Here is a 72,089-nt window from a genome sequence, read left to right on the forward strand (position 1 = left end):
AACTGAGAGATGATGGAAGCCCAAGTCTAGAACATGTAGGGCTTCAGAAACGGAGCTCAATGGCTGATTAGACAATAAAGGCAAGGTGCCAATGCCACTAAGAGGCACAAAAGAGATGTGACCAACAATGACTAGGCTTAGTGAAGACAATGCAGATCACGAGTTTAGGAAGGCCATAAAGTGAGAGAAGATGGCAGTTCAAGTCCAAAACATGTAGGGCCTAAAAAATGAAGCTTAGTGTGGCCGATTAGGCAATAAAGGCAACATGCCAATGCCACTAAGTGGCACAAAACAGATGTGACCAATAGTGACGAGGCTTGGTGAAGACAATGTAGGTCATGAGTTTAGGATCAGATAATAAAGGAAAGGTGAAAATGCCACTAAGAGGCACAAAAGAGATGTGACCAATAATGACGATACCCTTTGATGGATGGAGATCTTACAACAAATCACCTTGGGGAGTCATATGACAGCAATAGAAGGTTCCTTCACTTCATAAATCTATAGAAACATGGACTTGGTGGTAAGGGTAGGTGATGAAGTAGAGGTAGACGAAGACTTTGATGTAGATCCACCCTTCACCCCTAGACAAAGGTGAGGGTATATCCTCGAGCACTTCTCCTTGGTGTGTGAGGTCTTCTCACAATGGGAACACATGGGACATCCTTGATGCTTCCCCACAAAATTTGTATTAGAGTTGGAAGATGACTGCAACATCTTTCTCTTCCCTTTGTCTCGCATGTCTTGATGTGTACCTCGAGATAAAGCTGCATAAGCACAACCATGTGCACAAGCTCCACAAGAATATGTCTTCCTCGATGCGCATCTTGCTCAAGCACCAATGGGACTAGCTCTTCCCAAGTGAGAGTCTCCTAGCTATGAGAAGTGAGAAGTTTGGTGTTGAACACATCTTATGTTAGTGATGGAAGATGTGAGAGGCATGTCACAGTTAGGTCCTCCAAAGAAATGTCTGAACCAAGGGATGCAAGATCATCCCAAAATCCTATGGATGTGATCCCTCATCATGGCAAAATTTGTGATAGAAAGTTGTTGTAGCTTCAACTCAAGAGATAATCAATGCTCAAATGTCTAGATTCAAAAGAGAGATGCCAATCTCTGCCAAATCTCTATGGCAGTGCGAATATATCTAATATGCACAAAGCACAGAATCTGTACAACTCAAAAAAGGAAAGGAGTGGGCTCTAGCATTCAACCAATCCCATAAAGTTGCTAAATTTGTGGTCGCACCATCATGGGGATCCATGGTAGGTTGGGATATAGGCACAATAACAAAATCCCAAAGGTCACAATCATCAAGGATACACTCCCTCTGTACAACCACAGAGGGTAGTTTGTCCCATCCAACTTGTCGGATGCAGGTAGAGATAGTAGGATTGACACTTTCTCAGGAGATGTCATCAATGCAATTCAGGGGCTAGAAGCCTCGAAAGAATATAAGAAGAAAGGGAGAGGATGGTGGTCGATAGCCTTGAACCATTCGATTTCCCAAAGCATACACATCAACCATAGACATTCTTCAAGAAATACATGCAAGAAAATAAAGAAGATGCTGCAATTGGGTTATCCTTCACCTGTACAAGGTCCGTTGGTGTGTAGATGTCCTTCAAGAAATACATTCAAGAAAACATACAAGATGCTATTTAAATTGGGATATCCTTGACTTGTACAAGGTCCATTGGTGTGTTGAAAAGAAAGGACTGATAGACATCAATGTAGATGGGGAGTATTCGAGGTGAGAGAGATGACAATGCAGAGGGGGAGTAGTAAACATAGACGAATATAGGTCTGCACTTGTAAATGCAGCATATATAGGGACTGGTTATTAGGGACCAGGAGTGCTAAAAAATGTTGTACCTACAATAAGCAAAGATTTTCCCTACTTTAGGCCTAATAGAGAGGCCATCCAGTACCTAGAATAAGCCATCTAGGGCATAAACAATCAGCTAGTATGTAAATATAGCAAAGAAAGAAGTCTATCCGCATGTAACTAGGCTACCCACTTGTCAAACTATGGCATCCAGACTCACAAGATTCTGGTCACGACATCTCAAGGCTACATCACAATGTCACAAGGTTTGCTTAGTATGCACAAGTTCTTGGTAATTTCAATTGTAATATGACTCTTTTGACTCTACTAGAACTCCCTGTGTGTTTTTGAAGTGACTTGAATGAGCCTTGCTTTGAAGGTTCTCAAATATCACAAGAAAAACCACTTATTCCCAAGATATCCATGCTCCCAAGAGTCGCACTACTTACTTACGAGGGTGTGCCATGTGTACATGCATGCTTTGTCCCTCGGCTTGAGTGGTCTAGTCTTTTTTAAGGTGGAAGCAATGGGGTGGAGCTCCTCTATCTATTGTCAAGTTCACCTAGCCTTGTGTCTTAGGATGCAAGGATGAGGCAACTAATAATTCCTATCAAGAAGTTTAGGTAATACAAATGAGGGTCACTCATGGAAAGGTGTTGGATTCTCAAGCCAATCTTGTGCAAGTATTAAGTGATATTATATAAGCCTTATGTATCCCTCCCTCAAAATTTTAGGATTGTCCCAATGATATTTAATTATCTTGCCTTTTGTCTCTTGTGTTATCATAGTTTCTAGGCAAGTGCATTTCATTAAGAGGAAAAGAGCCACAAATCCTACCCTTCTGGTAATTTATGATATTCCTTCGTAGTCCAACTATTCCCATTGAATGCACTCATTGTCTACCTTGGCTCAAATGGATTGGGTTGTTTTTTTGAACTTGTAGGCAGATGAAACCTTTCTTCTCTTGCTTTTCCTCAATTATTCTTGTGATTGTTACTACCTAGAGATTCCAATTTGGCATTTTAGATTTTCCTATGGACTTGAGCTTCAGTTTTGACCCATACCTCAACTTTAGGAACTCCTATCTATGCCCATAGGGTGCTTGCTAGCAAGTCCTATGTTCTAGGTTCCTTTTTTATATGTGGTCCTATTGCCTTGCGCATGTCATAAGCAAAAATCTAGGGCTGTGAGCGAAAGGATATATTCTCGTCCCATCTCATACTCGTCAATGGGGTGCATGTATCCTACTATATCTCTAATTGGAAGGTGGTTCTTTAGCTAGGATACTACTTGGGTTTGCCATTAGATTGGTAGCTCTTGGATGGCACAAGAAATTTTAACGGTCAAGATCTAAGATGAGTAGTTGTGGTTTACTGATTGTTCTTGAGCAGTCACAATTGGATCTCTATTCTTAGTGTTGGAAGACCGCTTGTATAACAACTTATGGTACCCCCAAGACAATTATATGTGAGTGAATACTCATTTGTGCTTAGGGAGTGATGCCTTGGATTGATGTTTTTTGGTGCACAAAGAGCAAGGAGAGACTAATTGCACATGTGGTTTGATGTACGCTGTGAAGGTGGTGCAGTTGACTATGATGTGAGGGTGCGCAATGGAAAGAGAAAAGTGAACATGGAGAGAAGAGGAGACAAAGAGAGGATGCACAAGAGAGAAGAAACAATGTGATTGCAATGGTTACAGGTATAAGGACTCAATAGTTAGCCCCAACATGGCTCTATGTGGAAGTGTGGGTGCAAAATGGTATTAAGGGGATGAGAGAATGAGGAGGGCTACTTGATTGTTACGAAGGATCAATGATGGATAACGAGAATGGGAGGGCAGGGCACCTATATATAAGGAAAAAAGGAAAAAATCCTAAAAATGGCCAAAAGTGCCCAAAAAAAAAAAGCACTAACAGTGCTCTCCAACTCAAGTGTCTAAAACACATAAAATGACATATAAATATAATGTCCTCATTTGACTCAGAATGAGGCTCATAGGAAGGAGATGACTAGATAAGACATATGATTGCTAACACCCCCTTGTAGATCCTAGATGTGGTAGAAGGCCAAAGGAAATGTAGATTTGAGGGTGGTAAGAAGAGTGCCAATATCGATGAAGTTTGTCGAGATGAAGAAAGCCAACCAAGTAGCAAGACCCCTCTCCATATAAAAATTTGATAAAACGAGAGGTCATCAAAGGACAATTGAAATAGAGAGGCCTTGAATGGATCACTCCTGAAAACTCCAGTCAAGAATAAGTGAGCCAAGTCTTGAACCCAACTATCAGACAATAGCAATGAACTATCAAAGAGGTACCATAAGCTGCACAGAAACAACAAGGACCAAGGGCCAAGAGGTAGGGGATGGTGGCTTGATGACGAAGAAAAGAGGCTGCTACATAAAAGAAAGGCCCAAAGTAGATTGGAAACCCTAAAGAAACTCCTCATGATCCTAGAAATCCTCCCTTTGAAACACAAAGGGCCAAGAAATCCACATCTACATCACTGATATCATTCCCCTTTGAAAGGGATGGGAGGTACAAGGGAATTACCAGAGGAGATGGTTGGGGATGGGATGGAACCTATGGGATAAATGATGCACAATTGGAAATGGGTGTAGCTCCAGAAAGTTGCCTCGGAGAGCCCTGACAAGGGAAGGGGAATGAAGCATAGATAGCACCCTCTTGCCAACCTATCACAAAAGTGGCTCAAGTTGTAGAAGAATCCTCAACAAAGACAGATGGCTCGCTGGTGAAGACAATGCAGGGCACGAGTCTAGGAAGAACATAAACTGAGAGATGATGGAAGCCCAAGTCTAGAACATGTAGGGCTTCAGAAACGGAGCTCAATGGCTGATTAGACAATAAAGGCAAGGTGCCAATGCCACTAAGAGGCACAAAAGAGATGTGACCAACAATGACTAGGCTTAGTGAAGACAATGCAGATCACGAGTTTAGGAAGGCCATAAAGTGAGAGAAGATGGCAGTTCAAGTCCAAAACATGTAGGGCCTAAAAAATGAAGCTTAGTGTGGCCGATTAGGCAATAAAGGCAACATGCCAATGCCACTAAGTGGCACAAAACAGATGTGACCAATAGTGACGAGGCTTGGTGAAGACAATGTAGGTCATGAGTTTAGGATCAGATAATAAAGGAAAGGTGAAAATGCCACTAAGAGGCACAAAAGAGATGTGACCAATAATGACGATACCCTTTGATGGATGGAGATCTTACAACAAATCACCTTGGGGAGTCATATGACAGCAATAGAAGGTTCCTTCACTTCATAAATCTATAGAAACATGGACTTGGTGGTAAGGGTAGGTGATGAAGTAGAGGTAGACGAAGACTTTGATGTAGATCCACCCTTCACCCCTAGACAAAGGTGAGGGTATATCCTCGAGCACTTCTCCTTGGTGTGTGAGGTCTTCTCACAATGGGAACACATGGGACATCCTTGATGCTTCCCCACAAAATTTGTATTAGAGTTGGAAGATGACTGCAACATCTTTCTCTTCCCTTTGTCTCGCATGTCTTGATGTGTACCTCGAGATAAAGCTGCATAAGCACAACCATGTGCACAAGCTCCACAAGAATATGTCTTCCTCGATGCGCATCTTGCTCAAGCACCAATGGGACTAGCTCTTCCCAAGTGAGAGTCTCCTAGCTATGAGAAGTGAGAAGTTTGGTGTTGAACACATCTTATGTTAGTGATGGAAGATGTGAGAGGCATGTCACAGTTAGGTCCTCCAAAGAAATGTCTGAACCAAGGGATGCAAGATCATCCCAAAATCCTATGGATGTGATCCCTCATCATGGCAAAATTTGTGATAGAAAGTTGTTGTAGCTTCAACTCAAGAGATAATCAATGCTCAAATGTCTAGATTCAAAAGAGAGATGCCAATCTCTGCCAAATCTCTATGGCAGTGCGAATATATCTAATATGCACAAAGCACAGAATCTGTACAACTCAAAAAAGGAAAGGAGTGGGCTCTAGCATTCAACCAATCCCATAAAGTTGCTAAATTTGTGGTCGCACCATCATGGGGATCCATGGTAGGTTGGGATATAGGCACAATAACAAAATCCCAAAGGTCACAATCATCAAGGATACACTCCCTCTGTACAACCACAGAGGGTAGTTTGTCCCATCCAACTTGTCGGATGCAGGTAGAGATAGTAGGATTGACACTTTCTCAGGAGATGTCATCAATGCAATTCAGGGGCTAGAAGCCTCGAAAGAATATAAGAAGAAAGGGAGAGGATGGTGGTCGATAGCCTTGAACCATTCGATTTCCCAAAGCATACACATCAACCATAGACATTCTTCAAGAAATACATGCAAGAAAATAAAGAAGATGCTGCAATTGGGTTATCCTTCACCTGTACAAGGTCCGTTGGTGTGTAGATGTCCTTCAAGAAATACATTCAAGAAAACATACAAGATGCTATTTAAATTGGGATATCCTTGACTTGTACAAGGTCCATTGGTGTGTTGAAAAGAAAGGACTGATAGACATCAATGTAGATGGGGAGTATTCGAGGTGAGAGAGATGACAATGCAGAGGGGGAGTAGTAAACATAGACGAATATAGGTCTGCACTTGTAAATGCAGCATATATAGGGACTGGTTATTAGGGACCAGGAGTGCTAAAAAATGTTGTACCTACAATAAGCAAAGATTTTCCCTACTTTAGGCCTAATAGAGAGGCCACCCAGTACCTAGAATAAGCCATCTAGGGCATAAACAATCAGCTAGTATGTAAATATAGCAAAGAAAGAAATCTATCCGCATGTAACTAGGCTACCCACTTGTCAAACTATGGCATCCAGACTACTCAGGTGCCGCCCACCAAGAAACCAACTGCCCAAGGTAATAAACACAAATTGGAAATGTAGAAAACAACCACTAGTAAAGATTTGGACACCATCCAACACTGGAAAGTACTCTACACAACAAAACTCAAATTGGAGGGGGTCGCCTTCAACAAGTGCATGTTTGAACCTACAAAATAGTGTTGCCCAGCTAGTAGAATGTTTGCCTAGGTGCAAATTGAAGTCACCTTGCCTATGAATGTGTGGCCTAGGTGAAAAATGCTAATCTACCATGGTAAACAATCCTAAAAGGATTGGAAATAGGTCATCTTGACCTATTTGACTCCAAATGCAAGGGCTGCAACATGAGAGGATGACACCTAGCAAGTTTCATCACAAACAACACACTCTTCTTTAAGATCTCTAACTCCAAAGCCTGGCTCTCATACCATGTAAGTGTGGTCAACAGAAGGAGAGAATTGAACATAGAGAGAACAAGGAGACAAAAGAGAGAAACACATGAGAGAGAAGAAATGATGTGATTGCCACAACGTGGTTGAGGGTACAAGGCTACAACAATCAGCCCCAAGACATAGCTCTACACATCAGTGTGGGTGCCGACAGTAGCAGGGGGATGAGAGAATGAGGAGGGTTGGCTAATCTTAAAGGGTCAATGATGGTTAATGAGAATGGGAGGGTAGACCACCTATATATAGGCAAAAAGTGACAAAACCCTAAAAATGACCAAAAGTGCCCAAAAAGAAATGCACTAATGTACCCTCCATCTAAAATGTCTAAAAGACAAAATGATAGACAAATACAATGTTAGCTCGTAATGTCCTCATTTGACTTGAACTGAGGCTCACAGATAGGAGATGACCACACAAGACATACATGATTGCTAATAGGGTAGTACACTAAAAAGCTACTATTGTGTAGTGTCCTAAGTGACTATGCTTGTATATACTAGAGTGTGTACTAGTTACCTTGTTAGGTATGTGACAGGATTTTACGATGGGTGATGACAAGAATCAAGTGTGGTGTAGAGACACATGGATTGAACGTCTTGTATTTGTATTTTCAATAGATTTCACCTATTATTTTATTCCCAAACTGTAGGATAAGGTCACTTTTTCTCAAAATCCTCATAACTAAAAAAATACAATTCATTGATATATGACTCTTTAATGCCCTCATGACTTTTCAATATTAAAATATTAGAATCAGTCTCATTCTCGCTTCTTGAAAGGGTAGAAGTTAAAAAACGATATAAAATGACGTACATATCATATTTTAATATTATTTTTTACCCAGAGACACCTTTTTAACTTGAGAGTTTCCTTGTAAATTTTTTTACTTTTTGGACAAGTATATTCCTATTTCTAGGCATTTTTTCAATCCCTCTCAAAGCTCTAGTTTTGTCCCAAATTTTGTGTACTCTTCTCCTTCCCTTCAGAATATGGTTCCTTGCATACGAATTCTTTTGAAGCAACACTTAGTATTATCTACAACACTCTCTTTCCTACTACAAGCAATCTCAAGAGTGGTTTTGATACCATTTGCTGAAATCAAATAATCTCTATCTACAATACTCTCTACCCTGCTACAAGCAATCTCCCTCTTTAGTACTATGCTATAAGATATCTTCCTCTTCAACAGACTATACTACAACGAATCAAGTGATAATGGAGGTATCTTTATTTTTTAAATCTTTGTGATATTATTATTCTTCACATTTGTTGTTTAATCCTTAAGCATCAATTTACACACAGAGAGAGAGAGAGAGAGAGAGAGAGAGAGAGAGAGAGAGAGAGAGAGAGAGAGAGAGAGAGAGAGAGAGAGAGAGAGAGAGATTGTGTGAGATGAAATAAGAAAATAAGTGATAAGAGTGGTAGAGAGTAAATTAGGGCAGAAGATAAGATGGTGTTATTGTTCTCCACTAGCCAAGTTTTTGTATAAATGTGTTTAAATATCTTAATCAATTCTTGTTATGAGAGAGAGAGAGAGAGAGAGAGAGAGAGAGAGAGAGAGAGAGAGAGAGAGAGAGAGAGAGAGAGAGAGAGAGAGAGTATTTTGGATAGAATAGAATATAAGATTTGATGCTAATTAGAGGTAGATTAGAAGCTAAGCTTACAGGTTGATTAGGGTCTATCATGACTAAAATCAAGAGAAAGAGACAAGATCCAACTAGGTAAAAAAGAACACAGATATAGTGAATCAAAGGGGTGTAATTGTATGATTTGAATATTAATTCAAGTTAAAATTGACATATATTTTTATTTACAAAATGCAGGTGTAGGACGTACCGAGAGAAAGAGAGATATTCACTTTCGATAGGAGGATGAATATGCACGAATGTTCAAAAGAATTGTGGAAAGGGATGATGCAATAAGACACAGGATGCAACAAGAAATAAATGTAGGAAAAAAAAATGTGGATCTTTGGGTTGATGGGTGCATTTATCCACCTGATCTAGTCACTCAAAGACCACCACAATTTGAAGGGCTTACATCATTTATAAAGCTCAAGTTCACACTATGAATGCTTTTCCCCTACCTTAGGCTTGGTAGTATATGTGGTAATTGCTTATTAAAGGCACAATGTCAAGGGGATCTCGAAGGTTTGGGTGTGGCAAGCTCAAGGTTTTGACTCTCTCAAGAGGCCTCGACCATTTTTAGATACTTTCTTTTTGACTCAACATGAGGTTCACAGATTTTGGCTCTACTCCTCTGTGCTTGTATTGACTATGTAGATGATGCGTCTTAATGTTGCATGTCCTACCTAGTGCATTTTATGGATAAGCATTATTATGAGCATGTGATTAGAGTGCATGCATATAATTTGGCTGGGTGTATTGTGATGTAACCTAGCACATGGGTCTAATGCTGTGTATGTGTGTGATGTAGCTACCTAGCGAGTATGTTAAGTAACCTAGCTTGCATTCACATTAGACAACTTTGGATGCATGAGCTGTAGTGTGTGTGTGTGTGTGTGTGTGTGTGTGTGTGTGTGCGTGTGTGTGTGTGTGTGTGTGTGTATGTGTGTGTGTATGTGTGTGTGTGAATTGGCTAATAAAGGTGATGCATACTAACTTGTATCTCTAATGCACAATTTGTTAGGTGTGGATGTATGTGGTGTGTCATAATGTGTGATTGTGCATGTGCAAAGAGGTGACTATGATGGCTCACCACCCATGCAACCAAGTATACAACGTATCCTATCATTGATGGTGATTAGTCTATACCCTCTCGTACGATTGCAAAATGGATAAATTTGAAGCACAAATAGTGTATCTTAATTGTGTGTGGTATGATTATATGTATGCCCGTCTCATAGGGGATTCACTAGTACTAATAAGGAGATGTTACCTGCGTGCAAGAAATATATGAAAATGCCCGTTATCTACCCCCTGTTTATGACCTTACCTTATAAAATGTACATTCCTTCCCTTAAAGAACCCCTCTCTTACATTCACATGGTACCAGACGGTAAACCCTAGTGGACCCCCCGGGGTGTCTGTGAGTCACTTGATGCTACTAGCAACGCATGTGCGCAGTTAGTGGAAATGGGTTGTATGACTAATTCGCGTGGGTGCATAACCTAGCTAATGAGTGAGAAAAATGTATATGTTGACCAACTAACATGCATGTCTTGTGCCACTTGGTGTGCAGTGGCCAAATGTAGCTTAGCATTCATGAGTTAGTATGCTTGATGTGTGGAAATGTGATTGGCCAACTAAGTCTAAAAGCTATGGATGCATGTGGTTGGTAGGCAGGGACTTGATGCACACATGCCCACTCCTAAGCTGTAGTGTGCTTATGTGTGATCTAGTGTCCTACATGTACTATACTATCCTAACATGTGATTAAGTGTCTATAAGACCACATTCACACTTGGGCAAATGTGGACAAGGGTAGGAGCTTAGCATTGATTTGTTGAGTAAAGGATGGCTCAGAGAGTGGCAATTAGGAGAAAATCTTGACCAATATGACTAATCATCCCCAAGAACAAAACTATCGTACCATCTCCATTTGATGGAATTTGACCCAATAGCATTGGTATTTGAGGTTTAATAACTTATTACCTTGCCAATCCACCTTTGAGATCACCACAACCAAATGGGGATCAAACAATGGCTATGACATCAACTGAATGGGGGGCAAAGTGTGACCATGATGTCTAAATGGTTGGCAAATGACCTAGAGCTAGTAGCCCAAGGGGAGAGGATGGAGCAAGAGAAGAGATAGCCATGTACCAAAGTGAGGTCTATGTGGGGAGAAAAAATGGGCATGCCATGTGGGCAATAAAGTGATCATGGTTGTCCATGGTGTGTGTGAAAGCCGAGGTGGCCAAGTGAGAGGGGAGGAGGATGGTTGAGTTTGAGGATGGGCTGGTGGGTTTATGGAAGACATATTGTGGGTTTGGAGATCGCCATGATTCAAACAAACGTAGCCTACTCGAGGCGTGAGGGGCAAGGTGACTCTTGTCATTGGCCATACTCATTATAGCCAAATTGAAAGTGGCTAATGAGTTAAAACCCATAGCCAAATGTAGGTGGGAGAAGAGAGTGAGGGTTGATTTTCCCTTTAAAAAATAAATAAATAGCTAATTAATTAATGGTGGCATTTGATTTAAAGGCCAAGGATACAAATTACAACATTCAAGTGGTGGGAAACAATCACGAGCTAAGTAGTTGACTAATGTGTGTGAGGTGGGAAGCTCATCGATTGAGGTAGCCAAGAATAGTAAAAATGTCACAAAGGTCTATTGATTGTCAATGGCTCCATCCAAACTTCAAGAGGCACCAAGTATGTCCATTCAAGTTCATTATGGTTTGTGATGGCTAACTAAGGAGGAGAGGGGCGTGTTCATGCACTATGATGTCTGAATGAGAGGACTAAGTGTCAGAGTAGTGAACTCAATTGTTATGGGCAAGGTTGGTCGAGTGGTAAAGTGCACGGCCAAGAAGGTGGAGTGGATGATAAAGAAGGGACCAAATGTCAAACTACCAATACAATCGTGGTGCCACCCTTATTATGGGCTAAATGGTAAATGTAGAGAAAGTCATCGCCCTTATGGGCCAAAGTCAAAGGTTGAGAGGCCTTAGACCATATCAAAAGCCCTTTTGACCAATTATGCAAGTCCTTATTGTGGTTGCAATGGAAAATCTTGGACGATCGTGAGACCCATGGAGTATTTCCAAGGCCTTATGTGTTGAGGAAAATGTGGCCAAGGAGCTATCTGAGCACACAATCTCTTCTCCAACTAATCATTGTTCGAGTTCTAAAGGGTCTTGTCCAAGGAATCATCTAAGGAGAGGATTAATTCAAGTCATGGCCCGCTCTTAGGCTAATAAGAATTTTTGTGGTTTATGATGAGTCATCCAAATCCACGCTTCTTGTCTTGTCTCAAACCTCCATTTGAACCTTTGCGAGGTTTTCTTTGAGTGTCATGGGTGTGTCTCTTATGGAGCTTAGAATTGACATAGAAGAGTAGAATGGGATGTTGGTCGTCTAAGTTACAAAATCACACGATTTTCTCTCCATTCCCCTCTACAATCCCCAAATCTGTAAAAAGGAAACCTCTCAATCACTTGGAAGATGAATTCCAAGAAGGGTCGTGTTATAGATTCTAATTAAACCTCATGCTTCCATAAGCCCCTTGCTTTAGACTTGCATCCATCCTACTCTATCTCACACTTGTTTCAAGCTTTGATTCTAATTCGTTTGAGAATCCATGTAAAGGGAGTGAGCTTGGAGTGGAAGCACGTGAGTGAAAGTAAGAGCTATGGTGGAAGGAGAAAGAGCAAGAGAGAGAGAGATACACACATAAGATGTGGGAGATCCAATAGCCACAATGTGTAAATGGCCTTCTCTTTATTCAAATGTGAGAAGTATACGAGTGGAAGCAAGATCTATGGTAGGAGAGAGAGAGAGAGAGAGAGAGAGAGAGAGAGGATGTGGGAACTCCAACAACCACAATATGTGAATGGCCTTCCCTTTATTTAAATGTCACTGAAAGAATAAAGTGACAGTGATGGTCACTCACCACTTGTAGTGTACAGGTGTGTAGGTATTGCCAACGTAGTAATATATAGAAGCTAGGCACAGGTGCCTTTACCCCCAGCAATCTCCAAATTAAAGGCAAATGTGTCCCTAGTGAGGAGAGAACACAAAACAAGTAACAAAGTACAAATGTACATAAGTACTATAGAATGAGGAAAGATGTCATCTCATCCAATGTCCATCAACTTCCTAAGGAAGGAAAAATACTCTCTAATCAAGTGATTGATTCAACAACTTCCCTAATGAATTGATAACACACCTCAATATGTTTTTTCCTCACATGGAATACTAAATTCTTGGCTAATATAGAATCCGAATGCAATGTAGAGGCCACATCAATAACATGAAGGTTTGCCACTAGATGGGCTAATCAAAGAGCCTCCCTACAAGCCTCAGTGGTTGCAACATACTCAACCTCTGTAGTAGAGAGGGCCGTGCATTTCTACGCCTTGGACATCCAAGAAACAACACCTCCAACAAAGGTGGACATAGGACTTCCTATTGTCTACATGTACTATAATCAGAGTCAATGTACCCCACAACTCTTGTATCTTGGCCACCATAACATATACACATAGTTGATGTGTCCTTCAGGTATCTCATGATACCCTTTACAACAACCCAATGCCGTCTGCTAGGTGTAGCCATATAGTGTGCCACAATTCCCACTGCAAATGCTATATTAGGACAATTTGCTATCATGGCATACATCAAATTGTCCATTGTAGATGCATAAGGGATCTTGTCCATCTCGGTCTTTTTCTCATTAGATTATGGACAATCGGCCTAACTAACCTTCACATGAGAAGGAAAAGGACAACCAATAGGCTTACCATCCTACATATGAAATTGCTCAAGGACTTTTTGGATATACTCCTTCTGTAAAATAGATAAAGGAGCCCCTTAGAGCGATTGTGTGTGATGTGCATTCCAAGGATATGTGAGGTCTATCCCATATCCTTCATCTCAAAGCTCTTCATGAGCTAAGTTTTCAAGGCATCTAGCTTATCATGAGTGCTCCTAGCAATAAGCATATCATCCACATAGAGTATCAAATCATAAGGATGCGATCACAAGCCTTCTTCTGTATAAACATGGATCCATAGCACTACAACTATATCCTTGTGAATGCATAAAAGCATCAAACTTGGGGTACCATTTCCTAGGTGCCTGTTTAAGGTCATACAAGCACTTTCTTAACTTGCACACTAGGTGTTCCCTGCCTTTTCTTCAAAGCCTTTAGGCTACCACATATAAATATCATCATACAAGTCCCCATAGAGGAAAGCAATCTTTACATCCACTTGATAGAGGTCTAGATCTAGTTGGGCAACCAATGCGAGTATCAAGTATAGAGTCACAAGAGAAAAGACTTCATCAAAGTCAATACCATGTTCATGCTTGAAACCCTAAGATACCAATCTAGCCTCATAAATGAGCTTGGGGCATCTAGGGATACTTTTCAATGGGTATACCCACTTGCATAGCAATGCCTTCTTGCCACTAGGCAAATGAACCAAATGCCATATATGGCTTGTCTCTAAGAAGTCAAACTTTGATTGCATAGCCCTTTCCCATGAGTGATTATCATCTCTATGCATGGCCTCATTATAAGAGAGAGGCTCACTTACATCCGTCTCATAACATAATCTATGCAGGGCATAAAGTGCTCAAGCTAACATCTAGCTCTAGTAAAGTATCTCGAAATAGGTTGATCCTGCACACATGTGAGGCTTGGGCCACTGGAGCATTGCTGCAAGATATTTAGCTGGTTGTATGGGAGCAGGAGGCTCCTCTTGAGAGATCACCTTGTGTACCTCAATGACATGCTCAAGCTGCTTATGCATCTTTTTCTCATGGAAAACTACATCATGGCTGTGGATAACCTTGCGAGCCTATGGATCCCATAGATGATATCCCATCTCACTTGCATCCCCAAGAAAGATGTATTTCATAGAAATGAAATCAAGCTTATTGCGCTTGTTCTTGGGAACATGGTACAATGCCTCGTAACAACCAAATATGTGCAAATGAGCATATGATGGAGGTTTCCTAGTCCATACCTCCTCTGTAACGTGGTAATCAATAGCAATGAAAGGAGATTGATTAATCAAGTATACGACAGTAGTAACTGCATCAACCCAAAAGTGTTATGGTAAGCCTGCCTAGCTAAGCATACTTTGAACTTGCTCCTAAGTCATCTTGTTCATGCGTTCGACAATACCATTCTAGGGAGGAGTGTAAGGGGTGGTCAACTAATGCCAAATACCCCACTCATTGTAAAACTTCTCAAAGGCTTTCAAGACACTTACCCCCATTATCTAACCTTAGGTATTTCAATCTCCTATATCCAAATTGGTTTTCAACAAGAGCAAGCCAACGTTGAAAGGTAAACAATACATCCAATTTTCGTTTAATAGGACAAGCCTAGACCTTATGTGAGTAATCATCAATGAATGTGACAAAGTACTTTCCACCACCTAGCAATTGACAAGACATGGGACCACATATATTTGAATGAATGAGAGCCAAAAGCTCACCCATGTGCTTCATGCCAGACTTCTTATACATACTACATGTTTGCCTTTCATATAAACAATGATCATAAGACTCAAGATACTTGAAGTCTAGGGGCAAAAAATGCTACAAACTAGTAAGTGTTTTCATTCCTTTCAAAGGCATGTGCCCAAGGTGAGAATACCAAAAAGATACGTGCAAAACTACAATCACAACCAAAATATGGTCAACTAACCTAGATACAAGTAAATGATAGAGAGTGTTAGACTTACCACCACGTGCAATAACAAGTTTTCCATGCATAATCTTCCATGAGGAATCGCCAAAAGAGAACATAACCTACATCATCCAATGTGCCAGTAGAGATAAGGCTCTTCATGAGAGATGGTACATGACATACATCATGAAGAGTGAACATATTTCCTGAATCAAAATTGTAGTTAGACATTATCAATACTAACTATCTCCAATTCCCAGGTCATTACCTAAATAGACATATCCAATCATACTACAATAGGAGTGAAACCACCCTCTATGAGGGGTCACATGAAAGGAAGACCTTGAATCTATCAATTAACATTGAGTATATCCTGATAAATCATCACTTAGCTATGAAGCATCCAAGGAAGAGGTTGCCAATATAAGATCATTAGATACATCAAGCTGCACCGCATTAATATCCTCAATGTTGATGCTAGGCTTGCTAGGCACAATGCTGTGATCATCATTCTTTTCTTATACTTTACCCTTTTACTTGCTCTTGTCTTCATGCATTTTATGGCATTGTCATCGAAAATGACCTAGTTTCCCATAACAATGACAAGTAAGGTCAAACTTGTAGCTGAGACTTTCCATGTATCCTAAACTGAGACATGTTAGAGTCTCTACCATGGCCATTTCCATCCTGTTGGCCTCTCATAGTCAATGCATGTGATGTACGAGAAGTATCTACATTTTGCATGTTCACCTCTTCTATCAAGAGGACACTCTCAATATCCTGCAATTTCATCCCATCCTTAACACATAGAGCAATGGTTTATGCAGTTAAGAAGTTTTGACATTATTTCCTTGCCATCCCCTTCAGCTTTCTTGTTGATCTAGAAGTGAGTGAGTACATGGATCTTTAAATTTTTGTGTTTGAGGAGTATGCACAAGTATTTGTGTGTGTGTGTGTGTAAGTGAGAGAGTATGTGTATATGTGTAAATGTGCATGTATGTGTGTGCAATATGACTGTGTGCCTATATGTATGTATTTGTGTCCTAATGAATGTAAAGAAACCAAGCATAGCTTAAAATGATACATGCAATACTAGTCTAAAGAGTTGATACACATCCAACCATGACAATATTAAACTAAGATGTGTGTGTGTGTGTGTTTTGAGGCCAAATTGGCCTATGAGACAAGACCATGTATAGTGTTGATTGTCACTCCACATCAAAGTGTGATATGCTAAAAGATCAGTGATATACTGTAAGGGAGTTGTATCACCAAAATTTTTAAGAAACAAAGTGAAACTTAAATTTAAACTTCAAAAGTTGAATATGAGATAGATCATATGAGTGAAAATATTTTTGGGCAAATTCATCAAGAGTTATAAGCACATTAAAACTCATAGTAGTATAACAACTATTCTTCAGTACCAATATCTTTAAGTGCACAAACTCCAATGTGTCCAAACTCTAGGCAATTTTCCATGCTTCCTTTGAATGTTCTCCAAGGTGAAATTTTTGGATAGAGAACATACTCTATATTTTCTCTCTCTCTCTCTCTACAAGTAATTGAGCTATTGATGTATCTGGCAATGTTTTCCATGTTTACATCAACATAGAAGTAGAATATGCCATCAAGATTTTCAACTTTAGGATCCTTCACTATCGCATATACCTTTATCCTTTGATGCTTGGAATACATTGTCTCCATGAGTTATAATCTAGCATTAAACCATAATAGTTGAATGGGAATTGGGACTACTTGATGTTGCCCTCTGCACACAATAAAATCTAGAATTTGGAATATTTGAAGTATTCATCTCATACTTCACACCATCTACAAAGAATATTGTCTCCAAAGGGGTAATAGATCCATTGTCCAAAAATCACTTGACTTGAATGTAGCATGGGAAGGTATGCCTTCGATCAATCCTCTTCTAATGTGATTTTTCCTATAAAAATAAGTGGATTTTGTTAATTGGATTAGATATATATGAACTTGCTATGAGATACCACTTATATCAAGCCCACAATTATGACCTAATTTCATGGTATAAGCAATGGCATGTTTATCACTCATATTTGTAATGGCTATTGCTCTCTTTAAGAGGTCAATATAATTCATAATAAGCCTTCTTTGTGATGCACAACCTCGAAACTCATTTTGAATAAGGATTTCCTTGTTTGAACTACAATGTATGGAACTTATTATATGATTTGCAAGATCATTCAAGAGATCTTATTTTGTTGATTATGGATAGAATGACTAGATGCGCATGAGCTTGAATCATTAGAACTAACTTCATGGAGCTCTTCTACTAAGAATTGATCAATGAAGATTTTCCACTCCTCTATGACATCTTGAAAATATTCATAATATTAATGAACCTTTGTGATGTGGAGTTGACCAAACCTATCAGAGCATATCATCTTCTTGACGCCAATTTTCTCTTTAGTCGTAAAAGGTTAGGCAATAATTCTAAGGACAAAATGTCATTTGATTGGCCGCCGACAATTGAATGAGGATAAATGTGATTGTCCATGGGGGTGTATACATCCTTTCAATGGATAATTATCAAATGAGAGAATCTTCTTTGTTTTAAATATTTTCAAATATTGATTTCAAGCTTTTAAAAGAGTTTGAACATGGCCTCAATGTTTGGCTTATCTAGCCTATCCACTTTTCTAAGTGCATCTCTATAACAATCCTCACTCCAAACAATGAAAAAGGGATAGATATTGTGAGCATGATTCTCAAAAATATTAACATATGATTTTTACATTCTCTTTTAAATCGGTAGACTATATCCCAACATGAAAATGTTTGAAAGCTCATCCATAAATGTGGCATAACCATTTCTAAGAATAATTGTTGTTTTCCCATTCCTAATCTAAGAATGTTGGTATCATTGGTGGTCAGACCACACAGATAGACCGGCTAAGGTAAATTTCAGTATCTTGAAGGCCAAGTAGGCCAAAGAGAGGCTTTCCCTGTTGGAAAAACCTAATTGCACCTTTGCTTCAGACCAAGTAGAAAACCTAACTATCACTTTTAACCATTTTTTTGACCTTTTTGGGAAAACAAAAAAACCTACATTAAAGCAGAGAGACAGCCGCCAAAGCCATGATTTCTTGATACAGAAAAAGAGTTATCCCACTCGAATTAACTCCAATCTTGGACATGGACCTTTCAATGGTTGAGATAGTAGACTCGATTGATTCTTTAGCTAAGGGGAAATCCTCGGGCCTTGATGGGCTTCCCAATGAATTCTTTCAAGAATTCAAAAACCTTTTGGCCATGCCCCTTATGGAGGTATGGGTTGAAGTAATCCATTATGGGGCTCTCCCTATCACAATTAACCAAGGGGTGGTTAAACTAATTCATAAGAAGGGAGCTAAGGAGAATCGAGCAATTGGCGGCCCATAAATTGTCTCAACTCCGCGTACAAGGTCTTCACCAAGGCCTTGGCAAGGAGATTGGTACACCACCTACAAGCTTGGATACAGAAGGAGCAAAAAGGCTTTGTTAAGGGCCGCTACATATTGGATGCCATTATTAGTTTGTGGGAGGGAATGGAATATGCTTAGAAACAACATTAGGACTTCGTGTTTCTCAAGATAGATTTTGATAAGGCCTATGATAGTCTGGAGTGGGATTATACACTACAATCCTTAGCAGACATGGGATTAGGCAGGAAGTATGTCAATTTTGTCTCTATTTTGCTTGGGAATGCTACCATAGCCATCTCAGTCAATGGCGTACTAACGGAGTCATTCCATTTGCATAGGTCCATTCGGCAAGGATGCCCTCTAGCACCTCTCCTCTTTGCCATAGCTGTAGATGGATTAGGCTGGCTCTTAGAGCACTTTAGACTTCAGGGTAAAATTAGGGGCATCAAACTACCCAATAAAGAAGAAATGACACTTAACCTATTTGCAGATGACACTAATGCCACACTCAATAATAACACAGAGTCCATCCTCACCTTTTGGAAATGCTTGGACATATTCTGTTTAGCCTCAAGCTCCAAAATCAACCATACCAAAATAGGAGTCAGAATTCTTATCCATGCACCTCCTCAATGGAGCGTAGACGCCGGTTGCCAAATAATCCCAGAAGGAGAGGTTTTTCGGTTATTAGGTATCCCTATGGGATTTGGAGAAACACTAAAACAAAGATGGAAATGGGTAATGAACAAAATCCATTCTAAGCTAGAAAGTGGAAAGGCTTCCCACAAGGAATTGCTTCACACAACATTATTCTCAAGCACATCTTGATTCCTACCTGTGTCTACTTCCTGGCATGTTGGTGCCCCCCCAAAGGGTCACTCAAACAACTTGAATCCTTATTTAGGAACTTTCTTTGGGGGAGAGACCCTTATAAATATAAATGTCCCAAAGTTGCTTGGAACATGTGCACCCTCTCCAAAGACAATGGGGAATTGGGGCTTACAGGCCTCTTCTCTCTGTCCGAGAAATTAGCTGCGAAATGGGTCATCAGATGCATGTGTAACCAGGAGGAGGAGTGGGCAATCCTTCTGCTCAGTTAGGTTCAAGATTTCAATGTCGATCAACACTCCCGTTTTAAAGACCTACTAATCCACACCATAATATTCTCCCCAGACAAGTATAAATCATGTACTACATCCCTACTGATCAAACATATTTGGGAAGCATGGCAACAATATAAAAGGCTAGTAACCATCCCTGAGGCCCAGAAGTCAAGGATATGGAGTGGAAGAGACTCCATCTGGCTAAGACTCACTTTTCCCCCAATTGAACCTCATCAGTATGGGATCGCCTCCAAAATTAATAGGAAAGGAATCAAAATCTGGTTAGACATTTGGGACAAGGGCAATAAGACCTAGAGGGATTCGAAAGAGCTCAAAAGGTAGAGCAGGCTGAACAACGACGACTTAAGGACCAGAAAAGATTTTGGCAAGATTTTAACCCAATGCTTATTCAGTGTAATGTGCAAGTTAAGGTGAAGGATTTCATATAGAACACCAAGTCATGTCTGCTCCCTTTGCCCAACTTACCCAGGGACAACAGTAAACTGATCACTGCCCTCAATTCAGAGATGGCTTCTTAACTGGAATAACTGTCAATGGGAATATCATTTTCAACAAATATGGACCCCCTACCTCCCCCCGAAGATCTCTCATCTGCTATGGCTCATACTCCATAAGGCGGTCAGGACCCAAGTCAGGACCCAAGTCAAGCAAAATGTATCGAGATAGGCAATGGCCTTTGTCCACAGTGCTAGAGGGATAAAGAAACCATCGTGCATCTTTTTATTTTATGCCCAGGTAACAGATGTTATGTCAACTGGTTACAAGAGTTTATCTCCCCTGGCCATCCATATAAACTGACATGGAAAGAAATCCTCTTAGGTGAAGCAAACGGCCTCTCCCCCTCCTTGTGGACCTTGATAAGCGGAATGTTTCTATGGTCCATATGGCTTGTTCGCAATGAAAAAGTATTTAATAGTAAAGATGTTGATTGGCTCCCTCAACTTAAAGTGGATCTTTGCTGGCAGGTTCAAAGAAATGCCTGGAAATTAGTGACGCATGACGTGTAGACCTCCATCAAATGTTCGGGTATCAAATGCTCGAAAGAGGAAAGAGAAGCTAAAATCAAGAAGGAGATTGCTGAATTGTTCTAGAGCATTATAAATATTGCAACGCCTAGGGACTACACCATCAGGATTGCAACCGATGTCTTCTCTATGTTGCTTGATTGGGGTTCACCGCCAACAATTTCTCGGACCACTAGGAAGCCCTCTGCAATGGATAATACGACGGTCAAATGACTAGTAACCCTCATGCCACCATACCCAATAGCTCCCATGATAGTCCTATCTCTTCACCGCTTCTGAACCAACTTGTGTAGCTCCCCCTAGTAGCTCAACCCTAGGCCCCTTCCATACTAGACACTGATAATGGATCTCAAGGTGCGCCTCAGCTAAATAAACTAACGAACTCACCTTGTTTCATCCAAATAAACTAGCTCCACAAAGTCTTATTGTATAAGTTTTTGGCAAATGTGTGCTCACTATAGCCTTGTAAGTCATGCTTTTGGTTGATAGGGGCAGGATCCCCAATTGTACATACTTACCTTTTTAATACATTTCACATCTTCATCGATTAAAAAAAAAGAATGTTAGTATCACCACTCTACAATAAGATTCCAATCAAATAAAGTATAAGCACGTGCTTTTATACACTGATTTCTTCACGTACACTATCTGCATATGGCATAAAAACAACCAAGAATGCTGTATGCTGTCTGATATAGATAAGTAATTTAAATGGTTTCACGTCAATTAAAATGCTCTTGATAAACTCCTAATCTACGCTATTTCTGTAATTTTAGTTGTTGTTTAGGTGACCACAGAACCACCAGAATCATCTTGAACGTAGCCAAAGGTACTCGAACGTTCCAATGCAGGTGGATATAGCGGGAGCTCTCTCTCTCTCTCTCTGCCAGCAGGGGTGGCAGGATTCCGACGGCGGGCGAGCACACAGCGATGGTAGCGGGGCCACAGGCAAGCAGGCACTCTTGCTGCACCTCTCTCTCTCTTTCTCTCTCTCTCTCTCTCTCTCAGGCGAAGGCTGACAGGGGCAGCGTTTTTCTCTTTCTTTCTGGAGCAGTGTATCTCTCTCTCTCTCTCTCTCTCTCTCTCTCTCTCTCTCTCTCTCTCTGAGGGGCCGGTGAGGTGAGAAGTAGTGCTGAGCAGCCAGCAGCTTCGGCGGCGCAGGTAGCAAGTGGCGAAGCAGTGGCCTTGGCCCCTCGCAGAAGTGGCAGGCGAACCTGGAGGCGGAGCGGGTGGCGACGGACTTGGAAAAGCGATGGATCAGTGGCCCCCGTCTCTCTCTCTCTCCCTCTCTCTTTGTGGGACGAAGGCCGATGAGGGTAGTGCCTCTGTCTTTCTCTCTCGGGCAGTGCATCTCTGTCCCTCTCTCTTACCCTCTGTGGAGCGGTGGGGTGAACAGCAGCGTCGAGGAGCTAGCGGCTTCTGTGGCGGACGTAGCAATCGGTGGGGCAGTGGCCTTGGCACCTTGCACCTCTCTCTCTCTCTCTCTCTCGGGCAGTGCATCTCTCTCTCTCTCTTCCCCTGTATGGGGTGATGACCGACAGTAAGAGTGGGGTGAAGGGCAGTGCCCTCAGTGTCGACCAACCAGCGGTGGACGTGGCAGGCGATGGAGCAGTCGCCTTGATGCTGTGACGAGAGAGAGAGAGAGATGGCCTTGGCGCCTTGTAAAATGGCGGGCAGAGCAGTTGCCTTGGCGCCGTAACACACACACACACACACACGAGAGAGAGAGAGAGAGAGAGAGAGAGAGAGAGAGACAGACAGAGACAGAGACAGAGACAGAGAGAGAGGGGGGGGGGGGGGAGGGGTTAGGGAGTCAACAAATTGAGAGAGAGGAGAGAGGGGGAGAGGAGAGAGGGAGAGGGAGAAAGAAGTAGAGAGAGGTTTTTCTAAACCAAAGAAAAGTGTTTTTAATTTTAAGGTCAAATGAAGAAAAAATTGGAGAGAGAGAGAGAGAGAGAGGAAAGAAAAGAGTGGGAGAAGGGAAAGAAGTATATGTGTGTGTGTGTGTGTGTGCCCTTCTTCAGAACCCCTACCCAATTTTGAAGAACAGGGTAAGGGGCTGAAGCAGAAGTTTGTCCTGGCGAAGGGGTAGAAGCGAAGGGGTAGAAGCATCCCAATGACGAGATTGGAGGGGGCGTTTCTTCAGTACAACCACCTTCTTGGGTTGTTGAAAGCCATCTTGATCAATCCCCACTCATTCTTTCATCTTCTCTTTCCCTTTATCTTTCCCTTTTGCCACAAGTGAGTGCATTTGATTGGTTGATTTTGCATTCTTTGCCCCATTTGCATTTGTTGTCTTAGCTTGCAAGCTGTCATTCTTTTCCCTTGTTTAAGCATTTGGGGGGGGGGGGTTGATGCAGAACCATAGGGCATTCAGAGGCCAGATGCCCAAATTTGTGACAAGCGAAACAAGCGCCTGCAAACTCACCCCACTTCAAGTCAAAATACTTTTTACCCAATTGTAATCCCTCCACTTCCACTACAATCGAAGGAGAGGTAGGTATATCAGTGTCCCAAAGAATACAGAACCTGTTACAGTTCCCCATGGGGCGAGGTGGACAAATGACATGTCCCAAAGAAGCAGCTAGACCAGGCAACTCCTCACGCATGTAGTCTGGAAGTTTGCAACCTCAACCCATACTGGGCGATGATGGCGTATAAGACTTTGATAGTCCTTATTTGGGGACCAGGGCATAGCATGCACCATCTGCCTCCTGTAAAATAGGGGAGAGAACTCAAGAAGCCTCTGCTTGCATGTGGCATCTGCCAAATGCACTTCATAAAAGCCTATGCAGGCAGAGGCCTAGCCTCTCATGTTTTGTTTTTCATCTTATATGCTCTATTGTGCATACCTCTTTTATGTTTCAAACGCTCAAGTGCTTTACATACAATGTTTTTGCATCCCTAATACAATAACCATTGCATTGTTTCCCAATCATTCCTTTGAGACATTAAGTCAAAATATAAATGATTTATAACCTCCTTTAATACATGACTAATCTTCATGTCCTTGGCCTTCTCTTGCATGTCAATTAGTCCTTTGACTTTATCCCCCCTTTTCAAAAGAATACTTCATGGAAGGATTTTCTATTCGAAATCCCTCGGTTCTCATCATGTTTCAAGCCTCTAATGTTTTAAACATTGTAGCTCCCAAGGTCATTGCTTGTGAAGCTTATTGAAATTGACCACCCTTAATAGTGGCCTTTCTTGGACAAATTCCTTTTGGATTTGTTATATCTCCCTATATGCTTGGAAGACATCCATGCGTACAACACTTCACAATTAAAAGCCAACCTTTACATATGTCACAAAGGATAAGATGACTATCCAAAATCAAAAACCCCTTATGTAGGGTTATTTAAATTGTCTCCAAAAAAATATGAATCACAAAAACACAAATAAAGTGTGACTTGGCAAACAAGTACATACTAATAAAGTAGAATCAAGGAATGAAGGCTTAATTTAAAGTAAAAATTAAGACTCTTATAGTTAATTTACATTTAAAAATTTAAAAATAATTTATATAGATAAAGTATTATTTATTATATTGAGTATATAAAGATAAGAAAGTATTTACATACCTCCCATTGGAGTTCTTTTCTTTGTGATATTTACTCCCAGTTTGGGCTTTTTTGGTCTACCATTTGCAATCCACTAAGTCCTCGCCTCATATAATTGATTGTAGAAAGGCTCTTTTTGCATGGATTTCGCAACAACAAGATCTATATCCCTTGATATTCCTTGAGTTGTAGTTGGGGGACATTCAATAATGATTTTTACCCTTTTATACCTATATGTTTGCTTTCGTGCAACAATTTTTAGATCAGATAATTGCAAGTGCTTTGTGTAGTACTAATTAAATGTTGACTAGAAATTATCCTTGCTCATCCATATGAGACTCTAGGAGTTATTCATCTTCTTGCCATTAATTGAAGTTCTTATGTTTTTTCAAGTTGATTTTGAAGATGATGATTTTGTTTCTCCTTGCACTTATGTACCTTGAATATGATCTTTTGTTTTTAGATTTGAGGCATTCATTAGTTGTTGCTTTGCATGATAAATTCCCTCAAATAGTTATTTGCACGAGTCAATATCACACTATGCTCATAGCTTTAAATTTTCAATCCAACTTTTCCCAAGCTAATTTTCTTTCTCTCTTTGCTACCTTTCATATCACAAACTTGCCAATAATTGAAAAATAGTGATATTGTACATGCATTGTTTTTGTCTCCACTATTAGGCAAAATCATATAGGTGACACAAGATGTTGAAAAATCATCAACGACCTCTTTTGCAACCAAAACAACACCCAAGTACTCATTAAGTGTAACATTTTTTTTCACAAGATATGTTAAATCACTAAGAAAACCACTAGCATTACTAGGTTTATCAACAAACCAATTGATATCATCTTTTGATGCTAGAGAAAATTTCTTGGTGACTTTCGCTAGTGCATGCTTGTAATGACCCTTAATGAACCTTGCCTTAATGTTTTGAATTGAGAACTCCTTTTTGGAGCTTTCTTATTCCCTATGAAACATCAAACATAAAACTAGGGTTCTATATGATAAGAAAAACTAGCTTTAGAACTTTCATAAGAGAGTAAGTGTAAAATGTAGCTTTAAAAGCAATAGAAAATTTTTATTAAAGATTCAACTTTGAAATTGATCCTCCAAAGAAGAGAGAGGATGGAGAGTTATGTATTAGGAGGCTCAATTTTAGAATTGAGACTTCCGAGCCCTTTTTACAAAGATTCAATTTTGAAATCAAGTCTTCCAACAAGAGAGGAGGTGGAGGGTCATGTATTGAGAGGCTCAACTTTGAAATTGAGCTTTCTTAGAAGAGAGGGGGTGGATGGTCATATATTGGAGGCATGATTTTGAAATTGTTATAGAATCCGAGATACACGATTGACTTTCTTATATACTTAAAATATATATGGCGAATATTATGTTGGCACAGAGGGAGAATAGATGAGAGAAAATAAAGATGTAGAGAGAGAGGGGTAGAGAAATCGGCAACACACTAGGGACTGGAAGGTGGGCCAGTCCCCCCCCCTTGTGGAGTTATATTATTGACAAGGAGCAAGCTCCTCCATTACACATAAGCCAGTTCTTACTTGTAGATCTTGAAAAGAAGATCATGGTTCCTTGCACGGTATACAACCGGCTAACACTTGCACAACTTGGAAGTTGGCACCTTTTGATTCTTCTTGAGTCTACTTCTCTCCTACACAATATGTGTAGGGCTCTCCTCTTGGCGCTTGATTTCGGCAGAGCTTCCGCAACACTTGTACCTTCTCTTCTCCTCTTGGAACTTGATTTCAGCAGAGCTTCCGTAGCACTTGCACCTTCTCTTCTCCTCTTGATTTTAGCAGAGCTTCCATAGCACTTGCACCTTCTCTTCTCCTCTTGATTTTAGCAGAGCTTCCGTAGCACTTGATTTCAGTAGGGCTTCTGCAACACTTGCACCTTCTCTTCTCCTCTTGGATGCATGCAAAGCGATGCTTCCTTCACCTCCTCCTTACACCCAAGGAGAGCCTCCTCTTTTATAGGCTTTCAAGAGCTTCTCTTCTTGGAAAGAGAGTTGAGTTGATCTTCATGCAAGATGTGGTTGTTCCACTTTGCAGCACTAATTTCGAGATATCTCTTTGTGCATTGTTTGGATGAAAAAACGTCCAACACGAAAGTTGTAAATCTCGTTGTTTCTGATAACCTACGCAGCCCGTTTTTAGAGACCGTTTTTCTATTGTGAGATAATTTAAAAATAGATTTTCCAAAAAGACAGCTTTTTAAACTGTACTCTTGACTTGTGGTCCATGCAACCACCTTGAGTCATAGATAAGGAGAGTTCATTAGATTGCCTTGGGCCTCAACCTTAAGATTGAATTCCACACAAAAGCTTGTGTCATTTTAGACCTTAGAAAGAGAAAATCACTTCTCTCCTCACTTCAAGAGGATCACGTCTCTCGTCTTTCTTAGTGAGAGAATTCCCTCTCTCGTCTTTCTTAATGAAAGAAAAGACCTTAAACCTTGACTTGTAGGGGAGAGGATGACCCCAAATGAATACAATGCTCATTACACACAAGTAAACATTCCCAGGCGTCCTTGGATGCACACATAAATACATATACACAATGCTAATGCACTTCCTCTTCTTAGAACTCAATCCATCTTCATTTATGTGTAACTCCTTGATTCTTATGTACACTCTTACACTTGGCAGACACTTCTTTTCCCCTTCATAACTTGTATTGCCTATATCAGATATCCCCGTCACAGTGCTCTGATCACTCCATTAAGTGATGCACTAGGAATATTGGTCTCTAAATGGTCTCATGGCCATGCTAGATCATCATCAACACTTAAAGAAAAGTGAGTCATTAATTTATTGACACAAATTTATTAAATAGAGAATGCGTAATAAGCAATCATTTAGTGACAGAAATTGAGTTTTCTAAGGAGGCATCTTCATGGAGGGCTAGTTTTGAGATTGAGCCTCCTAAGGAGACAATGGGTGGAGGGTCATAGATTGGGAAGTTTAATTTTTGAATTGAGACTCCTAATAAGAGAGACCATTTATTACCAATATGTTACGAGTTGGAGGGTCATTATCTCACATGGTTGCTTGGAACTAAGAGTCTAAAGAGGCCTGCTCATGGAGACTTAGTTTTGAAATTGAGACTCTAAAAGAGAGATTTTGTGAATGGACATATATTGGGAGATGAGACTTTTGAATTGAGGTATCTAAGGAGGTCTCCTCATTAAGGCTCAAATATTGTGGGCCCAATTTTAGAGTTAAGTCCTCTAAGGAGGCCTCCTCATGGAGACTCAATTTTGAAATTGAGTAAGAGAGGAGGTCAAGGGTCATGTATTGAGCATTTCGATTTTGAGATTAAGCACCATAAGAAAAGGGGGGTGGAGGGTCATATGTTGGGAGGTGGGAAGAGAAGGAGTGAAAGCTCATATATCAAGAGATTTGATTTTTGAATTGAGGTATTTAAGGAGGCTCAATTTTTACACTGATCCTCCTAATTAGAGAGGGTGCATAGGGTCATATATTGGGAGGCTTAATTTTAGAATTGAGCTCTCTAAGAAGGCTTCCTCATGGGGGACTAAATTTTGAAATCGAGAATCCTAATAAGAGAGGGAGTGGAGGGTCACATATTGAGAGGCCCAATTTTAGAGTTGATCCCTTTAAGGAGGCCTCCACTTGGAGGTTCAATTTTGAAATTGAGCCTCTAAGATGAGAGGAGATGGAAGATCATGTAGTGGGAGGCATAACTTTGAAATTAAGTTGTTTAAAGAGGCCTCCTCATGGAGGCTCAATTGTGCCTCCTAAGGAGAGAGGAGATGGAAGGTCGTAGATTGGGAGTTTTAATTTTTTAATTGAACATGCTAATAGGAGATAAGGTTTCTCATTAATAGGAGATGAGTTGAAGAGTTATTGTCTTACATGGCACTTGAAACTTGGATTCTAAGGAGGCTTTCTCATGAAGGCTCAATTTCGAAATTGAGCTTCCAAAGGAGAGAGGGAGTGGAAGGTCATATTTTGGAAGATTCACTTTTGTATTGAGGCATCTAAAGAGACCTTGTAATGAAGGCTCAATTTTGAAATTGAGCCTTCTAATAAGAGACGGGGTGGTGGGTCATATATTCAAGGGCTCACTTTAAGAGTTAAGCCCTCTAAGGAGGCCTCCTCATGGAGATATAATTTTGAAATTGATCCCTCTAAGGAGGCCTCCTCCATGGAGGCTCAATTTTGAAATTGAGCCTCCTAAGAAGAGAGGGTGGAGGGACATAGATTGGGAGGTTCAATTTTTGAATTGAGCTTCCTAACAGGAGAGAATTTTTCTCACTAATAAGAGATGAGATAGAGAGTCATTATCTCACATGGTCACTTGAAACTTGGAGTCTAAGGAGGTCTCCTCATGGAGGCTTGATTTCAAAATTGAGCCTCAAAAGGAGAGAGAGAGTGGAGGGTCATATATTGGGAGATTCAATTTTTGAATTGAGGCATCTAAGAAGGTCTCCTTATGAATGCTCAATTTTGAAATTTAGTCCTTTAAAGAGGCCTCCTCATGGAGGCTCAAATTTGGAATTGAGCCCCATAATAAGGGAGAAGCTCAAGGGTCGTATGTTGGGAGGCTCAATTCTATAGGAGGTGCATGTGATGATAGATAAAGAACAATACAAATAGAGTTAAGTCCATTTTGTAGATGAGGATAACTGATGGTGATGATAGATCTAGAAGAAGAAGATTGAGTCGATTTTGTTAAGAATGTTTTATGTTGTAGTGCACAATCTTCTCTTACGAAGAGGAATGCCAAGGTGTCTGCATAAGTGGGGCAACCACTACAAAGTTGGTGGTGCATGGCATTGTGAAATGAAGAGATGGCATATATTTGACAACATGCACTAGGAAGAAAGCGAGAGAAAAACACAAGCAATAGAAGGGGAGAGAGCATAAGAGAGGGTGGAGGAGTGGCATATATTTGACAACATGCACTAGGAAGAAAGGGAGAGAAAAACAAAAGCAATAGAAGGGGAGAGAGCATAAGAGAGGGTGGAGTGGTTAACATGCACTTATGCATTTGCACACATAGACTATTAAAAAATAAGTATTTTATTCACACACATAATGCACATGTATGTGCACATATGGATTACAACACCATATTCACACATAAATACACATACATAGGTATCATACAAACATCCATAAGTGAATCCATAAGCACATAAATAATGACATGAACATGCACATGAATGCATACATACATTGCAAACCATACTTCAACACATTACAACAAGGAAATATGCATGTATACTTAGGCATATGCACATTCATATAAATATATATACATAGATTACAAAATAATATGTACACGTAAGTATACCTATATACACATGCATTCATAGGTATCATACAAATATACATAGGTAAATCCACTTGCACATAAGGGGTCACATGAATATGGATATGCACATGAACATTCATAAACACACACACACACACACACACACACACTTACAAACTATAGTTTCACACATTAAATGATAAATGTTGTATATGCATGTATACCTCCACAAAGGTGAAGCCATGTCTGAGGCTTAATCTTGAAATCAAGTTTAAGTATATGTCTTGGAGGTTGAATTTTGAAACTTATCCTAGTGGTCTCTTAGAAGCTCAATTTTAAAATGGATCCTAAGAAAAGAGGGGTAAGCGGAATCTTCAAGCTCAATTTTGAGATTGAACTTAAGAGGAGAGTAGCCTATAAGAGAGAAGAATGAGACCTCTTAGAGGCTCTTTCAAGACCAAAAATGGGTCAGACATTGGCTCTAGGGCTCTAGCCAAGCCTCCTAAACTCACCCAAACAACCCCACCATCTCATGGCCAAGAGCCTATAGAACCTATGAATTGATTTATCGAAAGAATGCATTTGTAAATACCATCTCTAGATTGTAGTCCATCATGATGCCCTTCCCAACTCCAAGCAAAAGGAGTACCCAAACATATCAATAACTAGCACCTCATAACACAAACAAAGAGAGCACCCCCCAGCTTATCATTGTGGCCCCATTATGGCTCTCCTACACCCCAATGATTAGCCCCAGGATGCGTCATCTCAACATATAACACATGTGCACAAAGTCCACTCTTTGCAATATTCATTCCAGGAGATAGAATAATCCTCGCTAAACTAGTCCTCAAGGAAATGATTATACTAAATCTATAGCTTAGGTATTATGGGAGTACTAAACAGTGCTCGAGAGACTAGACTAGATGCAAGACTTGTTACAAGAATTCTAATTTCAAGATAATCCCAAATAGAGGCACAAGATACAATGATAACTTAACAAGAAACGGAAAATCCCACAATCTAGAACTATAGGTATGGACAACAAGAGTCGATAGGATATGAAGGATCCCACAACCCAAGACTGTAGGTATATGGATGCAAGATATCGGAATTACAAGATCTCCCTCGACAGGGATGAACAAGATAGATACAAGATAGTACTAGACAAGATCTCGTACTATGAGATTACAAGGTGACAAGGCAACATGAGTATAATGGAATACAAGACAAGACTAGATACCATGACTAGACAAGAACTAGAACTGGAACTCGAAGTTACTTACTTGGAGCTCTCGACTCCTTGATCTCCCAAGCATTGGCAAGACTGAGGAGCTCTATGTCGAGCTTCTCCTTTTATAGATGTTGGATGGTAGCTAAAGATCTTCTAGAATGTTCCATGATGATATCATTGATGATATAGGTGATGACATGGTATAACTTCTAGAAGGTTCTATGATGATATGGCAAGGGTGGATTCACATAGTGTGTGGATTCATATGGCATGAGTAAGAATCAATAAATACACTTAATCATGGCATGTCCATGACATCACCTCTTCCTCTAGCAACAAGTTTCATGAGGAGTGGGTTGCTCCAAGTTTTGTTGGATTCCTCTTGTGAAATTCTTTAACTTTGAGAGGTGTTCTTTGGAGATATTCTATAGGTTCCCAAGTGTAACCATTGATGCCATATCCTTTCAAGGTATTCCAATCGACCTTGAGAGATCCTCGAGTCTAAGACATGCTCAACCTCAAATTCTTCATGATCTTCAATAATTTGGACATGTGATGGAGGATTAGATCTCTCCCCTCTCGATGGTGAGCTATGGTGTGGATTGAGCAAGGAAACACAGAAGATTGGGTGGATCTTCATGGTTTTTGGGAGTTGGATTCGGTAAGCAACTGGGTTGATCTGGACTACGATAGTTAAGGGCCCAAATATGTGGTGGTCTAGCTTTGTCGAGGGCCTTGTTATCTGGAGGTTGTGCATGAGTAACCATACTTTAGCACTGACTTTGTATGTTAGATGTTGGAGATGATGCTAGTCCGCATAGTGCTTGTATTGATTATGAGCCTTTTGGATTTGTTGCTTGAGTTCTTGGTGTATATCTGCTAGGTGTTGAGCTTTATCTTGAGTAGCAAGGTTCTTTACTTGATTGGAGAGATACAAATCTATCCCTGGATGCTGGCCATAGTTTGCAAAGAAAGGAGTTTGCTTGGTAGATGCATGGATACTATTATTATAAGCCAACTTTGGAAAGGGAAAGAGCTCAAACCAATCATTCTGATGGTAGTTGATGGTGCACTAGATATATTGTTCCAATACTTGATTTACCCATTTTGTTTGACCATCAGTCTGTGGATAACTTAACTTGGACTCCAAGGTGGTTGCAAAGCTCTTGCAAAAACTAGATATGAATTGGGAAGCATGATCATTGATGATATCGTATGGGAGTCCATGTAATTTAAAAATGAATCTAAGGAAGAGTTTAGCAGTAAGCTGCACTTGTGATGGTCTTGGTGGTAGAGATGAAATGTGCCATTTTTGTGAACCTATCTACCACAACAAGAATAGATTCATATTTATATGATTTAGGAAGATCTGTTATGAAATCCATGGACAGAGAAGACTAGTGTCGTGCTGGAATGGGCAAGGGTTGCAAGAGGCCTTGTGGTTTGTGACGAGGTACCTTGGCCCTGTTGCAAGTATCACATGATTTTATATATTCATTAACTTATTTCCACATCTAGGGCCACCAAAAATCTCTTGAAATAATCTCTAAGGTCTTATTAACTCCAAAGTGTCCTACTATTGGGTTGTCATGGTGTCGTTGGGGTACTTGGAGTCTCAACTTTCCTAGAGGGATGTAAAGTAGATCCTTGTAGTATAACAATCCATTAGTTTCCTAAAACTCACAAAATTCATTTCCTTTTCTCTCTTGATTTTTTATCTTGATATTGTTGGCCAAATCATCATGGTGTCGTTGGAGTACTTGGAATCTCAACTTTCCTAGAGGGATGTAAAGTAGATCCTTATAGTATAACAATCCATTAGTTTTCTAAAACTCACAAACTTCATTTCCTTTTCTCTCTTGATATTGTTGGCCAAATCATCATGCGGCAAGACTTCATGGATTAACTAGATCAAGGTAGAGTCATCCTGGTGACAATTGGAGATGGCTACTAGCTAGAGGTGCTATTGCTCGAGTAATATTGCTCATTGTTGATCAAAAGCTTCTTCTCCCTTCTTACTTAGGTGCCAAGTAGCTTCCTGGGCGATAGGTGATGACAAAGTCAAACCTAGATAAGAAGTTACTCCAACGGGATTGTCTTTGATTGAGGATGTGGGTTATCATAAAGTATTGTAGATTTTTGTGATTTGTATGGATGATAACTTTATGAGATGCACCCTCTTGGTGATAACACCAAGTATCAAAGGCATCTACAATGGCAATGAGTTCTTTGTCATGGATCTCATAGTTTATATCTGGAGGGGAGAACTTCCTTGAGTGAAATACCACTAGATGCATATGACCATCATCTCCATGATGGGACAAGATGGGTCCTAAGGCATAGTTTGATGCATTGGCCTCCAAGAAAAAGAGCTTGGTAGGATTTGGGATGACTAGGCTTGGGGCACTGGTGGTGAAAGTATTCTTCAAGGTCTAAAAGGCCTTCTCGACTTCTGGGGTCCATGAGAACTTTGAGTTTCTTATGAGTATGGTGAGTGGTGTGACTATCTTTAAGTAATCCTTGATAAATATCCTATAGAAGTTGGCAAAGCCAAGGAAACATTGGACATCACAAACACATGGATGTTTGCTAGTCAAGAATATTCTCAATCTTCTTAGGGTCCATGAAGATTCCTCTCTGGGAGACACTATACCCCAAGAATTCCACTTCTGTCTTATGTAAAAAACACTTCTCAAGTTTTGCATGTAGTTCTTTTTCTCTGAGCTTTTCCAAAACTAATTTTACATGGTGCTCATGCTCCTTTGGATCTTTTTAGAATATCAAGATATCATCAAAGTATATAAATATAAAATCATCTAGATGCTCTCGAAAGATATCATTAATCATATGTTGAGATACTGCAAGAGTATGGTGAGACCAAATGGCATAACAACATACTCGAATTGGCCATACATTGTGCAGAAGGCTCTCTTCCATTCATCTCCTTCTGTGATCTGTACAAGATTGTAAGCTCCTTGTAGATCAATCTTTGTGAAGATCTTGGTTTTTCCAAGGTGTTTCGAGAGCTTTGGTATCAACATCAAAGGGTATCGATTCTTGACTATTATTTTGTTGAGTCCTCAATAATCCACACACATCTGAAGTGACTTGTCTTTATTCTTCATGAACAAAATTGGGGCTCTAGTAGGAGTCTTTGAGTGCCTAATGAACCCCTTGGCTAAGTTCTCATCAATGTTATTGCATTGTTTAGCTAGTTCATTAAGGGATAGCCTGTAGATGGGTCCAAAATATTGTTTAGTCCCCTCATGAAGTTCTATAGCACAATCATATGGTCTGTGCTCAGGCAAGAGATTTGTATTCTGTTTTTCAAAGACATCTTGGAATTCTTGACACTGGCTTGGTGACTCGACTAACTCATCCTTAGTAGATTCTTGAGTTGGTATATGATATATCATGTAGGTTAGTGCGCGCCTTGCTGTGTGCATAAAGGCTTTGGCTCCTAGATATACCATCTTTCCTTGATTTTCATGATGTATAATCATTTGCTTAACCCAATCAATTTTTGGTTGTGTTTCTTTAGCCAAGGTATCCCAAGGATGATTGGATTTGTGGGACTAGATATGACATTAAAGCATACAAGAGATTTCTGATCGCCAAGAGTTGCCATGAGTGATCAGGTTTCCTTGGTAATATCTCCAAATGCTAGAGGTCTTACATCCATGACTTCAACTAGTGCACAATTTGTCTTTTGGAGTATTGGAATCTGGTATTTATTGACAAAGCCATCTTTAATGAAATATATGGAGGCCTCAAAGTCGAACATGGCTTTGAGAGAAATGATCTTTCTCAGCAAGATCATCTAGACTGTAACAAGGAAAGTTTTCGTGGGTATGGTTGGAATAAGAGACCCTTTCTTATATCAAGGTCCGGGTTGTATGATCTCATTCACAACCGGACATCCTCGTTTTCCTACTTGAGGGTGATTGTAGCAACTCTTGAGATTCTTGCTCTCTTATTTGGGTAAGTTAGGATGATGCGTCCAATGTTTCCACAATATAGGCATACATAATTTTCTCTTCATCTTTGCTTTTCTTATGAGGTCAAGGGCTAGAATTTGGTATTATCTATGTGCATCGATTCAGGCTTGGTTTCTTCTTTGATTGGGTCTCTAATTGGGCTATGTTCCATTGGCGAGACCTTAATTATTCTCACTTTTCTTGCTTCCTCTCGAACCATCTATTGGCAACATCTTAATTATTCTCACTTTTCTTGCTTCCTCTCGAACCATCTATTATCACACCGGATGGCTTGCATGATGTAATTGTTGAGTGTTTTCACCTCAGTAGGCATAATGAGCTTGAGGTCCTTGATGTCATCTCAAAGTCCCCATCTGAATTAGCTTATAAAATACTCCTCACATGCCAAGTGAGGTCACAGATTCATTGCCTAAGTTCAAATGCATAAGTAGAGGCATGTCAGTTACCTTGTCATAACTTCCAAAGTTTTGTTTTTGCTACTTGACTAGTGTCTACATCTCCAAATGTAGAAGTGAGCTTGCAAAGAAATGCGTCACAGTTATATAGTATTGGCATATTATTTTCCAAGATTGGGGCAAACTATGGTAAAGCTTAACCACAAAGCAAAGTCCCAATGAATCCCACCTTGGAAGCATCATCTGGATACCTATTCGGTTGCATGCGGATATAGAGCTTTACTTGCTGCACAAATCCCCTAAACTTTGAACTGTCACCATTGAACTTCTATGGCATACTAATCTTGGGTTCTCTTGTTGGGGGTTGATAAACACATGGAATCATATTATCACTTTCTTTGTTGTTCTACAAGTCTCAGATCTAGTCTTGCATCTCTTGAAGCACATGGCCTAGATGCATAGGGTGTTCTATTTGAAGTTGCACTTGTTCTTCTTTCAAGTCTTGAATTTATTGTTGGAGGTTTTGAAGAGAGGACACAATTCTTTCAAGGGTCACCTCTATGGTGCTTAGTAGGGCTAGAAAGTAGTCTTGCCAAATTGTTATGGAAGCACTAGACTATACTTGAGATACTAGACTAGGTACAAGGTTTTGATTTCAAGATAATCCCATGTAGGGGCACAAGGTACAATGATAACTTAACAAGATACAAAAAATCCCACAACCCAGGACTATAGGTATGGACATCATGACTCGATAGGATATGAAGGATCCCACAACTTGGGACCGTAGGTATGGATACAAGATATCAGAATTACAAGATCTCCCTCGATAGGGATGAACAAGATACAAGATAGTACTAGACAAGATCTCGTACTACGAGATTACAAGGTGACAAGACAATAGGAGTATAATGAAAGACGAGACAAGATTGGATACTATAACTAGATAAGAACTAGAACTAGAACTTACTTGAAGGTATCGACTCCTTGAGTTCCCAAGACTAGCATTGGCAAGATTGAGGAGCTCTATGGTGAGCCTCTCCTTTTATAGGTGTTGGAGGGTGGCTAAAGATAATTTAGAATGTTTCATGATGACATCATCAATAATGCAAGCGATGATATGGCATATCTTCTAGAAGGTTCTATGATGACATGGCAAGGGTGGGTTCACATGGTGTATGGATTGATATGGTATGAGTGAGAATTAATCTTTACACTTGATCATAGCATGTCCATGACAATAGGGAGCCTGATACTCATCGTGGGTCAATAATTTGAAATCAAGTGCTATGCAGCCAAGAGATAATTCTCTTTATATCACCATTTCGAAAACGTGGATGCAAAGTGAATGGCGTATTGCTCAAACAAGTAAACTAAACAGCCCTTTCATGATTTCACTCTAGCATATTGCCTTGTTTTGCTAAGACAACACCGGAATAACTCGTGTGCTACTGTCCCTTTTAAGACTTAAATCAAATGCATCCTATATGCTAGAATATGCATAAAATAAAAATTAAAATGGCACTTAACTCCCACAATCCCCTTCCCCCTATCATTTAAGATTTTGCATTCAATGTGGGTAGGTTAAAAGGGTACTTCATGTATGTTCTCGTTATGTAAAAATCGATAGGCATGCACTATGATATGCAAACAGGGAATAAATTGAGGAAAATCCTCATGCTTTACCTCTATTATACTTGCACAAACATGATTCTAAATTTCTATAATTTTTCAAGATACAAAAATTATTTTTCTCCTATTTTTCAAATTTCAAAACCACTTTTTGACATTTTTTTCTTATTTTCTTTATGTAAAATACTATATTTTCTAATTTTTCTGATTTAAGGATTTAATTCACACTGTGATCCATCATCACATTTGATTTTATCCCATATGAATATGATTTGATTACCCAAAACCAAGAAGACATTATTTTTCTACTTAAAACAAGTATTTCGAGGTTCTAAAAATTGATAACACACACACACAAATTTGGATTCTACATTTTATGATTCATAGCCCTCAAACACATCACAACCAAGCTTCAAAACAATTTTCATTGCATATGAACAATATTTGCACCATGAAATGTCAAAAATTTCCAAACGTCTATTAAAAAGGGGCTTGGAACCATTTTTAAAGTTTTGAGTCTCAAGAATTGATCTGACGGACATCGAGTCAAAATAGCGTTGGTCATCACTCCTGAGCGTCAGCATGATCTCACATCAATTCGGTTCAAGCCGAACGACCAGTATCCAACCCGATCTTCTCTAAATAATTCCCGCATGATAGGCCATTAGAGTAGAGGGAGAAGAGAGAGACTAAAATTGCATCTTTCTGTTCATGCCATCAATCTTGGAGGTGAGATAAGCAAAATAGAGCAAAAATTTCAAGCAAGAGACTGATGTGATCAAATCATAGACTTGTTCTTTAACCCCACAACCCTCACTCTCCATCAAATCACATTGCCATCCAAGACGTCACCATTTTTTTTCTTGCCAAGAAAAAAACACTCATTTTTTTTCTTGCCAAGAAAAAAACACCCCCCCCCCCCCCCCCCAACATGAATTTTGGAAGTTGGGGGCCCTTAAGGTCACACTCCTTCCCCCTAAGTCACTCTTTACACTATTGTCTTTGGTCTCTTTGACTCTCCTTTGTTCGGTCTTTGGCTATCATGTGCATTCAATGGCTGAATTATGAACCGAAAATTTTTACATGTCCATCTTGAAGTCTCGCACTACTTGGAGCTCATCCCACTTTATTCTGATACTTGGAAAATTTATTAAAAATCTGAGACCACTACGAGATCCGTCTTTTGAATTGCTTTTAAATCCCACCTTCCACGGCTACTTAAAATCGTCGAATTTGCATCCGTCGCTTCTAATGAGCTTCAAGTTCTACCTCTCAGATTGACAAAATTTGGCACATTTCTGACTTTTTTCAGGTAGTAAATCCTGTTCTCAGGCTCAACTCTAAAATTGAGGATAAAAAGAGTGGATATAAAGTCATTTTTTAGATTAAATTTGAAATTGAGTCTCCATATACATTTTGGAGGCTCACTTTTAATAATACTAAATTTTATATGGAACCTAAGAGGAAACTATATGCAAGAGACCAATAAGGTACCCACACATACACACAAGTGAGCATGTATATGAAAATATATAAGCACATAGCTAATGACATGAACATACATATGTACATGTCCATGCAAAATGTCCATATACATATACATAGTATACTTGCAAATAATACATGAACACATTATAAATAAGAGACATTGCCTGTACCTTAGCTTTACTACCCTTTTCTAGTAACAAGAAAAACTACTCACATGTATGCATATGTATAAATGGATTATAGAAAAAAGTGCACAAATAAGTGAACCTACATACACATACTTCGTAGGTATCATTCAAATGTGTACATGCAAATCCACATGCACATAAGTAAGCGTGTGTTTCCACGTTCAAATTTGTACATACATTACATGTTTGTAAACCATAGATGAAAACATTAGAAAATAAGAACTATTAAGACACATGAACATGTACATTCAATACACAAACGGATTACAAAAAAACATGCACACATCTTCACATACATACAAATGCATCATACAAATATGACATCTTGATTCACATACACATGAGGGATCAAAGGAACATTAACATGCACATGCACATGTCTACACACATATACATAGCATGCTTGGAAACTATAGATGTATACATTAAATAATGATTTTAGCTTATGCACATGTAGCCACATGCATGCACATGCCAAAACACTAAATTTCAAATTTTCAAATTGAGTCTCAATATGTACCTCTATCCTTATGCTTGATGCTCAATTTTGAGAATGGGCCTTCATAATAAGATTGAACCATCTGCAATAAAATATTGTGCCCCTCAAATTTATTCATGTTTTATTCCCAAATTGAGTATCAATAAAAATATTCATGTCTTCTCTTGATCCTCAATGTTGAAATGGTATCTTGATAATGAAATGATGTCTCATATATCTTACCATTGCATTATGCAATTGAGTCACAATACGAATAAAGGTTTGGATTTCATTCTTGCAACACTTAAGACAAGTCCCTTATAATTCTAGGATTCTCACAAGTCTTAATACTCAAGTTGTATCTCTTCCTCTCATATTATCATGCTCAATGTTGAGATTGAGTCTCCATGATAAGAACCTCTTACCCATCCTGCCTCAGTTTTAAATTTGAGACATCAAAACAAATCTAAAATTCTACTTTCTATGATGCTTTATCCTCTATTGTTTTATGCTTCACTTTGAGATTGAACCTAAAAATGAGATTTATGTAAGTCATCAAGCCTCAATTTTGCATTTGAGTCATCATAATAGGTCCAAATATCCTTTTTATGATGCTATATTCCTTTTTTATTTTATGTTCCACTTTGAGGTTGAGCCTAAAAATGAGATTTAAGTAGCACCCGCATAAGGTGTCACCAATGATGCATGGTGCTTTAAGTTTTAAGCCACCCATTATGAGGAGAAGCCTTGTGTGAGCACAAGGTCTTGACTTGTATGTCAGATGAGGTCTATGTAATCAGATGGCAAAAAGGTGACCTTTGTGGACCTAGTCTTTGGGTTAGATAGAGCAGCTATGCTAGTAGAACTTGAGGCACAAAGCATTGAGTTGCGGGGTATGGGAATTCCCTTGGATAGGGGTCTCAGGAGATCTAGTAGCCTTGTTGATGGGGGTTCGATGCCCTAGCCCAATGGTAAAGGGAATAAAATATTTCCTAGCTGAATAGGGAAGGTTCATAATATGGTTAGACATGCCAACTAGACTGCCTTCCCGTGCTGTAAAGAAACACCCCTCTAAAGCGATCGTCAGTTTATCTTTCACCTAGTTAGAGTTCTTCCAACTACCCTTAAGCTTTTTGCCTATCATATATCTAGATTGCTATCTAAGCTTCACAGCAGAAGAGCATGGGTGGATAGAGCCATATTTGCATCAGTTCATTTGAAATTGAAGAAATTATTTTTGTGTGTTCTCTACTCCTTGCTCAGATTCTATCTATTATATCATGTAATTTCTACATATCATATCTCTTCTAATTGCATCATGTAATTGAGTGACAACTAAGTCTCATATCTGCTCATTATATCACAAAAATGAATCAAAATAAAAAATAGGTTTGAGTCCCACTCCAATAATGCTCAAAACAAGTCCCTTATAATGCTTGGCTTGTCACAAGTTGTTGGGTTAAATGTACAATAGTCGAGACATTGAATGGACATCTATTCTTTCAAAAGCTTCAACTTGCTTTGGTGTGACAATTTCTCATCTTGTCTTCTCATCACTCTACTCTAACTAACCATACATTCTTCTTTTCAACTCAAGAAAGCAAAAATATAAGGCTAGCTTTGAGATGTAGTGACTCACTAACTTACCTTCTTCCTAAATTGTAGTCCAAAAGCTTGAAGGCTCCAAGATGATTCCACAACCAAAGCAATACAACCCAATATCATTGTTCCTTCACATCCACAACAAAGTATACCGATGATAAGAGAAGAAGATAGAGAAGAAGAAGGAGAGAAAGGAGATGTGGAAGAGCTTCATCTAGTGGGATCCCTCGCAATCTCATAACCTCACATAAAACTCCAAACTCAACCTTATTACTATAGATGGGAAAAAAAGAAGAAGATGTAGACCTTCACCTTTCCTAGTCCCTCCCTTGGCACACACACACACACACACACACACTCTCTCTCTCTCTCTCTCTCTCTCTCTCTCTCTCTCTCTCTCTCTCTCTCTCTCTCTCTCTCTCTCTCTCTCTCTCTCTCTCTCTCTCTCTCTCTCTCTCTCTCTCTCTCAAATGGAGACAAGATGATAGAATAGAATAAGCAAATGGAATAGTTGTACTAATAAAGCTTCCATGGTATAGATGCACCAAAAAGGTAAAGAGAACTGAGATCTCCCTCCTTAAGTAAACCAAGTTTGGGGTTAGGGTTAGATCCCGTCTCTATGGTGGCATCCCATTTTAGGATTTTCATTGCACCTTCTTTTTGGGCATCCTATTCACTTTGTGGGATCTAAGTTCACCATTCCTTCAAGAATGATTATACCTTAGCCTAATTAGACCTAGCCTATGTTATTCTAATTACAAATTCATGTGCCCAACCCACATAACAATTACAAATGCAACAAATAAAATTGCGAATGATAATACAATGTTCATAAGAGTGAGCCTAGCTCTCACAAAATAATACACTAAAGCTCCAAAAAATCATCTCCTTCCAAAAAATAGTTCTAGTACTTGCACTCTGATCACTTTCAACCTTCCTTGCTCTTGGCCTTCTCAAAGTATTGATAGCATTATTTTCCCCCTAGACAAGTGCTTGTTCCATGGCACTCACGTCAAAGGTAGTATGTTGTAGCTTACACCAAAGAAGTAAAATGCTAGGAATAGTGAATGAAGAAGTAGTCTTGATGGATGAGGAAGAAATGTTGCTAGTGAAGAATTATGGTAATTGAAGAAAATGTTCATTGATGGTATGGAGGATGCTACTAGTGCTTTGGTAGATGGTGATTAACAGTGTGGGTGACAAAACCTAGAGAAGATAGTGTTGTTGATATTGGTATGCTTGATTAATGATCCTTCTAATGTGGATAAAACTTGAAAGGTCAATGGGAAATGAATGGGAGGTTGTGTAAGATGGTAGATTCAATGTTGAAGTAGAAGTAATGATTCGTTATTCTCCATGAACTTTTAGACTTGCAAAGGAAAACCTCACATGAATTTACTTCCTAGGGGAGAGTGCTAGTCATCTATTTTGTGCACATGATATATGATGTTGTTGGTTTGGGAGATGGTTTGGACCACCTCAAGGGGTAAGCCTAAAGTGTTATTTAAAACTTGAGGACCAAAAACCATGAATAGTCTATGGTGCAAATATAGTATGAGTGCACGTGCTTACATAAGCTAAAAACCATCTAAGTAAAGAAAATACTTCCATTTTTTGTTGATTTCCTTAATACATTTAAATTACTGCATTGTAGCTTGATTTGATGAGAATGAAAGGACTGTTGTTGGAGAGGGACAAGATAGTTATTGAAGAATATCCGATGGAGAAAACCTAAAAGGGAGGATGGACAAAAGATGGAGTCGAATTCGAGTAGCTCTTGAAAAACAAGTTCTCCATTGGATCAAGAACATGTGGTAATTGATGTAAGTGACATTGTTCTCCTAAAATACCTTCTTCTGTGTGTTCCAAAGTTGATTTTTTGGCATGAGGAAAATGAGATGATGAAGGAAAAAGAGAAAAAATGTGAGTGACTCAGAGAGACAAGTCTAAGGAAGGCAAGTCAAGACTCCCTAGGTATGTCCTAACATTGATGTGCCTTGAGTAAATGTGGGTGAAAATGGGAGAGGGTTAGGGGAGTAAATATGAAATTTTCCAACCACTAGAGTTACCAGTAGTCACACCAGATGCATCTAAGCTTAAAGACCCTTAGGTGCAATGCAGTGTGTTGAGTGCATGTGTATCCTTTCTATTTTTTCCTTTTTCTTCTCTATTCTTTCTCTTTCTATTCTCTTCTCTCTATTTCTTTTGTGGTAAATAAGAGCAATGCTGAAAAACTTGGCTTGCAACCTTCAAGGTGAATGGAGATGTAAGAGAGCTAAAAAGTTTACTACAAATGATGAGCCTAGCCTAGAAGAAGATGGAATTGTGTACTGGAGTATGCACACAATGAAGATGGAATAATTAGCCTAGAGCATGGAAGCACAACACCTTGTTGTCATTGAAGCTCTTCTTAAAGAAGAACCTATATTGATTTATGAATATTTGGGTGCTCATTGAAGTAGTTTTTGCAACTCCTCCTTCAAAAGTAATAACATTGTATGTTGAAGTCAAGGTATACCATGGTTGAAGAAATTAGAACCTTGTTATTGATGAATCGCCAATGTCTTTTTCAAACTTTCAAGACTCTAATATGATCTTATTGTGTTGATATTCCAACATCATAGGATTTTGAGGGAAAGCTTCTATTGCAGATGTTGTTATCCTCAAGTCGTGAGTTTTCATTGCTTGCCTTATCACCTATTGTCATCTCTTATGTGCCTACATTTTCTTAGGGAAACTTTAGAGTACCATAAAGTGAAAAAGATAGAAAGAATTGATGACAACTATGCTTTTCCATGCCATTGTACCTTTTTTTAAAAAAAAAGTTTAGCTCTCATACCTTGTATGTTGCTCTCATATAAGATATAGAATTGTTCCAAAAGTTAGAAGGACATTGGATATTGTTAGTGCAATGCATTGAGTTAAAGAATAAAATATGTACATGGTTAATTAGGTTAGTATATACAAGAGTTAATGTTTTGCATTTTTGGAAGTCTACCAACTATAGAATTTTAGCTTGTATTCCAACTCAACAAAAATATCCAAGTCAATTAGCTAGGTAGACAATCTACAAAGGTAAATAATCAAATCATTAACCAAGGTAGCTCCTACAAAGCAACTAGCTATATATAGCTCCCCTCCAACCATAATCTTATCAATCAATGGCGGATGTTGTAGCTATGATGGCTCTACCCAAATTCTGAGGAAGGATGATAGACTATAGTGAAGTGATCCTATAGTAAGTTGGGTAAGATTGAAGAGTATTGATTGTGCATCACTACTCAGCCATTGTCATGAGGCAACTACCATTGCGAGTAAGCTCAAGTCAATTGGAAAATAATTTTTGTAAGAATGGGCTCAAGGAATGTCAATTTACTTGAGTTGATCAAGTATTTGATCATAAAACCATAAGAAGGAATAGGTCATCATGATTGCAATTGCTTTTGAGGGAGGGTCTTAGTATACTTAGCTTGAATTGAGAGGATTTTATTGTAGAGGTGCTCACTCTCTTCCCAAGTGAGATGCCAATTGGAAGTGACTTAAATCACCTCATCATCAACAAGACCCAAATCAATCATTGCAAATAGTTTTGCATAAGTAGTGAATACGGAGTCAAAATTGGAGTAGCCATTCTACTTAGAGGAATTGTCCTTCTTTGCTATACTACTTAGATGTCAACATACTAGCAAAAGCTTCACACAAGTAGGGAGATCGAGTGTTGTAGCACCGATTTGCAAGTGATTCTAAGAAACCTCCTCTGAAATGTTCTGGGATTTAGCATGCATAGCTTGATTTGACTAGTGGCTTGGGTTTGTAGGGATTGTAGTAGCTTGAGGCTTAGGGTCTAGAGTCTCAAGTGCACTACTTTATGCCATTATCTCCTTGTTAGTAGAATGCTTATATGTATCTCTCTATTCTACAATATTCAAGAAGATATATTCTACATGGTAGCAAAAATATAGGAAAGAAATAGTTTTGTGTCACTCAACCTTGGAATAAAGCAATCAAAGAAGTTGGGATTGTATTAAAGTGGAGCATAGTCATCAAGAAGTGATGGTATTGTGAGCAATATAAATAGATATTCAATAATATCAATTACGATATTCTCTTGGCCTATTTTTCTTACAACATGTAGTTTTTCTTTTGTGAGGAGTTTATCCAATCTAGGTAGCTTAAAATCTTGTACGGTTACAAGAACTGACAAAAAAGTAGGAGTTATATACATGGGATCATGCAATGAAGTCCAAAGTGCCCTCCTTAGCAATGGTCATTAGTCGACAATGAATTCTAAATGCTAAATAGTGGCTAGAATACCATTTCTTTTCAAACACACTTGCTCTTCTCCCTTTCATACAATGCTTCAAGTTTCTCCTTATTACTGGTTTCACAATGGCCGGTGTAGAATGAGAGAATCAAGCAATGCTCCTTTTCTTAGCTTTGGACATGGGCTTCATGACATTTGCTATGACTATTGGATAATGCTAGTAGATGGATTCTTGATCTACCCGTGTCAATGAGAATTCTTAGAGCTTCTTATGTTCTTTAGTAGGGGATCCAATGCTAAGCAAGGAATATCAATGCTACATCCAATTCCTTGGGGCTCTTAGTCAGCGATTGATCTTCTTGTTGTCCCATCTTTTCTAACTTCTCCTTGATATATCACTTGATAGGCTTAGGCTTCAAATGGCTTTTAATGATCTGGAGCTTCTAACTGAGAAGAAAAAGACTTGTGAATCAACAAATTTAGTGTATCTCAATGCTAGCATTCACGTTCTTTTGTGAGTGAAAAGCACAAGGGGCCTATTCCTCAACAAGAGTGACAGATCTGGTAGTAGCCAAGGGTAGTGGTTGTGTGGTTTGCACCTTAGAATTAGAAGTAATCACTTTAGATTCAATGGATTGATCAATCTTGACAGTCAAAGATGGATACACAATTGGATCCTTGGACTAAGTGGAAGTAGTCTCGGTCTTAGAATTTCTACACTTGTTTTTTATAATGTTCTTAGAAGGTAAGTATTTCATCATTTGATGTTTTCCTAACTATGTCTTGTGGGCCCTTTTTAGTGGATTGAGTAGCTACATTAACCTTTTGCTATTAGATCTTCTGTTTGGCCTTGTTTGACAAAGTTCTTTTTGGTTTGGGAGACTTCAACTTGTGAAGATGGACTTGGGATTGTTGCTTATCAACATTTGAGGACTCTATTGCATCTGTTTGGATCATCTCTCCAAGTTTGAACCACGTTTGGACACCATCACAAGGATGAGGCTACTCGGTAACCTATGTTCAACTCAATGATTTCTCAAGCACCACTAACATATGTGGTCAAGTAGCAATGATATCGAGCTATTGCACTTTAGTGACTACAAGTGCAAGTGTCTTTTCTTGATAAACAAGCAGTGGATATTTACATTTAAGCACTAGCTTCTTAGACTTCACAAAATCTATTTTTGCCTCCTTATTTATCTTTGTCCTTGACCTAAATTTTATTTGGATCTTCCATCTATATACCTTAGGTCTCCTATTCCTTCTAGATGTAGTCCTTTTCTTGATAGATTTAAAAGCTATGATATGGTTCCTACTAGCTTGGGTGATTGCTTCAAATCTAGAAGAATACACATTGGGTGGTTTTGAGTTCTTTGCTTGGGCCCGAAGTAGCTCCTTTAGAACTCTCAGACTATCCATACTAGGTTTCTTGTCTGACTTTAAGATAGGTTGCTTGCTCTTTCCTAAAGAAGAGACAAGGTTGCCTTTACTAAAAGTAATGATTACCTTGATGCTTGGAAAGTGCAGGTATATTTTATGTGAAACATATTCCACATCACATTGAGTTGCATGCTTGAAAGGTCTTCTGAGTAGGGTTCTCCTTCCTACATCTTCTTGATTTGAAAGCACATAGAACATTGTGGGATACTTTCAATCTCTATAGCTAGGAGGATGTTGTATTTTCCTAGGAGAGAATATGGTGATCCTCTGTATATCTAATGTATGCATTTTTTGGGACAAGTTCAAGTTGACTAATCCCATACATCATAAATTAGGATGTTGTAATCTGAACCATTCTCTATGAGATCATTAGTGATGCTCCTAATTTTGGCTCTTATTTTGACCCTGAGATATGTTGGAGGTATGAGATCTTAATCTTCAAAGTTAGTATTGTGGCTTTGACCTTTTGATGTTAGGTTGGGTAGACCTAGTTATGGTGCTACTACACACCTTGCATGTTGGACAATCATGAAACATGTGAGCTCACTATATGCATCTTAGGTCAACCTTTGCAGATTTATCTATCTCCATTGGGTCCACTAGTCATGGTCATAGCCTCTCTATTGCTATCTCTATCATCTTGTGATCAGCTAGTTGGATAGAGTACTATCATTGACTCCTAAGATTCAAGACTTGTGGACTTTGTAGTCAAGCCAACTATTCACGCACATCAATAGAGTATGGGTTTTGCTATAGCCAAACAAAAAACTCTTCAACTCTTCTTGAAATATCAAGGTTTTTTGTGGTCTATTGTGTGTCTTTCTTGTCTTTGACTCTCTGTGCTTGTTAGTTTCTCCTTGAAAACTCAACTTTGCCTTTGCTTCAAAATCTTTTGCTCTTTAGCTTGTCTCCTTAAATTGTTGAATTAATATCCTTCTATTTTAATCTTGCACAATGTGTAAATATCATTGGTTGTTCCTTGATGTGTCTTTGTTATTTTTTAACTACAAAGAGAAAGGATCCTAGAAATTTGAAAAAAGAAGAAGAAGAAATTTGAGCATATGCATGCTTTTTTGGGGCAATCTTGTTATTAACATAGTGTTCACCATCAAGAGTCTGCTACCACAAGATCTACCCTAAAGCCTCCATTTTCTTCATCTTAGTAATAATTTTCATCTTCATGTCCACTTGCAAAAGTAGAAGTTGTTGTCCATGATTAGCTCCATGATGTCCACAATGATGTCATAATGTACCACATTGCCTAAAATAGGATACCTTGCTCATGCTTGTTGCCTACAATCATCAACATCATTCTCTACATCAAAATCAATACAAAAAAACCCTCTTCACCAAAAAATAATAATCATGTTCATTATTAGTATTAAGATAGGTTGTGCTTGATCTCCACACTACCATTTAGATGTATCCATGCCAATGTGTTATGCCCATTATCCATGATTCTATCCCTACTCATCTCCATCTTCTCTTGCACATGAATTAACATCATCTTCTTCACCAAAATCAATAGTAAAGTAATCATGTTTACTAGAAAAGGCACCAATGGTGAACTTTAGCAAGAATAAGAGGGATTACACCATGTTTCTCCACATTCTGGCATGCTATCCATGTTGCCTAAAACAATCCATTGCTACCCCATGATTAGCTTGGGTGTTCTTTAATTCAACAAGACCATGTTTATCATCAATGTGGTTATCTTCTTGATCTTCATTATCTTCACCAAGTGTTGGAGCTTGGTATGGACTACCTGTGCTTGCTGGCATGAATCACCATGTTCCTAGATTACACCAACATGTTGCTTGTAAATATGACACCACAAGCATCATCTTCTTCATCAAAGTAATCATTAATTACTAGCAACAAAACTAGAAGGATAATACAAGAATAATTAGAAGCATCATCATCATCAAGAATTTAGCCACCTACCTTACTATATCCATGTGATCTATCATGAGGTTCACCACTATCTTCTTCATCAATGTCATCTAGATCCTCCTCAAACAACAGTATAGCAACAACAGAAACTCAACCATTAGAACCATCTTCTTCAACATTTTCATCAATTGGAAGGAGTTTGTGTCATGTTGTTAACTTTACTACTGTTCGTGGTGGCTATGTAGCCTCGTCTTCCATTTCTCCATCTCCCTTGCTACCCCTAGATTTTTCTATATAGTTACCTATGCTCTCTTCTTTCCCCTCCTTTCTAACATCTTCTATCTCATATCTACTATACCCATAGCATTGTTTGGTATGAGCAGAAACAACTAAGAGAGAGAGGAAGCTCTACTATAAAGCGAGGAAACTGCTAGGAGAAGAACTAGAGCCTCCACAAGTAAAGCCAAAGGAGAAGGTTCAATTGGAAATTGGAAAATATGCAAGAATTCATTAAGGATTTTGTAGAGCATTTAATTCAGATTGCTTGCTTCTATTTCCATGGGGGTTTAACTGTGCATTGAAGAGAAAAAGAGTGGGGGAAGTTGGCATCTCCGATATCCACCTTGTTTGCAAGGCAGTGGAGAGAGAGGATTTAATGGGAGTCCATGATTGAATATCACACTTATTTTAAATTCCTAGATGAATTGGTTAAGGTAGTTGGAATAGTGTGGTACATTAGATTTCTTAATTTTCTATAAATTTACTTCAGTGCATAGTGTATAGTGCACAATGCACACATACACTAGTGCACATGTGCACATGCACAGTATACACCACCCACCATATATATAAGTGTATACAAGGTCTAGTTTTCTCTTTTCTTTGACTACCTAACACCACTTATTATCTAGCATACAATAGACACTTAACTATTAACTACCATACATGACTATTAACTAGTATACATTAGACTAATAACTCTCATACAAGTGGTAGGTTGTTAACTAGTACATAACAGACAATTAACAAGCTAATTAAATTACATTTTTGGTGTTTCATATGTAAATTGAATTTGTTTTCGAATTGAAAGCACAATATTTATGAAAAATATCAATTGTATTTTTTTGTGTAATTGAAGCCTCTCTTTGTATGTTGAGTGAAGGAAAGATATGCATGCTACTATGAATATCATCTTCAAATGTCTTTCTTCAAAGATACACACAATCACATGTGCTCTCAAAAATGTGGTCTCCATGAGTCTAGATATTCATGCAATTGCTAGAGGCATGTGGAAAACATGGTGCTCATAGAACAAACTCATCTCTAGAGCATACTTTAATTGGTGTTCCACAACTGTGGGAGTTAGTAGTGTGTCCAAAGATAGAGGATAAGTCCTTTCATTCACAAAAGTGCTTGATGGGAGAATGGAAATATATTGATGTGAAGACATTGGCATGCTACCCGTTGGAGACAAGAGAGGGAGGTCCTACTACTACAATGAAGATATTTGTGTATGTGGAGGCATAAGGAAAACATAGGAACAAATATATAGAGCAACAATAACTAGATCCCTCCTACTCCTAGCTTCATCCACATGATTAGCATACAAGTGATTGTTACCTAGCATGCAAGTGTGAATTTCACACCGTGGTTTGAATTTGACACTAGATTTGAAGCTTTAGTAGGTTGATTACTAAAGATTTGAAAGAAGATTCACCATACTTTGAAAACTTACTAGAAGGCCTACATATGATCACCGCAAGTTCTGAGAATACTATTCACCTACAATAACTATAATATATGTTTTCAAAAACAAGTGAGATATTTTTTGTATCTTTTTTCTAGAGTCAACAATAAGGACTCATCATAAAATTTACAAGTCTACAATATGTAAATCTCTTAAAATCATCATTGCACAGGGATGGTGTGGGTTATGAAATCGGCTAGAACTCAATGTAGATTCTATGCAGAACTCAATGTAGATTCTATGCAGAACTCAATGTAGATTCTATGCAAACATGTTACGCTACAGCTCCTCATCTGTTGTGAGATCCTTGCCAACTTATATTTTAAATATTTCACCTTTCTTTGTGATAAGTATACCTCCTTCACTTTGGTCACAACCTAAATCAATTTATTGTTGTCATCATTGGTCTCTTTGCTCCCAACATTGTAATTACTAATGTTTCAAATCATGATTATGGCTTTTTGAAACAAGCTTCCTAGAGGGGCCCTTTTGGCTACAAATTGCAAAACCCCCAATATGGGTCTAGATCTACTACAAAGTAGAGCATTTCTAAGACTCCAAACCTCTCATAGGGCTAAGATTTTTATGTATGTACTAGTACTTAACCTCCTGATCATTGAAATATCATTAATTACCTTTCAAGTCAATTTCCTTGAAAATTGAGCATATTCCACATGTTACTCAATTCATATTCTGTATTAAAAAAACTCCCCAAGAAGTACCATTGTATCTATCCCTACCATTAAGAATACAGGATAATATATTCAATTGTAATAGGCTACCATAGTACTAACCAAAATGAAAACCCTAAGGTATTGGAGAAAAGTTTATTTTATCATCTAGTTCTAGTCCTTTATTGCCACTTACCACCTTACCAAGCACACTTCAACTAGAGCAATCATTAGTTCCCAAACTATATCACTCAATATAAGTCTTATCAATACCAACTTTTAAACTAGTTGACAATATCTAATTTCAAATCACACTTGGATTTCTAAGACTATTATACACAACATGATACCATCCATCCTAATCCTTACTTATATCCAAATGTTGATACAACATAATTATTGAGTCATTGTAGTGTCCCAAAATGTAGATTCTCATGCATATTTTCAAATCCTAATGGCATGCTTAATGTATATACACCCTTTAAATAAAGCATCTTACTTTTTAAAACTAAACCTTTTAAATAAACCACCCTATTTTTAAGAAAGTGCAATAATAATAAACTACTTTTGAGAGAAGTGTAGGGTTTAAGATCGTGTATATACATAAAAGCCGGTATACATTCACAAGTTGATATACAAATAGTAGCCAAACATGTACAAAATGATTTTTGTAACATAGAATTGGTGCACAAACAGTAGCAAAATATGTATTAAATTTTTTTGATAAGAAATGTTCAATATGAGGAATCACTTCTTGATCACCATTTGAAACATGCTTAGATTTTTATCATCCAATGTTGTCCCCAACTGGTTCTGCTACCCATACTCCACACAATGTTCTACTCATAGCCAATTTGCAAGCCATTACAAGACTGTGAAGCCCGTATGGCTAAGATAAGTTCCTCAAACTTGGAATAATCACACATTCTTGAAGCATTTATACACTAAATCATCGATGATCAATGTTTTTTGGTTGGTGAAAATGTGGAACCTTACCCAAAAATCTATCGGATACTTAAAAAAGATAAGCTTATTTGTAACAAGAATTGTGGTAGTTTCTTAAAGTGTTTGACAATGATTCTGATTGAAGAGATTAGGCATCAACTTGGGAGATATTTAAGGAAATGATGCTATAATTAGAGTATATTATTTAGGTTATCACACTAATTTGTGTATACTAGTTACAATATACATATATGTTAATTGTTCTCTATATGCAATTGGGTAGAAGCAAGAGATCCCACTTCCTACTCATCTTCACATGTGTGTGTGCACCCATGGAATTTGGGGCCCTTAATGACCTAATTCATTTGTGAAGCTCCTATCCACTTACTTGGATTTCTTCAGTTCCATAGTTGTTAGTCTCAATTGTCCTCATTGGAGGTTTGGACTTCCACTTTCTTAGGTCTACCCTTGTAGTCCCACCCTAAGAGCTAATGTTCATGGTACTCCCCCCTAGTATCCTTATGCTTGAAAAATTAATCTTCTTGGATTCTTTACTCCCATAGTTTGTGGCTCTTGGGTTTCTTAACCAAGTTAGACTTTATATTAGGTTAATTGTGCTTGTGTGTGATGCCATCACTTCCGAATATGCATTCCTCATGCTAGGTCTTAACTTTTGGTAAGTGCATGCTCTATGTCACTTTCCAATGCCAAGTAGCATCACGCTTAAGGGAAGTTGCACTCAAGTCTTCTAATTGGGTGCTTAGCACAAGAAGTCAGACACACATGTCAATTCAAGTAGTCGGCCTTTCAACAACAACCTAGTAGTTGTTGACCTAAATGCCAGTTGTTAGCTTAGTTCCTTGTCTTTGATGCACACTCGACTACCTAAAGTGTGACCTTAGCAACCACACATTAGGATTGGGAGTCCTTCCTCCCCCACCAATAATGCAGAAGGCTTTAGGATGTATGGTGTGGTAGGGTCTTAACAATCTAAGTGTAATGAATTGCAACACAATCTGATGGGACCAAGCTGAGGTTTACTTGTGTTAGGTTTTGAGAAAGAGTATGTGCTTCCACTCTACAAGGCTTTTAGGGATTCGAGCAACCCTTATGAGTAGGTGACTTGGAAGAAGAATAGACCACTTGCAAGGTGGTGATATATAACATGACATGAGTGCACACATATGCCTAATGAGGTGACCTATAGCATCATGGAAGAAGAATAGCCCAGTTGCAAGGTGGTGATATACAACATGACATGAGTGCACATGTATGCCTAATGAGGTGACCTATAGCATCATGGAAGAAGAATAGCCCACTTCCAAGGTGGTGATATACAACATGCTGTGAGCACACACATATGACTAATGAGGTGATCTATAGCATCATGGAAGGACTTGGCAATCTATGAATGCTAATGATACATGTGGTCGATGCTACCTCGAGCCTTTAAGACTTTAGATATGCACTATGTATGCCCTAGGTTGTGTGATAATGGCTTATGATATGAGCTATGGTGGAAGCCAATTAGTTGGGCTTGCCTATGCATGCATAGTCAGAATGGCCAAGATCTTCACCAAAGCAATCTTGCTCAAACTTGTTTTTCAAAAGGACAAAGTTGTGTGGTGTCCTCCATGACTATCGTGACTTGGGAAATTTAAATGGCCACTAACATGAATTGTTGGCATGGACTAAATGAGCACATAATTAGCCACAATTTATGAATCAAGTAGTCAAGACCCTGTTATGGTCACATATACACGATTACCACCAAGGTATCCTCAAGAAATGACCAAGTTGAATCAAAAGACTAGGTTATGTTGTGGGTTCTCATAGACAATGACTCACTAACCCATGGCTTTGAAGTTTTTCATATAGGTTTGCTAATAGGCTTTATGATGCAAGAGGGGTTTCTTGTCCCATCAATGATAGTAATCAAAGAGAGGACCTGGAATATGAATGCTTAGACAAGTGATCTACAACTAGGAAAGCTCAATCAAACCTTTTGTTATTACCAACTCGTGCACCATGAATGTCATTAGGACTCTAAAGGAATTGATATCCACATGGATAGAAGGAGGACATCTCGGCGGTGATAATGACAATATTAGTGCTGTCAATGGACATGTTGGTGCTACCACGTCGATGGAGGGAGGGTGTGGATAGCTCAAGTGCTTCTTGTCATCAGTAGCGATGCTTGAAAGTTGAGTGCCACCACCATATTAAATTTCCCTTCTATCCTCCCTCTATCCTTACTCTCATATCTAGTCGCTTGGTGCCACGACAACTAATTTTTGTGAGGGTGCTTATCTTTCCAATTACATATTCAAAATATTCATTTAAAGCATGATATTGCTCCAATGCATGGCTCCATCCCTTAAAGCCCCCCTTTTCCAAGGTCTCATTTTTCCTTTCTTCTAAACTTTTTCTTGAGTGCTTCCCTTTTAACTTTTACTCCCAATTCATACCCTTCAAGATCTCTCTTCCTTCCTCAACTGCTAGACTCTTTTTTCCTTTCCTTTTCTTTTCCTTTCATTCGAGTATAAGAGGGGCCTACTTGAAATACCCCACGTAATTTGCATGGCAATTTTTAATCTTGGTTGATTTGGAGCCTTTGACCTTCCCACACTGAGTGTTTGGAAGGCTAACGTTCTGGTCCACCAAACCTCTCCTTTCCTCGACCTTTGCCTCATTGTACAACTCTTACGCATGATGTTGCCCACTATCGCCTATCTCCTATTGTAGCCCCTCACACCTCTGTTATCATTGTTAGGAAAATCTCTTTGCACAAAGAACTTTTGATCATTCCCTAGGTAGGAAAAAAATAGGAATTCCCTATAGATCCCCCGCTTAGAAATACACATAAGTAGGGAAAGTAAAAGGTAGGGAAAATGGAACATTTCCTAGTTAAAGTAACTAGGAAATCACATAGGAAATTTTATACGCAGGGAAATTTCCCTATATAGGAAAATATCCCTACATTGGAACATAGGGAAATTTTCCTATGTCAAAACATAGAGAAATTTTCCTATGTTAAAAAATTCCTATATGATTCCTTAGTTACTCAAGTAGGAAATGTTTCATTTTTCCTAATTTTTACTTTCTCTACCTATATATTTTTCTAACTAGGAAATTTATAGGAATTTCCTTTTTTTCCTTGTCACAACTAGGCTCTCCATGGAGTGTATCGAATGCAGCCTTATTCAAGCACATTACATCATAAAGCAACACTCATGGGCATAGTACCAAGCACTCATTTTGCTTCTGCCCCACATTTTGCATTCATATCCACAAAGTCATTGTCTATATAAAATCCTTCAAGCCACAAAGCAAAGATGATGATAATTGAACAAAACCCTAACGGCTATATCAAATAAAAAAGAAAGTTTTTATGCTGCCATAAGCTCTAAAAATGCATAAAAAGGAGGTACCAGACATTATAACTTCCTTGCCAAGCATGTACTTTTAAATGTGAAAATTATATATATGCTCACCAACATAGATGTGAAAAGCACACCCCATAATTTTTCAAGTCGCTGCTGCCTGTGAACCCTTGGCATATACCGTTTTCCCATCACAGTTGGTCCTATGTAGCTACATGCTGTAGACAGTGGTTATTGTTGCAAGTGTAGTTATAGATTCTCATAATCATCCACCCTTCCTTCAAAAGAGAAAAATAAATTATCATTCTTGTCTCATTCCTCCTATTGTAGAGTTGAGAAATAATTGCTTTTCTCTAGTAGTCCATAGTGATAGTCACTAACCATATCATTTGGAGTAGCTTCAAAGCTTGCACTTGACATTTATACATAGAAATGTGCACATCTTGATTTTCTTCAGCTTCTTGCTCTAGCTCCTTGCACTCATTGGCATACTTATCAATAGTGTAAGATGCATTTGTGTACGGAGCTCAGATCGCCAAACATTCTCAAGAAAAATGTTGCTTAGATTCCATAAATCTGTAATGTGCCCGCCTATCAGCTGTCCAAGAACATTTTTACCAGTCCATTGAGAGAGGAATCTAAGCGACGTTGCCCGACACTCCTATGGAATGTCACGGGGTTTGTCGCCTAGGGTTTCCCGAGTCCACCCCGCAACGGAACGTTTGCGGCCAAACCCACTAGGATCAACCTAAAATTTGGGCTCCTAGTGGTCAAGGTCTGCTAATAGCATTCTAGCATCGGGTTTTGGACATCCTACTTCATGTAGAGATACTCAAGCCGAAGCAAATCCATGCTGCACTTGGTTCAAAGAGAATGGGAAATGAGAGGGATGTGCCACTCAACCTCTCTGCCCATAGGGCATAGTCTCATTCTGGTTCCCTAAAATAGCATGAATCGGGTTCTAACCTAGCAATGCCTAAGGTCGAACGATGGTAAAACATTGTGAGAAGCCTCTTAGTTCTCTGGGACCACCCTACCGTAGAATGGACCCGTCGAGAGTTCCACCCACCGGCTTTCCTTGATAGCTTTAGTTTTCTAATTAGGTCCTATCACATTTATGTGCGATATTTAAAATCAGCTTCCTTAATTAAGCCTTTTAGAAAACAGGGTTTGTTCACGTAACTTATGGCAATAAAAGGAAAACAGAGCAAGCAATCCTTTGACAACAAGTTCAAACAAATTCCTTAACTTATCTTCATGTTAGTATTTGTCTCTAGACTCCTGCCCATACATGAGAAATTATGTATCCCTTCTGTCCAACAGAAGTACTCAGTCTAAATCATATGGCACCATAATCCATCCAGTATCTAGAATAGGATCTTCCAACGCCCTAGACGTTCACAGCAGTCTTCACCTCCATTCCAGACTAGGCAAGGGGTGTCCAAAGCTCCACTTGGCCCCAAGTGGCTTACAAGTGAAACACAATTTCCCCGGTTGGCCTTTTCACCACTCGACCTTTGGCCCGTGAATCGAGCAGTGCCCTCTTGGGTTGAAACACAGCGTGACCTTGGAGATGATCCATCCGCACAAAATATCCTTCCTTAATTAATCCAATTAAGAATCAAGAACAATCAAGGCAATCATACTAATATCATCTTCCAAGAAAACATTCATTTATTCCCCATGGCAACTTTTCATTACTAACCCCTACCATGCATTTAGCATCAAGCACAAGCACTTGGAATAATCATCCAAATCACATTCCAACAATCAGTTTAAAGTAAAAGCATTTAGGATGTTGTTTGATCAATCAATGAAAACAATGGTATCCTTTTCCAAACATTGCAAGAATAGTCGCGATAACCTTTCCATCGCATATTTGCTCTCCCCCTTGGGATCTAAGCGATTCCATGCAAAATTTACTTAGCACACCCTTCTTTTGGCTAAGGTATATGTTACAATTTCAAGCACTGTACAATACATAAGTTCTATTAATCTCCTACATTGACCGATAACCCAATGTTCTTCCCAATAAGTATACAAAAGCATCAGTCTTTCCTTTGACTTAGGGTTACCTAATCCTTGAGCTCTTCCCTTGCCCTAGAGTTGTTGCATCATCTAACCTAACCCTGAACATGATTGATAAACATAGTCGCTATCGGACAGATCTCAAGGCACCTAAGTCCTAACCCTTATGGTCGTCATTTGTGTTAACTACACACTGGAGTTTCAAGATTCAATTTCCTCTAGGATAGGTTACTTACCATGTGATCTGTCAAGCATGCAAGCTCAACGTACTTTTAGTGTGGTAAGATACTTTATCTATTAATTTCCAGGAAAGGAGAGTCGACAATACCTTGGAACCTTGTATGCCATTCATGCTACATATGGATTTGTCGCATAGCATCTAGGCGCAACTAGCTTCCCTAGATATATGCGCTTTGTAAACTCCATCTTTCCAATGTTGCGATGAATTTACCCTTCTCAATAATCCTTTCCCATGTGGCTTTGTACAGGTCTAATGCATCTGATGCGTGCATCAAAGCGAGCATTCATTAATTTGGAAATACATTACTTACGAACAATACTTCAATTGGATGTGCAATATGTCCTTGCCCGAGGCTTCATTTCTCGTTGTGGGGCTTCCATCCACGCACGTCATTTTTCGCTTGGGAGCCATCCTCGATCTTTGTGAGTCGCGCAAGACTTCTGCACCTCGTGTGATCAAGTAGTGGGGCCAATTGGGGAGAGAGTTGAGTTTGCGAGTGGGGGGTAAGTCATGGCTATGTATCCATGGATAAACACATTTTTGAAGCATAAAAAATTGGGACTAGTAAGCTTCCGAAAATATTCTTAGCTGGTGAAGGGTGAATAATTCATTCATCTTTATGTTGCGATAAGATGGTGGGATTTTCCTTTTTCTCATAGCTTCCTTCTTGTGATCCCATGTGGTGGCCAGTTTTTCAAGACTCGGTTGTCTCAACATCATTGTTTTCACCATGGCCATGCTTCTCCTATCAACTTCAACTTGGTTATCATGGCTTGATTTGGGACACTAGTCTTGGTTTTGAGGAAGTATTCTTCCATAGTTTTGATTCGTACCTTCATATTAGTTTCAACATCTTTACCCTTGCTATCAGCCTCAATTAGCATAACTAGTTTAAGAAGAAATTTCTTCTCTTGTATTTCAATAGGGTTAGCAGTAGATGTAACACCTTGAATTACAATGTAATGACACTACAACAAAAAGGCCTCATAGATGCACATTTAATCCCACAAGATAGGTATAGGTTCCCGGCTACGCGGGGGGGAGGAGAGAGAGATGCATGTGGCCACCCTCTTTGGAGGGGAAGGGAAAGAATCTCTCCCCCCTCTCTCTCTCTCTCTCTCTCTCTTTCCCTCTTCTTCTTGTATCTCTCTCTCTCCCTCTCTCTCCCTCTCTCTGCTTCTCCTCTCTCTCTCCCTCCTCTTCTTCTTCTTCTTCTTCTTCTTCTTCTTCTTCTTCTTCTTCTTCTTCTTCTTCTTCTTCTCCCCCTCTCTCTCTCTCCCTCTTCTTCTTCTTCTTCTTCTTCTTCTCTCCCTCTCTCTTCTTCTCCTCTTTCTCTCCCTCTCTCTTCTTCTCCCTCTCTCCCTCCCACGGGGGATTCACTAGTAGTAATAAGGAGACGTCACCTATGTGCAAGAAATATATGAAAATACCCCTTATCTACCCCCTATTTATGGGACCTTACCTTATAAAATGTACCTTCCTTCCCTTAAATAACCCCCCTCCCTTACACTCACGTGGTACCATACGATAAACCCTAGTGTACCCTCCAGGCTCCCTCCCTCTTCTTCTTCTTCCTCTTCTTCTCTTCTTCTCCTTCTTCTCTTCTTCTTCTTCTTCTTCTCTCCCTCTCTCTTCTTCTCCTCTCTCTCTCTCCCCCTCTTCCCTGTAGCGTCTTGGCCCCTCCTCTAAGGCTTCATATCTATGTGTCAATCGGGGGGGCGGGGGGGGGGGGGGGGGGGGGAGATTTTATAGGTGGAAGGGGGAGTGGTTAATGGGGGGGAAGTAATAGACCCATGGCCATCATCGTCATCTGCTTCTTCTTCTCCCTCATTGTCATCTCCATCTCCCTCTTCAACATCTCCTTCCCCTCCATGTCGTTCGCTTTGATGGCGCCATCTTCTCCTGTCGACGACTGCCGTCGTTATCCTCCTTCCCCTTGCCACCTGTTCGACGGTGGTTGGGGGGAAGAAAAATTTAAATAATTTCAAATCCTTTGAAAAAAGGGGGGGTATGGGCCACAGGGGAACGTTACAATGTCACACATGAAGAGGAGTAAACAAACTAAACATGAGTAGTTTCGCCTATAGAAGGTAATAAATGTTACTTCTTAGTCCAATTACCTTCAAACATACAAAAGGACGTATGGCCATTAGTAGTAGGAGAGTCTTCCTCCGAGTTGAAAGCTGCATCTAGAACAAACATGGGCATGAATTGTTGAGATTCATCCATGCAAATGCAACCAACGTAATTGGATCAATAACAATATCTTTGTCAAAATCTCTTCAAAGAAAAATTAAAAATTTCACCAGTGAGTACGGTGTTTGGTTCCAAATCCTTAAAAAAAGAATCATAAGGTTAACAATTTTACCACCATAATTAGAAAATAATATTTGGAAGCCAATATTGTAGACCACATCTTACCACATCAGAATATTGATCATTTTGAACATTAGGGACTTGTTGATCCTTACTTAGTCCTCATCTTGCTTTTAATATCTAAAATTATAAACCCTCAATGCACAAAATAATGAAGAGAATCTCTTTGAACCAACACCTAGATGCTTGATGGATAACTCATCAAGCCACATAAAACAATATCAGTTACGTACTTACCAACAAGCCTCTTGTGTTATACTAACACATAGTACAAATGTGGCAACTATCCACATGGCAGCAAAATGGGGATGTTGACCATGGGCACTATATCTTACAACTAGCAAGTGGGGGTTATACCACATCAATCCATTAGAGTTTGGAAGGGAAGTCTACTGGTTCTCTCTATGCATTTGACAAGAATATTGTGAGAACTAATGCACTTATATAACATGGAAAACCACAAATATGTCACTCATCTCAACACTATACCCCTACTTATTGATGCCAAACTGCAATACGATAACATTTTGAGATTAGTGAAATCTTCACTGAAGCAAGCAGTTGTTATTGAAAGTGAGTCCCAAAATTAGTTACATTATCGCTCTTGAACTCTGACCAAGTAGGAGAAAAAAATTCAATAACTATGGCAATAATAGGAATAACAATAGAAGTATTGTGCTAGTCTTTAAGACTTTATCACATTTTAAAGAGGGTTACCCTAAGCTAGCATCCATCGAAGGTGTATCCATCACATCCTCTATGTCTTGAGCATCTTGGAGTTGTACAATGATTTGACATCACCCATATGAACCACTACATCAAAGCAAGCCTAAAAAAGAGTAACAAAACAAAAACATCCATTATTCTTTATCTAGGAGTGTGGGTCCAGCACATAGAAAAGCCTCCTACAAATAAGACAAGCATCCTTCCTACTACTGCTGCCTTAGGTGAAAATGGTTTCTTTGTACTAGCACCGATATGGTTAGTAACTTATTCTCTAGCTTTTCTAACAACAGCATCAATTGTATGGCGGTAGAGGTGTGTTCTTTTACAATAATCTCAATCCTGTCTTTTCCTCGAATCTTGATGCCTCCAATACATCTATCAAGCATTACCAAAGACTTGTGATGCTCCCCTCCTTGAAATTCCTTCAAATCCTAGGCCTCCTCCCTGGATCACAACAACCACCTTGCAACCATAAATTGGTATTGATCAGACCCACATCCTAAAAGCCATAGCGATTATCTCCATCTATCAATCTCATCTATAAATCCCTACCTATTTTTTGTTCCTTTGCATGCTTCTCCTCTTCTCTCCCACAAACTCCCCCTCAATGTTGTCCTTCTCCAAAATATGCACCTCTCCTCTTTCAACTAGCTCAATATGACCTTCAACAACTCCTTGCTAGTAAGAGATCCCCTTTTGTTAATGCTACCCCTTTCCACGCATCATCCAGGTCTCACATTCACAACACCATTTCCAATAAAATGGATAATACCAAAGCCTTCTAAACGAAGTGTTGGTGGATCTTTTGCTAATCAAGTCAAACAACTAAAGTAGATGGCAACTAGCTCTATGGGATTAATTGGACTCTGAGTTCTACTTGCATGATCACTTGCCTTGGAGCTACTTTTGGGATTGTTTTTTGAACAAGCTTCAATTCATCCTTAGGTTCCTTTGGATGATAACCCCATTGCACAATAGCTTTGTGCATTATGATGTGTGATCATCGATAATACCCAAATCCAAGCACAAATCGAGCCAACAACAGTTTCTAGAATATGTTTTCCCTTAGGGCTAGCATATTGCCATGATCCTTCTCTTCCCTTTTCTTTAAGACCAAGCTTTGCTTCAAGGCTCTCTCCTTCAAACTTTACTTATTTCTTATAAAGTCGAGATCCAAATGCTCCTATTATTGTAGCTTCCTGTCACAAGGATTGCCACATGACATAGATCAATTGTGGCCTTTTTCAAGGACAACAACCTATTTTAATTGATTATATTCTAACATTTGGGCATGATAGCCATGTCTTCCACCCAACATATTCATGTACATGCTCACCAATTTTCACCACTGAACACGACACATCCTTTTGCTTGTTGGTTGCTCCTATCCTACCACAAACTCTCAAAATGCAAAAGAAGGTGGCTTCATTTGGGGCAAGGCCCTCTTCTTGCAAGCTTTATCGCTTGTTGGTTGCTCCTATCCTACCACAAACTCTCAAAATGCAAAAGAAGGTGGCTTCATATGGAGCAAGGCCCTCTTCTTGCAAGCTTTATCGCTTGTCCGTGATTAATAAATCTAGTAATTAGCGTAGTCCAAGAGATAAATTCCATGCTACAAGCACAACATAAGTTTAGTGTGCTTTTGCAAGGATATCAAACTTAATGTAGATGCTCACAAATGCATTGCCTAGTTTTCTCCATTAGGCCCAACCTGTTGACCTTGGTATTTTCTCTTTGCCCTAATCTAGTTCTCCCACTGCTATGGAAAGCTCTCAAAATGGGAGTAACGATGACTACAATTTGGGGATATGCCCTCCTCTCACATGTGTCAAAACATCTCATGTGAAAATTACACAGTGCAACAACTGCCTCAACTCGGTCCTACTAATGCCCCTAAGATCTCACTAGTGTCTAGTAGCACAGCATCCCCAACTCTAACCAAGCCCATCACACAAGAAGCCCAACCACACTCTCAGAAGCAACCAAAGCCGCAACCATCAATTGCCAAATTATCTAGTTCAGTCAAACCTTACCTGCCAGCAGGTCTTAAGCCGTCCTACGAATGACGATTGATCCTCACATTGGCTAAAGACCTAGTTGATAACACAAGAGATGACCTTGTCACCTGCATCAAGCACTTGGATGCCACGTTCACCCTACTCGCTAAGAGCTATGATTGCTTGGACCTAGGTATGCTTGATCCATCCTTAATGTTGGATGTCCACTCCATGACATGCACTTGGAAGAAATAAAAATTCATGACAATAAAAACCTCCACAACTGCACATGAATTGATCGACAATGCCAAAATATCTCAAGACCAAGCCCTTAAACAACAGTTGATCACCTCCTATAGCAAGAGCAGAGTTATTGCCACAAGCCGAAAGTTGGACGAGTTCCGCAAGCTAGCTAATAATGACTCATCTTTCTTGAGAAAGTGGTATGCTCTTCGACTCCAGTGGGAACAAGAAGGTTGCCAAATCATGACCAATGTTGAGTAGTGACATGCCATTAAGACCTCCAAGTATGATCCCACCTATGTAGCTCCAACCTCCTATAGGGTGTTGACCACCATTTGTAACCGACCCCTAGAAGAGCACATCGTGACTCACCTATATTTAGACCAAATTCTGACTGAGGGTGTTGACCACCATTTGTAACTGACCCTTAGAAGAGCACATCGTGGCTCAGCCATGTAGCTCCAACCTCCTATAGGGTGTTGACCACCATTTGTAACTGACCCCTAGAAGAGCACATCGTGACTCACCTATGTAGCTCCAACCTCCTATAGGGTGTTGACCACCATTTGTAACTGATCCCTAGAAGAGCATATCGTGACTCACCTATATTTAGACCAAATTCTGACTGAGGAAGATTTACACATTTCTAGCAAGATTGACTCTAGTGACTTCATCACGGATGTTCTCACCTACATCACTCAAGTTGGCATCCGCCCTTTTGACATGGGCCACTATGCCAATCTAGAATATAATCCAAACTTCTATGCTTGGCTCATGCAAAAGTAAAACAACACAAGCCAACGTTGAATGCCCTTAATCTTAGGAAGGATTCTGGGGCAAGGTGAAATCAAGCATGTAAACGAGTAAGGTGAATGAAACACACGGATACAACATCCATCAATGTCCAAGGGTGGAAGAGAGCGGATAAAAATCAACTCATGATTGAGAAAAAAGTTGTAAAATTTTTGGAATGAATGGACTGCTCGAGAAAAAATGCTATTTTTGTATTTAAGCATGTTATTCTTCCCAAGAAAGCATACTCAATTCATTCTTACCTTTCAGCAAGAAATTACCTTAAGGATACTAATGGTGAACTATGCCATTATGGCATGTACCCACAATGGCAAGTCAAGAGAAAAGTAGCAAACTTTCATTCTCGAAGGAGGAGCAGGTGAAGTATGGCCTCTCGTTGGAAACAAGGGCTTAAAATCAATTCAAATTTAGGCATATCCTCAATTTAGAAGACTTAGTCGTGGAGTAGCCAAACCATCGACTATGAGAAGTGCATCGAATTCCTTCAGACCTTCAACAAAAACTGAGGCATAGTCACGGTGCACCTAGAGAATGATGCCTACAAAGTAGAAATTGAGCTAAGCCTTGAGCTAGTACAGAAAGCACTGGGCCTACCAAAAAAAGTGGAGAGACGGCCAAAAAGGAATGTATACGACATGTTGGGAATGGACAAAGTGATAGTCCACACCAACGATGGCATCAACCTAGCTGACATCCTTGACCCCGAGGTCCAAATCCAAGCCAAAATGGTACACGCCCTATTCTCCAGTCAACGGTATAACGCATTGATGAACAGAATCAACGTACCAATGCTAGAGAGAAACAATACCCGGTCCTTTGACGAGGTAAATCTAAATGGCTTCGTGAGGAAGACGATAGACGTCGGCAAAAGCATTAGCCACCACAATGGAAGGCCTACATGGGGAGAGTCCCCGGCCTCCAAAGCCAAGTAATCGTCATCCTCAAAGGCCTCCACCATTGGCTTCAGAGGAATCTTGGCAGCCATCATAAGAGAGACACTAGGGAAAGCACAAGATGATGAGGCAATCTATGAGATACCAAACAGGTTCCCTCCGCACCAAGGACATGAGCAATCTAGTGAAAGGATCATGAGTGAGGACAAAGGAGAGCGAAAAGCACAATCTAGCCAAGGAATGCCAAAAAACCAAAGAAAGAGACTCCATAGAAGAAGGCCAAAGAAGAGAGGGGGAAGAAACAGAAAACAGACCTACACGGAGCACAAAGTGAGTCCAAAAGTACAAAAGAACAAAGGAAGGAAGAAGAAAGAGACGAGGCAAAGAGAAGAAAGAGCTGAGGAGGAGAGAAAGAGAAGAGCTAAGGAGGAAGATGCGGAGCTCAGGAAGAAAGAGGAAGAAGACATCGCCCTTGCTATCCGCCTCTTAGTGGAGAAACCTTCAAGACAAGAAGAGTTGGCGGCCATGATCTTGGAGAGCAACAGCGCTTGGAAAGAGAAATCGAGGAACAAGAGAGGAGGCTAAGGGCATTAGCCTCTGCATGCACAATGAAAACCTAGAAAAAATGAAGAAAAAAACAGATGAATGGGTGAACATGAGCAAAGAAAAAGTGAGCACCTTAGTGCGCCGACTAGCCCTTGCGGAAGGCAATAGGGTGTTAGTAGAGAGCAGGATAGAGGCCGCACAAGTGGATTTGGAAGCCCAACAACGCGCCTTCCTCTGCACTCTCTTGGATACCACACAATCTGAGGAAGAGGAGGCCATTGAGTTCTTAAGGAAAAAGCTAGAGATCACCCGAAGGTCTCTAATGCATGGGCTACACATCCAAACACAAATTGCAGGGCCCACAGACATAAGGCAATATAGGTGAAGGCCGACTAAAGACACATGGTCAAGTTTTGAAAAGGGGCAGTATGATAAAACTGAAATGGAGGGAGTCAGTGAGGCCTCTCAGATGGGAAGTCAGGAGCTCAATGTCAACTTCTCCTCCATTATTCTCCTTCTATTTCTCACAGTCCACACACTCTAAAATGGTATCCTCAAAAGATAGATACCCCAAACTTAAGGACACTTTACATACAACCATAGGATATGACATATTTATCAACACTCCCCCTCAAGCTCAGAATGAGCTTGCACACATAAGACTCCAAGTGCACTCCTGAAGTACTCAAACTTATCTTTACCTAATGCTTTGGTAAAGATATCAGCAACTTGGTCATTTGTTTTCACATGGACCAAGTCAATCTCTCCATCAATGACTTTTTCTCTAATGAAGTGATAGTGCACTTCTATTTGTTTTGTTCTTGCATGGTAGACTGGGTTCTTTGCCAACATAATGCTGCTAACATTGTCACAATACATAATGACTCCACCATCAATCTCTATCCCCATGTCATATAGGATCAATCTCAGCCATGTCTGCTCACATGCTGCCAATGCAATACCTCTATATTCTGCTTTAGTGCTTGATAAAGCAATTGTAGGTTGCTTCTTACTGCTCCAACTTACCATGGTTGATCCAAATGAGAATGCATAGCCACTAGTAGATCTTCTATCCATAGAGCTACCTGCCCAGTCTGCATCTGAGTATCCAAATAATGTAGGCTTGATTCCTTTTTCATAAAACAGCCCAAATCCAGTTGTCTTCTTCACATATCTAAGAACTCTTCTCACTACATCCAAATGTGATTTGCATGGTTTTTGCATAAATTGGCTTATCAATCCAACAGCGTGACTCAAGTCTGGTCTTGTAATGGTCAAGTAGATAAGACTACCAACCATCTTTCTGAACATAGTAACATCCTCAACATAAGATCCATCATCCATCAACTTAGCATTTTGATCTAATGGTGTATCAACTAGTTTGCATCCTGTCATGCCATATTTTTCCAACATCTCCAATGCATATTGCCTTTGTATCAGCCATATACCATGAGGTGTGTCAATAACCTCAATACCCAAGAAGTATCTCAACAAACCAAGGTCCTTTATATCAAACTCTTTATGTAACCCATGCTTGACTTCAGTAATCTCCTTCTCAAGTGTACCTGTAATAATGAGATCATCAACATAGATGACCACAACAACCATACCATCTTCTGTATGCCTCACATAAAGTGAATAATCAGCTTTGCTCTATTGAAATCCCATACTGCATAAGAATTTGTTGATTCTATCACACCATGCTCTTGGTGCTTGCTTCAATCCATATAAAGCCTTCTTCAACCTGCATACATAATGTGGGTTTTTTGGTTTCATATAGCCTTCTGGTTGATCCATGTACACTTCCTCTTCTAAGTTGCCATTCAAAAATACATTTTTCACATCCATTTGATAAAGCCTTCAACCATAGATAGAAGCCAAAGTAATTACCGATCTCACTGTCGTCATTTTAGCTACTGGACTGAATGTTTCTTCATAGTCCAAACCATAAGTTTGTGCATATCCTTTTGCAACTAGCCTTGCTTTATACCTTTCAAGAGAACCATCCGACTTACATTTGACCTTATAAACCCATTTACATCCAATGGACTTCTTGCCATAAGGTAGTTTCACCATTCTTCATCCATTGCTTGTCTCCACTCTTTGCTCTCTACTGCTTCTTCAAAGCAAGTAGGCTCCCATATTGTACATAAGAAACCATGTATGCATAATGCATCTTCATGAACCCATTATAAGTCAATCCATCAACTGGATACCTTACCCTTTCTGACCTTCTCAATTGAGGTGCACTACCGTGTGTCTCATCTGATCTAGCATGTGGTGGCACATACTTTCCTGCACTTCTAGTGCCAGGTGTTTTAACATGCAGAATGCCATACTCGTCATCTATAGATTCATATTTAGAACTTTCAGTCATTGGTCTCTTACCTTTTGCAACTTCTGCACTCCTTTGTGCATTTCTCAATCTACCACTCCATGGGCTGTAGCTGCCACTGCTTTCCACATTCTCTTGAGGTCCTGAAGTATCTTCCACATGCTAATTTTCAGCCTTGTTGTTTGCTGAAATTTTCCTTCCATAGCCATTATCATCATTACTTTCATAGGAATCAACATCCACTGCAATTTTGGGCTTGTGCCATGATTCATATTCACTAAATCTAACATCCCTGCTTATGTATGCTTCCTTACTCACTGGATCATAGCATTTGTATCCCTTTTTCTCATCAGGATATCCAAGGAAAATGCTTTTTACAGCCTTAGGTTCCATCTTCTTTCTCAAATCATCCGGAACATGAACATAACAGACACATCCAAAGACTCTAAGGTATGCAACAGTGGGTTTCATGCCATACATTCTCTCATATGGTGACATATTATGAATCAAGGCTGTAGGTGTTCTATTCATAATGTGAACTGCAGTATGCACTGCTTCTGCCCAATATGACAATGGCATGTTCATTTGGTTCGTCATTGCCCTTGCAACCTCTGCAATAATCTGATTCTTCCTTTCAGCCACACCATTTTGTTGAGGTGTATACCTGCATGTCAATTGCCTTTTGATACCATGATCTCTCAAGAAGTCACAAAACTCATATGACATGTACTCTCCACCATTATCTGACCTCAAACATTTTATGTAATATCCAAACTGCTTTTCAACCATAGATTTAAATTCCAAGAACTTTTCAAATGCTTCACTTTTATGCTACATAAAGTACACCCAAGTCATCCTACTAAAATCATCAATGAAAGTGATATAGAATCTACATTTTCTGCTCATGGAAACATTCTGACATGGGCCCCAAATATCTGAGTGTATTATCTCCAAAGGATAGTTGCTTATTCTCCCCCTCTTTGGAAATGGCAATTTGGACTGCTTGCCAAATTGACAAGCCTCACATACATGATCAAAATTCACATATCCTAAATGCGGTAGACCACGGACTATCTATTTTGATTGTATTTGCTTCAATCTTTGCAAATTAACATGACCAATCTGTCTATGCCATAATTCCACATCCTTATCTTGCCCATGTCCTCTCTCAACATACATAGAGTTTTGAATCATTGGGGTACCTGCATCCAAAGCAAACAATCTCCCTTTCTTTCTACCATGAGCAATCACCCTGCCAATTCTCCCATTATGGACCTCTTCAATGAAACATCCAAACTTATTGAATCTCACCTGCAATCCTTGATCTGTAACCGATGCTAGGTTCTTAGTTATTGTGGGCACATAAAGTACATCACCAAGCTTGTTCTCAATCCCATCTTTAGTAACAAGTGGCACACTACCAATATGAGTAATTTTGTGTAAAGTATCATCACCAATGGCAACATATTCATCATTCTGCATTTGCTCCTTGCTATCAAACCACTCAGCATGATGAGTCATGTGATTTGTAGCTCCTGAATCCAAAAACCAGTCATTCTCACGAAGAGGATGAGTCATGCTCCCAAGCACATGCTCCATAGCAAATAGGTGACCTCTAGGTGATCCACCTCTAGGTCCATACCCTGTACCACCATAAGTGCCTACATAATGGCCATATTGGGTCCTTCCACGACCCCTAGACATAGCATTCTGTTTCTGATAACAATCCCTCTCAAAGTGACCAAACTGCCCACAATAATGACAAGTGACATCTCTTTGTGAAGAAGGACTAGACCGTCCTCTACCTCTAGGGAAAGATCTCCCCCTGCCTCTATGCATGAAGTCACCACGACCAAAGTTACCTCTTCCACAAGAAAAACCATAATTACTACGACCAAGTGAAGAGCCTCTAGCTCTAGATGAGCTGCCACGACCTCTCTGGTGATAGAAAACACTATCTCCACCTACATTTTTGCCACTGCTAGATGCATTCAATCCCAACTTGATTTCTTCTGTAAGTAGCAATCCAATAAGCCTCCCCTAACGGAAATAGAGGTATCCAAAGATTTGAAGGCAAGTCTAAGCCCATTTAGTGTCATTGGCACTAAATCATCATCATCAACAGGTGCATTAATGGATGCAAGGTCTTCTGAAATTTGCTTGATTTCTGCCACATAGTCACTCATACTGCGATTGCCTCTCCATGCACCATGTAATCTCTGCTTAAGTTGTATCTTACGAGCCTCTGTATATGTTCTATATATTTTTTCTATGATTCCCATGCCTCCTTACAAGTACTTGCCTTTTTTATATGACGAATCAATGTTTGTGAAATACATATGGAGATCCAATGCAAAACCTTCCTGTTCTTCCCAGTCCAATCCTTGTACGCTTTCTTTTGCTCTTCAGTTGGATGTTCGAGAACTTATGGACATTCATCATCACCTGTTATGAGGTCCCATAGACCTCTACCCATCAAAAAAATATCCATCCTGTAAGACCAAACACTATAGTTGTCTTTGGTCAATTTTTCTCCCACGATCTAAGTGATCTGTCAGACATTATGACTACTGCAAATTCAGAAGAAAACAACAATACAACCTGTCCAGAAATGGTATTTAGCAATATGATTGTCATACATGTGTCCAAAAAATTTCATATACATCCATCCATGATGCCAACATGTCGTACATTCAGTTCCCAACAAGAACCATCCAAATTGGATCCCACACAATGTCTGTATGACCCAAAATGCATCAAAACATGGGTCTAAAGTTGACCACTTTTCCTGCAATTTTTAAATTTCTTTTGGCTCTAGTCTGGCGAGCAAAAGGATTTGGTTCGAGGGGCTGCATAGTTAAATCATACATCCTCACATCAAATAAATCCTTTGGGAATCCTTTCTGCAACTTAGTCTTAAACAAATGCAGGCCTGCTTCCTCAAAGGGTCTTCGAAACAGTGCATCAGATCTTGTCACACTGTTGTCTTCCTTGTCAACAACAAAATTGTTTTGAGCTACATTCTCCTTTACCACAAAAAAGCCTCCTACCTTAAGTCCCACCTTTGCTCTCTTGAAAAAGGCTACGAAATCTTGATCTATCAAAGGCCCTATGGGGTCTCTCCTCTCCCCTGCTCTCACCACTAGGGCAGCTCCAAGAAACTGTCCTCAAACTGCTGCTGGCCTGTGCTTTGGTCCTCAACCTGCTGCGACTTTTCTTACTGGGTTGGTGCATCGGCGACTTGGATCCACTTTACATTTTCAAAGCACCAGACAATTGAAGGGTATCCGGGCATCGTCTATTACTATTCTCGAGAAAACAATTGCGAATGACAAACCAGAAACCCAGGAGGAAGCAAAAGAGAAACTCAACCCCCTTGCACCCAATGCCTTTGAGGTGCAATCTTTGCTCATGGAGGTATGCGATGAGACTAGCATTGCAGATGATCATAAGCAATCTACAGGAAAAATTGGTGCAATCTTTCCTTGTTGCTGCCCTGGTGAACACCACCTTGTCCCTCTCTCACATCTCTTCCGCTCTGCCTACAGCAGTGTTCGGCAAGTCGTCACTTTTCAGTTACAAGTCAAGAAAGCATTACAATCTCTAAGAGATCCCTCGATCTCTGCTGGCATCATTCCCAATATGGAGGTCGAGATTTTAGGCTGATAATGGCAACAACAATCTCGAATTCTGTTGTAGTACTAATTTACTGTGGAAGGCTAACCTTTCTTTGGCCCCTGCATCGTGTGAAAGGAGAACCAGGAAGCTGGATTGTGGATGAAGTGGACCGTCTATCTGCAGATGGGGTAGTTGTGGGTAGGAGCAATGATTCTAGGCTAATCAAAAGGACTTTATTGGGAGGTGTGAGTGATTATGTGCTCCATAATGCACACTATCCTGTCGTTATTGTTAGGCCATCTGAGGCACTTCAAAAAACATCATTCAAATTATTTGAGAGGTCCAGAAAGATTGTGATAGCAGTTGATGACTCTAAGGAGGCTTTCCATGCATTTGTCTTGTCCTTACAGAATTTCTGTACCGAGCTAGACAAAGTAGTTATTTATCATGTGCACCATTCTGCAGCCCCCTCCATTACAGCTGTAGGAATAGGTGCATTTGAGATGGAAGAGATCTACTTGCCTCCTGATACAACTGATGAAATGGAAGTACATGCTCTGATACCAAATGACAAAACTGAAATGGAGGGAGTCAGTGAGGCCACTCAAATGGGAAGTCAGGAGCTCAATGTCAACTTCTCCTCCATTATTCTCCTTCTATTTCTCACAGTACACACACTCTAAAATGGTATCCTCAAAAGATAGATACCCCAAACTTAAGGATGCTTTACATACAACCATAGGATATGACATATTTATCAACACAGTAAGCCGTGGCTCCTTAGTGGGAGGTTTTTACAACAACGATACCGTCCCCCCTCCCCCACCACTCTTTTTTACCTCAAACGCCGACAAAAAAAAATTAGAAAAAGAAAAACACATAGGTCACTATCACTACACCTAGGGGTCCTCAAGTTAGAAATGTCTAGTGGTTTTGGTCGACCGGCTCCGTCCCTAGCCCATTTTCATTCCCCACTTCACGCTTAGGGCACCTCAAGGGCAAGACTTTCAAACATGTCTCCC

General features: G+C 39.5%; 1 pseudogene; it reads right to left on the reverse strand.

Annotated features, from left to right (window-relative positions):
- Positions 1–23,227: 23,227 nt before the first annotated feature.
- LOC148020893 (uncharacterized) lies at positions 23,228–23,953 on the reverse strand (annotated as a pseudogene).
- Between the last annotated feature and the right edge of the window lie 48,136 nt (positions 23,954–72,089).

This window comes from Lygodium microphyllum, chromosome 18 (genome assembly GCF_053477565.2).
Source record: "Lygodium microphyllum isolate KBCC chromosome 18, Lygodium_microphyllum_v1.1.10, whole genome shotgun sequence".
In the NCBI taxonomy this organism is placed as follows: Eukaryota; Viridiplantae; Streptophyta; class Polypodiopsida; order Schizaeales; family Lygodiaceae; genus Lygodium; species Lygodium microphyllum.